Raw genomic sequence first — 72,089 nt, forward strand, 5'->3', positions numbered from 1 at the left:
TTTCCGTGTGTAGTTGCTTTTCCTTTTATTTGGTTATTATTCTTTTGGCCTGGTGTATTGTAGTTGAGTTGTCTGTAGGGTTTGTGTGCTGTGGGTAGATTATTATCTGTGTGGGGGGTTGTCCATGCGTAGTAGATTAGGGGGAGAAAATAAATTATTAAAAGCAGTTTGTTAATGTTCATGTTGGTGTTAATTAGTAAGTTAGTATTACAATTCAGAATGATTCAATACTACAAATACAGAAAAATGCTATAGGATGCACTACGAGTATTAGAGGGCTAGAGTCAGCAAAATAATCAATTCAAGCGTTAGGGGTCTAAAGACATCAAAATAATTTAGTCTTTGGTTAGTCTTTGTTTCCACTCTTCTGCATTGTCATCAAACCTCTGGGATCTATTCATTGGATGAGTTTTTTTTTTTTTTTATATCATGCAGATGTTTTACTCACGGTTAGGTGTGTAGAGGTATTATTATTCTTGTTAGTGAGACGGAGACTTTCTCCGCTGGTACCTCTAATTTCCTCACTGCAACCTCCGCGTGCTCTGCCTGTCGTGGTTCGGTTCTGCTGGGTGCCCGCGGGTTGAGATCCGTGGAGCAGCTGATTTTCCATCTCGATCAGTCCCTGCTGGGCTTCCTGTTCCTCTCTGCGATCTCTGTTGGTATCACTGGTCCAGAATGAGATTCTTAAGGCCAGCGATGGCTCCGTATTGCAGGTCCGGCTCGATGTTCCTGGGTGCAGTCTGCGAGATCCAGTATCTGTGAATGCCCAGTGCCTGGATTGCGCGTCCGCGTGGACCACAGTGAGGGATGATCCGGTCTCCTCGTTACGCTCCGGAGTGGCTGCAAGTGGGGGAAGGGTTAGGTTGGGCGAGCGCTGCTCCGGGTGGTTGGGTGGCTAGTTTAGTTCGTCGTTCAGCGTGCGGAGCTGGGTTCCGGGTAGACGTGTGATGTCTCGTTCCAACGTCGGGGGCCGTAGTCGTCTTCCAGAGGTGTTCGGCGACCCGTCTATTGGAAGTCAGCTGGTCGTCTCGGCTGCTCTTCGGTCCTTCAACACGTGGGCTCGAGCACACTTGGAGTTCCCAAAGGTAGGGAGGTGCTCGGCGTCTCGTCTGTGCGGAGTTAGTAGGGGATCTCGACCAAGTTCTGGCGCTCCACTACGACTGCGGCTTGTGCTCCTTTACTTGTGCCGTTCTCGAGCACTCGGTCAGGTGGTTTGCTCTAGGCCTCTTAGAAATCCGAGGCCTGCGAGCGAATCTGCGGTTTGGCTAAGGGTCACTCAATCTGCCCAGGGAAGCCGCGAGGTCACACGATCTGCTTGGGAGAGCCGTCGGCTCAGTTCGGGTTCAAACTACCATGAGTCAGTTCTTTGAATTGGGTCACCCGGTCAGTTTCAGCTGTTTTTTGCTGATTTTTTTCGATCAGGTTCCCGGAGCTGACTGCGCCGTGACTTTTAGGTATCAGGACCTAACCAGACCAGTATCGTTTGTTAAATTGCCTTTCAGTCAAAAGTAGCAAGGCGGTGTACAATTAAAATATGAACATCTAATTAATATTGTGATAAAGTCACATCCAGGATAGTTGGGTTAAAGCAGCTTCAGTCTAAACTACAAGTCCCAGAAGGCATTGCAGGCAAGGAGCCAGGGAGTGAGATGAAAAACCCGGACTGGACTCCTAGCTGCAAGAAGGGAGGACATGGGTGTAAGCTAACAGGAGGTGTAGGTTGGCTGCCACTAGGGGGAAAGAGAGATAGGAAACCCTGTGTGCAGGAGCTCCTCATTAAGCTCATGCTCAACTCAGCTGGTATGGGTGTGTAGAGAAGCTAATGAGTGGAGAATGATTGGTTGTGAAGGCAGAAGTCAGGGATTGATTAGGCAGGTGGGAAGGAGTCTCAGCAGTTCAGTTCAGGGAGAGCAGCAAGGAAGGTGAGAAGCAGTTGCATGCTGAAAATCCTTGGGCAGGGAGGTCCCTAAAGTACTGGAGTCTGAGAAGTATTTGCAGGCTGAAAATCCTTGGGCAGAGAGAGGTCCCTAAAGTACTGAAGTCTTGGAAGTATTGGCAGGCTAAGAATCCTTGGGTAAGAAGTCCCTAAAGTATTGACCTTACTAGTGAAGCTGTTGCAGGGGGAATCCCTTGGGTGTGAGAAGTCCCTAAAATATTGAACTCTCCTGAAGGTAAAGAGGATAGAAGGTAGAAAATGCTGCTTGGGGACTGAACTGTGATGATGAACTGAAAGAACTGTTTGTCTTGGGAATTGAATTACTGTTTATTGTGCACTGGATAAAGAGCCCAGACTGGAGCCTGTAAGCCTGTATTGAATCCTGGTATGTGCTATGCTGCTGTTAGAACTGTGTACTAGAAACCTGCATGGAATAAAAGTCCTTAAGATTGAAGTTACTGGTGGACATCTATTTCTTCATTGTGCCGGGAGCCTGTGGCTGGAGGAGATTGTTCTATCCTTGGCTGCACAAGAGAGGCACCTGGTTACAATATATAACAGGTGCCATAAGGAATGCATGAAATAGCATAGCAGTAATAACCAATGACATTTTGTTGCATCAGTTTGTGTAAGCTCCCTATAAGCAACAGCAAGCATTTCACAAATCTGTAGAATTATAACAAAGCTCTCTGGCTCAGGTGTCCCAGGTGAACCTGATGTTCCCTGTGTTACCTAAGATGATCCTTGTGGATGATCCAGATGATTTTCTGGGTGAATTTTGAAAGATTGGCATGAGTGTTTGGAGACAACATGAACCACTTACCTCTTAACTGGTAGCAACCAAGCCACTTTCCAGGAAGCTTAGGGATCCTTTTACTAAGGTGCACTGAAAAATGGCCTGTGGTAGCATAGACACATGTTTTGGGCATGTGCAGAATTACTTTTCAGCGCACCTACAAAAAAAAAAATGCCTTTTTTCTATTTTTGCCGAAAATGGATGTGCAGCAACATGAAAATTGCCACACATCCATTTTGGGTCTGTGACCTTACCGCAAGCCATTGACCTAGCGGTAAAGTCTCACGCAGTAACCGGGTGGCGTGTCAAATGCCACTTGACATGCATAGTTGCTGCATGTCAGAAAATAACAAATATTTTTCAGATGCGCATAGCGGATGCACACTGAAATTGAAATTACCACAAGGGCCACGCAGTAAAAGCAGTTAGCTTAGTGGGGTTTAAAAAATGTTTGGATGGCGTCCTAAAGGAAAAGTCCATAGACCATTATTAAATGGACTAGGGGAAAATCCACTATTTCTGTGATATGCAGTATAAAATGTTTTGTACTTTTTTGGGATCTTGCCAGGTATTTGTGACCTGGATTGGCCACTGTTGGAAACAGGATGCTGGGCTTGATGGACCTTTGGTCTTTCCCAGTATGGCAATACTTATGTACTTATGTAAATGTAAAGTTTTGAGGGAAATTAAGTCTGCTTGTTTCTGTGTGGTTTAATGTTCACATCCTGTTTCCTTAGTGACCGGAAAAAGATTTAAAACACTCCAAGATGTAATAAATAAATAAATAAAAGTTAAATTTCATTATATTGTGATTTTTATTCTGCTTTGTGTGCTGAAATAAGGTATAGAACCTCTTACATAGGTATGACTATGCTCTGACATTGCAAATAATTGGAAATGTTGAATAGTGTCCTAATAGATGGAAAGTTGCAATAAGGGACAAATTAATTGACCAGACCAAAAATAACTGACTACTTCTGCTTCTGCATTATGCAGTAGGATGGTGCACAAAAACCAAGGGTCCCCACAACATAAAAACAGCACCTTTAAATAAAATTAAACAGTTTTAAAACATATACAATTAAGCAAAATGTTAAATCTATATAAATATTAATACCTTAAGCCTCCAGCTGCCTGAAAATCCTCCTTTATTTTTACCTGGCCCGAGCCTTCTGTCCCGCGCTGTCACGAGCCAGCCTCCACGTGAATCTCCCTCTGCCCCCGGTTCCTCTCCTTCTCTTCCTAGCGCGTGCAGCGCTAACATCGTTGCTAGCCGCTTAATTAAAAACAAAAAACGCTGGGAAAGTGCACCGGAGCACTTTCCCAGCCTCTCCGGTCCCACGCCGGTCCGTTATTTACTTCAGAACCGGCTCTATACTTTTAAAAGAGCCGGTTCCTTAAGGAAAGGAAATCATCAGGCCCTGCGTCTACAATGTGCGTCTGACGTCACTACATTGACGTCCGACGCCGAAGCAGAGCCAATCAGAGCCCAAAACACTTCCCAAGCTCCTCCCGGCTTCCCCTCTCCGTCTTCGTTCCCCCACGCGGTCGCGCTATAGCGCCGGTGCGCCAAAAAAATAAATAAATAAATTTGCCCCTGCATCTGCAGACCCGATGAGCAGCTGGGATCCAACGCTCCCGCGCACCCCAGGTAAAATCTTTAACCCCTTAGGGGTTACAATATGATAGAGGTCTATAAAATAATAGTGGAGTTGAATGGGTAGATGTGAAGCGTCTGTTTACGCTTTTCAAAAATACTAGGACTAGGGGGCATGCGATGAAACTACAATGTAGTAAATTTAAAACAAATCGGAGAAAATATTTCTTCACTCAACGTGTAATTAAACTCTGGAATTCATTGCCAGAGAATGTGGTAAAGGCGGTTAGTTTAGCAGAGTTTTAAAAAGGTTTGGACGGCTTCCTAAAGGAAAAGTCCATAGACCATTATTAAATGGACTAGGGGAAAATCCACTATTTCTGGGATATGCAGTATAAAATGTTTTGTACTTTTTGGGGATCTTGCCAGGTATTTGTGACTTGGATTGGCCACTGTTGGAAACAGGATGCTGGGCTTGATGGACCTTTGGTCTTTCCCAGTATGGCAATACTCAGGGGTGTGCTGGTAAATTTTTAACAACAGGCTCTTTCTCCGGACGTAGCCAGCTCTGCAGTTGGAAGGGCCAGGGGTGGCCGGGGGGGGGGGCAACACTTGCCTCTCTCTCCTCCCTCCCTTCGTGTGGGCACGCTAGGCATACCTTTGCTGGCAGCCAATAAATGGACTGCCACCACTCCCAACGTCTTGCTCTGAGCAGCAATCTGGAACTTCTCTCACATGCTCAAGAAGTCCCAGCCTGCTGCCCGGAGCTGGAAACAAGGAGCGGGGAGCAGCAGTAGTCTATTTACTTGGCTGGCAGGGCTCAGCATCCCCACCAGCAAAGTAAAAGAGAATTCAGCAGGGGGCCCAAGCCCACATTTTGGGAGCCAGTTGTTAAAGTAGCCATGGAGGGACCAACTTTAACAACCGGCTCCCAAAATTCTTAAAAACTTAACAACCGGCTCTTGCGAGCCTGTGAGAGCCTGCTCCAGCACACCACTGGCAATACTTATGTACTTATGTAAATGTAAAGTTTTGAGGGAAATTAAGTCTGCTTGTTTCTGTGTGGTTTAGTTTCCACATCCTGTTTCCTTAGTGACAGGAAAAAAATTTAAAACTCTCCAAGATGTAATGAGGAAAGCATAAAAGTTAAATTTCATTATATTGTGATTTTTATTCTGATTTGTGTGCTGAAATAAGGTATAGAACCTCTTACATAGGTATGACTATGCTCTGACATTGTAAATAATTGGAAATGTTGAATAGTGTCCTAACAGATGGAAAGTTGCAATAAGGGACAAATTAATTGACCAGACCAAAAATAACTGACTACTTCTGCATTATGCAGTAGGATGGTGCACAAAACCCAAGGGTCCTGAACGCTTTTCCCAGGCTTTGAGGAATTTATAAGGACCCGGTCCCTCCATTCTGGTACAGTATGTAGATGATTTACTCGTGTTTGCTGATAGTTCACTGTGCTACATCCCTGGGCTCTGTACACTACCTTATGCCTGACTATTATCCGCTTTCTTATATAATACAGGATAATTATCTACGCATTTACCATGGATCAAAGGTCGCTTATGCATCCATTCTTTTATGCACTCCCTAGCCACATGGCTGTTATCTCTGAATGCATTCTATATCCTATTAACCCCCGTTCCTTCGCCTTCAACGTAGCACTGGTAATCTATTCCTTTGACATACCTTTCCTTTTTTTTGTCCGAGCACCCTACTATGGCCTCTTATTGATCACTATCTGTTTTCAATCTTTTTGTGTTTCACTCTCCTTATACTTTATTAAAGTGGGTTCGTTTCTTTTACTATTTTTTTCTTCACACACATTTCAAGAGTGCATTTTGTTTCCCAGTATTTTACCCTTTGCTAATCATTCGCTATCATACTGTGTATTCCAGTGAACAAGGGATTACTTTAAGTATGGTGTTCATGATGTGGTAACAGCGGGTAGCATATCTGGGTTTTTATTATTATTTCTTTATTCATATATTTCCATATATCATCACAATACGTGAATATGCAATCGGCATTTATACAAAAGGCAAAAATAAAGAGAAATATCATTAACAGCCTTTCTGTCCACAAGTTTAGGAAATTTTGGAATCCAAGAATTTAGAATTTAAAGTAAAACATATAGCAATAATTAAGGACTAGTGGTTGCAACCTCTGGTTCAGACCCCAGCCTGCATTTAGGGAGGGCACACAACATTCAATTCCTCTCTAGCATCTAGAAATTGTTTTAACTGTTTTGGGTCTACAAATTGAAACTGTTTACCCTCAAGCATTACATTACAATAACAAGGAACACGTAATATAAAAGTTGCATATCTGGGTTTAAAAGGCTCAATGTGGCTTACATAGTACTGTGAAGTCCAGTAGAGGAACAAATACAAGGTGATGTTGTGGTCTCTAAGGTAGATATGCTTCAGGAACAATTAGGGTCGAAGATAGGGAAGGTTATAAAGTGTCCGGTTCGATCTTTCGTGTTGTTGTGTTGCAGAGTTTGGGCCTTTATGCTGGGTCGGTGAGGTATGCCTTATTAAACAGGTTGGTTTTTAGTGATTTCCTGAAGTTTAGATGGTTGTAGATTGTTTTCACAGCTTTTGGCAATGCGTTCCATAGTCGTGTGCTTATATAGGAGAAGCTGGATGCATAGGTTGCTTTGAATTTGAGTCCTTTGCAGTTTGGGTAGTGGAGGTTTAGGTATGTTCGTGATGATCCGGTTCTGTTTCTGGTTGGTAGATCAATGAGGTCCGTCATGTATCCTGGGACTTCACCGTAGATAATCTTGTGGACCAGGGTTCAGATTTTGAAGGTGATACGTTCTTTGATTGGTAGCCAGTGCAGTTTTTCTCGGAGGGGTTTGGCACTTTCAAATCGTGATTTACCGAATATCAACCTGGCTGCTGTGTTTTGGGCAGTCTGGAGTTTCTTTATGAGTTGTTCTTTACATCCCGCATAGATTCCATTGCAGTAGTCTACATGGCTTAGAACCACTGATTGTATTAGGTTATGGAAAATTTCCCTTGGGAAGAAAGGTTTTGCACGTTTAAGTTTCCACATTGAGTGGAACATTTTCTTAGTAGTGGAGTTTACTTGGCTCTCAAGTGTAAGATTGTGGTCAATTGTGACACCGAGTATTTTTAGGCTATCTGAAATAGGAAGGGTGTGGTCTGGGATGTTTATGGTTGTGGGCTAGTAGTTATTGTGTTGGCTTGAGAGGATGAGGCAGTGAGATTTTTCAGTGTTCAGTTTCAGTTGAAATGAGTTTGCCCAAGAGTTCATGGAGTTCAGGCCGAGATTGATTTTATTGGTAATATCTGTCAGATCGTGTCTGAAGGGAATGTAGATTGTGACATCGTCTGCATAGATGAACGGGTTGAGGCCTTGATTGGATAAGGACTTTCCCAGTGGGATCATCATTATGTTGAAGAGTTTTGGTGATAATGATGATCCTTGAGGTACTCCGCAGTCTGCTTTCCACGGTGATGATATGTTTGTCTTTGATTTTACTTGGTATGTTCTGGTGGTTAGGAAACCCTTGATCCAGCTAAGTATATTTCCGCCAATCCTGAAGTGGTCTAGGAGTCGTAGTAGTATATTGTGATTTACCATGTTGAATGCGCTTGACATGTTGAATTGGAGGAGAAGAATGTTTTTACTTGTGGCTATTTCATGTTTGAATTTGGCCAGGAGAGTGATTAGTACAGTTTCAGTACTATGGAGGGGGCAGAATCCTGATTGTGATTCATGTAATATTGAGAACTTGTCCATGTAGTCAGTGAGCTGTTTGATCACCAGGCTCTTCATCAGTTTGACTACTAGTGGGATAGATGCGACTCGGCGGTAGTTGGTGAGATCATTCATTTTTTTCTTTGTGTCTTTTGGCATTGGGGTGAGTAGGATGTTGCCATATTCCTCATGGAAGAGATCTTGTTGGAGCATGTAATTTAGGTAGGATGTGAGGTCTACTATGAAGCGATTGGGGGCGGATTTGAGTAGATGGCTGGGGCAGATGTCGTTTGTAGTGGGTATTAGAGGATCTATGAATCCCTTGGGTAACTGATTCAGCGATGAGGAGAGCAAATTTTGACCAGTTGCAATCTGCTGGGCATTCTCCCAAGGTTGAGTCCAATTCATTGATGAAGGTTTCGATATCGGTGTTGTGCTGAGGAAGTGTGTTGCGTAATTTTATTATTTTTTCATTGAAGTATTTAGCATGTTTACCTGCAGATGGGATATCTGTGTTGGTTGTGTGACTGGGGTGGTGTCAAGTAACTTGTTCACAAGTTGAAATAGTTTCTTCAGGTCTTTATAATTTGGTCCTATTTTGGTTTTGTAATAAGACCTTTTGGTCTGTCTTATAGCATATTTGTATTTTCTTTGTATTTGTTTCCATGCGCTGAATGTGTGTTCGTCTTTTATCTTATTCCTTGCTCGTTTTAGTTTCCTGGTTTGTGTTTTGAGTTTTTTTAGTTCGTCATTGAATCATGGGATCGAGTTATGTCTTCTTGTTATTCTTGTTCTTAAGGGTGCTATTTTGTCTAATACGCTTCTGCATCTTTCGTCCCAGTCAGAGAGGTAGTGTATGGAGTCCGGTCGTGCTTTCCATTCATTGTCGTATAACTGTTGCCAGAATACTTTTGGGTCTATTTGGCCTCTTCTGCTGTAAGTTGTTTGTTCTTGTGTACGGTATGATCTCTTTTTCCGCTATTTTAGGGATAGGTTTAGTTTGTAATGATCGGTCCAAGGAGTTTCTGACTATTTGATATCTGTTATTAGTATGTTTTGGTTTGTGGACAATTTGTGTGAGAAGAGGTCCAGTGTATGCCCTTTAATGTGGGTAGCTTGCAGGTGTGGCCATTGGAGATCCTATGAGTGGAGGAATTCCTTGCATTTTCGTGTGTTGGTAGAGTTTGGGTCTTCTAGGTGGTTTATATCACCTAGTATTAGTATGTTGGAGTTGGTTACACAAGTGCTAGAGATTAAGTCCACCGGGTGGTCTGTAGAACAGGACGCAGTTCAGGTGATCAAGCAGGGATTTGTTGTGGATTCTGATTGAGGCAATTTCGAGTTGGGTTGTTATAGACTCGGCAGTGGATTCAATGGTGAATTGGGAGCGATAAATTAGTGCTATGCCTTCACCTTCACCTGAAGTACAGAAAAACTCAAGAAGAGGAACACGGAGAGGAATACCGGATGAAACTAAAAGACGCCAAGAGAGAGATATGTCTGGCGAAAGCGCGAGCGGAAGAACAAATGGCTAGAAAGGTAAGGAGGAGTGACAAAACTTTCTTCAGGTATATTAGTGAAAGGAGGAAGACAAAAAAGGGAATTGTGAGACTGAAAGATGCTGTGAACCGCTATGTAGAAAATGATGAAGAAAAAGCAAATTTGCTAAACAGATACTTTTGCTCTGTTTTCACAAAAGAAAATCCTGGAGAAGGACTGCGATTGACTGACAAAAGTACATATGAGAATGGAGTGGATAGAACAACTTAAAAATCTAAAGGTGGACAAAGCCGTGGGAACGGACGGGATCCACCCCAGGATATTGAGGGACCTCAGAGAGGTTCTGGCGGGTCCTCTTAAAGATTTGTTTAATAAATCCTTAGAGACGGGAGAGGTTCCGTGGGAGTGGAAAATGGTGGATTTGGTTCCTCTTCACAAAAGTGGTGATAGGGAAGAAGCTGGAAACTACAGGCCGGTAAGCCTCACTTCGGTTATTGGAAAAGTAATGGAAGCGATACTGAAGGAAAGGATAGTGAATTTCCTGGAAGACAATAAGTTGCAAGATCCCAGACAACATGGTTTTACCAAAGGTAAATCGTGCCAAACGAATCTCATTGAATTCTTTGACTGGGTGACCGGAGAATTGAATTGTGGACGTGCTATGGACGTAATCTACTTAGATTTAAGCAAAGCTTTTGACACAGTTCCCCACAGGAGGCTCTTAAATAAACTTGATGGGCTGAAAATAGGACCCGATGTGGTAAACTGGATTAGGATCTGGTTGACGGACAGACGCCAGAGGGTGGTGGTAAATGGAATTCGCTCGGAGGAGGGAAAGGTGAGTAGTGGAGTGCCTCAGGGATCGGTGCTGGGGCTGATTCTGTTCAATGTATTTGTGAGTGACATTACCGAAGGGTTAGAAGGTAAAGTTAGCCTTTTTGTGGATGATACTAAAATTTGTAACGGAGTGGACACCCAGGAGGGAGTGGAAAACATGAAAAAGGAGAATGGTCTAAGGTTTGGCAATTAAAATTCAATGCGAAGAAATGCAAAGTGATGCACTTAGGGTGTAGAAATCCACGGGAGACGTATGTGTTAAGCTGGGAGAGTCTGATATATACGGACGGGGAGAGGGATTTTGGGGTGGTAGTCTCTGAGGATCTGAAGGCGACGAAACAGTGTGACAAGGTGGTGGCCATAGCTAGACAGTTGCTAGGATGTATAGAGAGAGGTGTGACCAGCAGAAGAAAAGAGGTTTTGATGCCCCTGTACAAGTCGTTGGTGAGGCCGCACCTGGAGTATTGTGTTCAGTTTTGGAGGCCATATCTTGCTAAGGATGTAAAAAGAATTGAAGCGGTGCAAAGGAAAGCTACAAGAATGGTATGGGATTTGTGTTACAAGACATATGAGGAGAGACTTGCGCACCTGAACATGTATACCCTGGAAGAGAGGAGAAACAGGGGTGATATGATACAGACGTTCAAATATTTGAAAGGTATAAATCCGCAAACGAACCTTTTCCAGAGATGGGAAGGCGGTAAAACGAGAGGACATTAAATGAAATTGAAGGGGGGGGGGGGGGGGGGGCAGACTCAAGAAAAATGTCAGGAAGTATTTTTTCACGGAGAGAGTGGTGGATGCGTGGAATGCCCTCCCGCGGGAGGTGGTGGAGATGAAAACGGTAACGGAATTCAAAAATGCATGGGATAAACATAAAGGAATCCGGTTTGGAAGGAATGGATCTTCAGAAGCTTAGCTGAGATTGGGTGGCAGAGCCGGTGGGGTGAGGCGGGGCTGGTGGTTGGGAGGTGGGCCTTGTTCTGGGCAGACTTCTACGGTCTGTGCCCTGAAAATGGCAAACAAATCAAGATCAGGTATACACATAAAGTAGCACATATGAGTTTAAATTGTTGGGCAGACTAGATGGACCGTGCAGGTCTTTTTCTGCTGTCATGTACTATGTTACCTCTCTTTTCCTTTCTGGTACAGTGAATGATTTTATAACCTGGGGGGCAAAGGTCAAGGATTATGGGATCCTTTTGATCGTGGATCCAGGTTTCATTGATGAAAAGTAAGGTTTTCTGATGTGATCCAGTCTGTTATTGTTGTTTTGTTTACTACGGATCTGGCGTTAATGTAGCCCACTTGAATGTTTTGGTGTGGGGCTTTTATAATTGGTGATGTTAAATGGATTATTGTTAGTTGTCGTTTCTTAGTTAGTGTATGTTTATTGTGCCCATTCTTTTCGTTTTGTTGATGTTGTCCACATTTAGGTATTCTTCCTTTATTTTGGTGATTGTTGGTTTGGTGAGGTGTGAGTGTCTAATCAGTCTATGGTGATTCTGTAGGATGGGTATGATATTCTTTTCTGCTAGCAGAAGGGATAGTGTTAGGTGAATCAAGGATAGGGAGTGAATTGCTAGGATAATTTGACTGTATTCATATTGGTGTCAGTTTGGAGGTAGATAGATTACTCGCAATCAGATGATCAGGGGTGACATCCAAAGGTGTAAAGGCTCCGTGAATCTGGGTACAATGCTTCTGGTTGGAGGGAAAGACTGGGAAGTTTTAGGAGAGTTCTGTTGGTGAATGGAGAGGGTAAGTTAATCACACTAGTTGCAGTGTCTCTCCAGTGCTAGTGAAGCCTGCAGAGTGGGCTGTCCTGGTCATCTGCAGATGGTTCTCTTGTGAATCTTCTGCTGTGGTGTTTATGGGGTCCCACCAGTGATCTCTCCCCTCTCAGCAGCAGTCCCAACACAGGTGGTTCGCCTGCAATAACCCTCTCTTCAGAACGTGGGCAGGCCACCTCCGACTCAGCCGCCGGCTGGTGTGTGGGGGAACAGGTATGACTGGGCCCGTTCCCTGCGCTCCCTCGTGGCGTGGTTCGCCTGCTGACACTGTGACCTGCCTTGCTCTTCTGCCCTCCACTGTCTTTGCAGCCGCGTATGAAACATTTATCACATTCTGAACATTTAAATGGTTTCTGTTCTGTATGAATTCCTTTGTGGACTTTCAAGTGGGCCTTCCTTCTGAAATTTTTATCACATTCTGTACATTAAAATGGTTTATCTCCTGTATGAATCTTTTCATGCCATTTGAGCTGAAACATGCTTTTGAAACATTTATCACATTCTGTACATTTATATGGTTTCTCTTCTGTATGGGTCAACTTGTGACGATTTAAGTGTTCTTTTCTTGTGAAACATTTATCACATTGTGAACATTTAAATGGTTTCTCTCCTGTATGGGTCAAGTTGTGAAGTTTTACGAGTGATTTCTTTGTGAAACATTTATCACATTCTGAACACTTAAATGGTTTCTCTCCTGTATGAATCTTCTCATGCCATTTGACCTCATATATGCTTTTGAAACATCTATCACATTCTGAACACTTAAATGGTTTCTCTCCTGTATGAATCTTTTCATGCCGTTTCAGCTCAGACATCCTTTTGAAACATTTATCACATTCTGAACATTTAAATGGTTTATCTCCTGTATGATTCCTTTCATGCTGTTTGAGCTGAGGCATGCTTTTGAAACATTTATCACATTCTGAACATTTAAATGGTTTCTTTCCTGTATGGGTCAAGTTGTGAAGATTTAAGAGTTCTTTTCTTGTGAAACATTTATCACATTCTGAACACTTAAATGGTTTCTCTCCTGTATGAATCTTTTCATGCCGTTTCAGCTCAGACATCCTTTTGAAACATTTATTACATTCTGTACATTTATATGGTTTCTCTCCTGTATGGGTCAACCTGTGAAGATTTAAGAGTTCTTTTCTTGTGAAACATTTATCACATTCTGAACATTTAAATGGTTTCTCTCCTGTATGGGTCAAGTTGTGAAGTTTTACAAGTGATTTCTTTGTGAAACATTTATCACATTCTGAACACTTAAATGGTTTCTCCCCTGTATGAATCTTTTCATGCTGTTTCAGCTCAGACATCCTAATGAAACATTTATCACATTCTGAACATTTAAATGGTATCTTTCCTGTATGGGTCAAATTGTGAAGTTTTACGAGTGATTTCGTTGTGAAACATTTATCACATTCTGAACACTTGAAAGGTTTCTCTCCTGTATGAATCTTCTCATGCCATTTGCGCTCAGACATGCTTTTGAAACATTTATCACATTCTAAACATTTATATGGTTTCTCTCCTGTATGAATCCTTTCATGCCGTTTCAGCTCAGATATCCTTTTGAAACATTTATCACATTCTGAACATTTAAATGGTCTCTCTTCTGTATGAATCCTTTGATGCTGTTTGAGATCAGGTATGCATTTGAAACATTTAGCACATTCTGAACACTTAAATGGTTTCTCTCCTGTATGAATCTTTTCATGGCGTTTCAGCTCAGACATCCTTTTGAAACATCTATCACATTCTGAACATTTAAATGGTTTCTCTCCTGTATGCATCCTTTGATGATCTTTGAGCTCATATATGCTTTTGAAACATTTATCACATTCTGAACATTTAAATGGTTTCTCTCCTGTATGAATCTTTACATGGCGTTTCAGCTCAGACATCCTTTTGAAACATTTATCACATTCTGAACACTTAAATAGCTTCAATCCTGTATGAGTCCTTTCATGCACTTTTAGTGTGGTTTTCCTTCCTAGATATTGATCACATTTGGAACACTTAAATTGTTTGTGTACTATGTGAGCTAGGTGCAGGCTCCTTTTTTGACTGGCACTATCACATTTACAATATTTAAATAGCTTGTTTCCTGTGTGAGTTATTTCATGCAATTGCATACAGCGTTTGCTTTTGAAACATTTATCACAATGAAAACATTTAAATAGTTTATGTCCCACACGAACCATTTTATGCAATTGTACATTCCTTTTCTCACCAACAGAATTTTCACATTCAGAACTTTCAAATGGTTTTTCACAGTATCCAGATAGGTTACTTTTGTACTTACTACCTTCACAGTCATTAATTTCAGTCTTAACCCTGCTTATGTGGCTTCTCTTTTTGTCTAATTTTTCTCCTGTCTGGGCTTCTGTTTTCACACTGCTCAGCATTATGCTACTGATACCTCCCTGACAGTCAGCTGAAGGATCGATGCCGTCTCTTGAGGGGTCTCTGTGTTTCCATTCCTTTTTCTGCTGTTCATTGCACTTTCTCACTCTTTCACTATTATTCCTAAATCCATCATCTGCTGGATAAAAAAAATAAGAGTATGATCCTTAATTTTACAGCTATGGAAAACAACATACTTAAAGGTGGCTGTGAAGGGCAGGAGCAAGGAGGCTGCATTCCTACTCTGGGATAGATGTAGACCCGGGGAAAGGGACGGAAAGGAGGGAGCTTTGTCAGGAGGGTGGGAGGGGGCTCAGGGGGTTCAAAAAATAATTCTTTTTAAAGTGATGTGGGTGCCAGCCCAATACTCAGTAGCTCATGTCCTGTGAGAGCCAGCTGGTAAATGCAAAATCCCAGGTTCCTCCGAAATGTCACCCCTGTACTGCCCCTGACCTGCCCACTTTTTTTGTGAGCAGTCAGTGCCAATATTCAGTGGTACTGCCTGCTTTAGTGCCAATTAATTTGGGGGTCAGGCAGTCCCAGGGGATTTAAATGGACAGGAGCCCCTGCTGCCCATTTCAATTGCTTTCAAGATTGGATGTTCACAATTACAAACTCACTGCAAACATAAATGTCTTGAATGACATATCTCCCAATATATGTGTAAATGCCAATATTCTGAAATATCAGCTTAACTTTCACAGGGAGACATTTGGTCTTCCCTGATCATTTTTTTTCCATTAGTTCCTCCAGAACAGTTCAGATGAGGGGGTTTTGCACTCCTACCACCAGCTGAAGAGCATTTTCTGTAATCAAAACACTGGGTTAGTTCTGAACTGCTCTGAAGGAACTAAAGAAAAGAAAAGAAACCTAAGATCACATGTCTCCTTCCTTAATGTTCCTCCAGAGCACTTCAGATGAGTGGCAAATAACATAACAGTAAAATCCATGTCTAATAAACAGCTTTTCTATTTTTATTAACTTCTGAGACTTGTGTCCGATCCTGTTAGTGTTTATGTTTTAGGACTGTGAATGGGAAGTCTTGATCTAATTCCCAGAGTACTAATTTACCATTATTTCTTTATTTTTGCTTCTCACTTGTTGCTGTTCCTCTCCTGGGGTTTGGCAAAACGTGATTTGTCCCCTAGTCAGTCAGATTTTCAGGAAATCCACAATGAATATTCATGTGAGAGATTTGCATGCACTGCCTCCACTGCATACAAATCTCTCTCATGAATATTCATTGTGCATATCCTGAAAACCTGACTGGCTGGGGTACCTCCAGGACCAGGCTTGGGAACACTGGCACAGAGTGTTTATCTGGACTCCATAAGGGGCTTATTCTCCTACAGGATATTGTGGAGTCAGATGGTAACATCAAAAAACTGGAGTCTTTGGGAATTGGAGATATAATGTGGATGGATACATTTGCATATCAGCAGATATCCCACTATATTGCCAGCCTCCCACACCAATCTCTTGCTATCGACATACCTAACATGCTAGAAAAATTGTTTGACATGCCTACTGAGGAACCCATATCTATTTCTTTAATACATAAACGGCTTATGCACAGTACTATACATAAACCATTACCGCACCTGCTGGAGAAGTGGACAGCGGACTTACAAAAAAACATTACTGTATAAAGGTTATTGAGCAGCATGCGACAAATTCCACAGAAAATAAGTAATGCAGATCTAAGAGAGTGCCAGGGCAGAGTGTTGTTTCAAGCATACACCTCCAAATTTAGATTGTATAAGATGGAAGGAGTAGACTCACCACAGTGTGGAAAGTGCGGAGGGCCGCAATGTACATACTTCCATGCCATATGGGACTGTCCAGTGATAAAACAATTTTGGGCAAGGATATGTAATTTCATGGCACACATAATGAATCAACATATATCAGTGGGTCCAGAACATGTATTGTTGGGAGTGGATACGTTGAGGGGTACTGATGCTGTCCATCATATTGCTATATAGAGCATTTTTAATAGGGGAAAAAATGCATTCTAACTAACTAACTGGGTCCACCAAGAGGCTTCTACTTATTGGCAGTGGCATAATAGACTGCATGCGTTATTATTAATGGAGCTTCGAGAAGTGCAATGGAAATTCAAAAGACAAAAAGAGTTTTATTTAATATGGAAATCTTACATACAAGCCTTGGCTCCACGTGCACGCAGTTTTGTCCTCAACCGATTAGGGGGCCTCTAATGAAATGGGGAGTGATACCCGCTACAAGTTGGTGACAGACAATCCCAGTATATAGAAGTCTTGACCTTTTTTTTGGGGGGGGGAAGGGAAGGGAGAGGAAGGAACGGGTAGGAGAGAGGTGAGGGAGGGCAACAGGGAAGGGGGAAGCGAGAAATTGTTAATAAAGAATGACATACATGAATCTACTCAATATAGAGAGGCTGCTATGTTATTATTATGGCGGTGGGAGTTATCTTGAATCTGTTAATATACAAGAAGAAATGATGCTGTTAATTTAAGGAGGGGAGAGACAATATGTAATGAGGGGAGGGGGGAGAAATGAACAATTCACTCAAATTTATGGTTGTAACGTTTTATTGAATGTTCAATAAAAATTGTTTTAAACTAAAATTGTATCATCACCTGACCCCCCCATACCGGTTCAATAAAAAATTCTTTATTATTCTGGTCAAAAAAAAAAAAAAAAAGAAAATGCCTTGGTATATTTAGTCATTACCTAAATAAAAATACATTTCTCTCTTTACACATACACTCAAATCCATCTCATCAATAGTTTGGGATATATTTTAATATTAATCTTTATTGGTTATACTATTGCTTCAGGAGAAGCTGGAACTTTAGTTACAAAAACATCTGCAAGGTTCAGATGCATTGTCGTTTCTAAAGAAATCTATACAAACTGACCTTATGATATGGGAAAAAAATCCAATTTGAAGGGGTTCTGAAGTGATTTCAGCTGTGTTTTCAGACCTGAACTGGTTCCTGAACAAGGAGGAATTCCAGAGTTTAATTACACTTTGAGTGAAGAAATATTTTCTCCAATTTGTTTAAATTTATTACTTTGTAGCTTCATTGCATGCCCCTAGTCCTAGTATTTTTGGAAAGAGTAAACAAACAATTCACGTCTACCCCGTTCCATTCCACTCATTATTTATAGACCTCTATCATATCTCCCCTCAGCCATCTTTTCTCCAACCTGAAGATCCCAAGTCACCGTAGCCTTTCTTCATAGGGAAGTCGTCCCATCCCCATTGTCATTTTTGTCGCCTTTCTCGGTACCTTTTCTAATTCCACTATATCTTTTTTGAGATGTGGTGACCAGAATTGAACACAATATTCGAGGTGCGGTCGCACTATGGAGCGATACAAAAGCATTATAACATTTTTGTTTTCCATTCCTTTCCTAATAATGCTTAACATTCTTTCTTAGCTGCCGCCGCCGCACACTGAACAAAGGGTTTCAACGTATCAATAATGACACCTAGATCCCTTTCTTGGTCGGTGACTCCCTAATGTGGAACCTTGCATTACGAAACTATAGTTCGGGTTCCTCTTTCCCACATGCATCACTTTGCACTTGCTCACATTAAATGTCATCTGCCATTTGGACGCCCAGTCTCCCAGTCTCGTAAGGTCCTCTTGTAATTTTTCACAATCCACCTGCGATTTAACGACTTTGAATGACTTTCAGGTTTATTTTCGAAAGAGAAGGACGCCCATCTTTTGACACAAATCGCAAGATTGGCATCCTTCTCCCAGGGTCGCCCAAATCGGCATAATTGAAAGCTGATTTTGGGCGTCCCCAATTGCTTTCCATCACAGGGATGACCAAAGTTCCCGGGGGCGTGTTGAAGGCATAGCGAAGGCGGGACTTGGGCATGCCTAACACATGGGCGTCCTTGACCCATAATCGAAAAGGGTGTCCCTGACGAGCATTTGCATGACTTTACTTGGTCATTTTTTTTGTTACGACCAAGCCACGAAAAGTGACCAAACTGACCAGATGACCACCGGAGGGAATCGGGGATGATCTCCCTTTACTCCCCCAGTGGTCACTAACCCTCTCTCATCCTCAAAAAAAATCTTTAAAAATATTTTTTGCCGGCCTCTATGCCAGCCTCAAATGTCATACTTGGGTCCATTGCAGCAGTATGCAGGTCCCTGGAGCAGTTTTAGTGGGTGCAGTGCACTTCAGACAGGCAGACCCAGGCCCATCCCCCCTCCCCCACCTGTTACACTTGTGGTGGTAAATGTGAGCCCTCCAAAACCCACCAGAAACCCACTGTACCCACATCTAGGTGCCCCGCTTCACCCATAAGGGCTATGGTAGTGGTGTATGGTTGTGGGTAGTGGGTTTTGGGGGGCTCAGCACACAAGGTAAGGGAGCTATGCACCTGGGAGCAATTTCTGAAGGCCACTGCAGTGCCCCCTACGGTGCCCGGTTGGTGTCCTGGCATGTCAGGGGGACCAGTGCACTACGAAGACTGGCTCCTCCCTTGACCAAATGGCTTGGATTTGGTCATTTCTGAGATGGGCGTCCTCGGTTTCCATTATCACCGAAAATCAGAAATGACCAAGTCTAAGGACAACCATCTCTGAGGGCGACCTAAATTTCAAGATATGGGCGTCCCCGACCGTATTATCGAAACGAAAGATGGACGTCCATCTTGTTTTGTTAATATGGGTTTCCCCGCCCCTTCACGGGGACATCCTATGAGGACATCCTCAGAAAAACTTGGGCGTCCCTTTCGATTATGCCCCTCTTTGTGTCATCAGCAAATTTAATTACCTCACTAGTTACTCCCATCTCTAGATCATTTATAAATATGTTAAAAAGCAGCGGTCCCAGCACAGAGCCCTTGGTATCCCCACTCTTTTCCCTTCTCCACTGAGAATACTGACTATTTAACCCTACTCTCTGTTTTCTATATTTTAACCAGTTATTAATCCAAAATAGAACACTACCTCCTATTCCATGAGTTTCCAATTTTCTCTGGAGTGTTTCATGAGGTACTTTGTCAAATACCTTTTGAAAATCCAGATACACAATATCGACCGGCTCACCTGTATCCACATGTTTGTTCACCCCGTCAAAGAAATGTAATAGATTGGCGAGGCAAGATTTCCCTTAACTAAATCCATGTTGTCTTTGTTTCATTAATCCATGCTTTTGAATATGCTCTGTAATTATGTTCTTTATAATAGTCTCTATCGTTTTGGCCTTCACTGACGTCAGGCTCACTGGTCTATAATTTTCTGGATCTCCTCTGGAACATTTTAAAAAATTTCATTACAGTGGCCTCCTTCCAATCTTCCGGTACTATGCTTGAGTTTAAAGATAAATTACATATTACTAACAATAGTTCTGCAAGTTCATTTTTCAATTCTGTTAGTACTCTAATATAAACTCTTAGTGCAACATACTTAGATCATGGGGAACTGGATTCGATTCCCACTGCAGCTCCTCCATTTAACCCTCCATTGCCCCAGACACAAATAAGTACCTGTATATACTATGTAAACCACTTTGAATGTAGTTGCGAAAACCACAGAAAGGCGATATGTCAAGTCCTATTCCCTCCCCTCCTCTTGTCCTAATTAGAATAATTGACTATAAATGTTGAGCTAGGGGTGGGTAGGAGCTGGGTAGGGGTTGGGAATAAAGACTGAACTAGGCCCTGCTGTGCCTTCTAGAGTCTGTCTGTTAATGCTGTGGCAGAAAATTCAAGTTTAAATCTCGGGCTTTCTATACCCGGGAGAAACTCTCCATTCCCTACTATAGGTAAGAGTGTGCTATGGTGTTCATCAAACTTCCAAATCCGGCCCAAGTCTCACCATACCAGTCGAAGGGATCGATATTCCTGCGTAGATGTGCTGGTAATACAGTTAACTTTGCCTGCAGTACATAATGGAGTTTCAAGGGGTGTACCCACTCTTCTTCCATTGTCCTCGGGGTATAGTGTGTGGTTCCCAAAAGCCAGCCCCCTATATGTCATAGCAGGCATGCTTTGTTATAGCGATGTAGATCTAGAATCCCAAAGCCCCCTCTATTCCACGGGTCCAACAGATTTTGCCAGCTGATCTGTGGGCGTCTTTTATTCCAAAAAAATTTGGAGAGTAGGCCCATCAACTTTTTCCAATCTCTTTTAGTCAGATAAATTGGCAAGATCTGAAAACAATAAAGCCACCTTGGGAATAGTATTATATTGAACAAACAAATTCTCTCTGATAGTGATATTGGTAGGTTAGCCCACCCCCGTAACATCTGTTTTGTATGTTCAAATAATTGGGCTATATTTAATTAATATAATTGTGCTGGGTCTCCTGGCAGTTGTATGCCCAGATACATAAAGGAGCCATATATTCTCTTAAAGGTACAACATAACCGCGTCCATTCCTCTTCAGACATCCACAAGGGCTGGACCTCAGATTTATCTAAATTCAAGCAAAATCCAGAGAAATCACCATATTCTTTAAATATTTCCAAAATAGCTGGTAGTGAGTCCCCTGGATTCTGAAGTACGACCAATAGGTCGTCCGCAAAGGCAGAGATTTTGAATTGCTCTGTTCTTAAACATACTCCTTGTACTTCCGCGGAGCCCATAATATCTCTGATTAAGGGGTCTAACACCATTACAAACAGAAGAGGCGAGAGAGGACAGCCCTGTCTAGTGCCTCTGGCAATTGGAAACTGCCGAGAGATCACTCCATTCACTGACACCTCTGCCACCTGGTTCTTATATAAAGTTTGTATGGCCTTTGTAAAAAAAATCCTCCAATTCCGTATGCCTCCAGGACTTCAAACATGAAGTCCCACCTCACTCTATCAAATGCTTTATGTGCATCAAAACTAATAAGGAGTGAGGGGGTATTCATATGTTTGACCTGTTCCAATGCTAGTAGTATTTTCCTTAAATTCTTTGCCACGGATCGTTCCCGGACAAATCCCACCTGCGGGTCTAATATCAATTGTGGAAGAAACCTGGCTAACCTGTTGGCCAAGATCTTTGCAAGCAATTTAGCTTCAAAAGATATCAGGGAGATGGGCCTATAAGATTCTGCCCGATTCGGATCTTTCCCTGGTTTTAATAGCACAATTATCTGCGCTGTTCTCAACGAGCTTGGTAGTTCTCCTCTAAGAACATGTGAGTTGAATACCTTAGCCATACAAAGCGCAATGTCTTCCACTAAAATTTTATACCAATCTGCTGTAAACCCATCCACCCCCGGTGTTTTATATAGGGGACTGGCTCGTATATTCCAACTAACTTCATCTTCTGTGACATCCACTTCCAGGACATTTTGTTGCCATCTCATGAGTTGTGGAAGTTTTTGCCCTTCTAAGTATGTTATTGCCTCTAATCCCTCGTCCTCCGGTGGAGCATACAGCTGGGTATAGAAGGTTTCAAAAACCTTACTAATCTTTGTTCGTGTGATGACTCGTGCCCTGTGTGTCTTGAATCTGTGACACCCATCTTCTGCCCCCCACTTGGTGCACCAATCTCGCTAGTAGTTTCCCTTGCTTGTTAGCATGCTTGTACATTTGGTACTTGTGGAGGGGCATAATCGAACGCGAACGCCTATCTCCATGGGCGTCTATGTCCGAAAACAGGTACGTGAAGAGGCCGGACAGACCGTATTTTCGAAAAAAATGGACATTTTTCAGCTGGGCGTTTGGTTTTTTTAGCGATAATGGAAACCAAAAATGCCCAGCTCAAAAATGTCATCCGAGCCTTGTGGTCGTGGGAGGGGCCACGATTCATAGTACACTCGCCCCCCTGACATGCCAGGACACCAACTGCACACCCTAGAGGTCAGTGCGGTGGACTTCAGACAACGCTCCCACATGCATAGCTCCCTTACCACGGGTGCTGAGCACCCAACCCCCTCCCCCAAAACCCACTACCCACAAATGTACAACACTACCATAGCTCTTAGGGGTGAAGGGGGCACCTACATGTGGGTACAGTGGGTTTTGGAGGCCTCCCATTTACCAGCACAAGTGTTACAGGTGGGGTGGGGGGTTGGGCCTGGGTCCACCTGGCTGAAGTGCACTGCGGTACCCACTAAAAGTGCTCCAGGGGCCTGCATACACACAGGCCTCTAGGACTTGTTGCTGCTATATAACATTGGCACACCAGATGACACAGGAAGACTAATCTCTCCGAAAACGTCCTTTATTGGAATAAGCACGCTTACTCACAGTTAACTGCAGATCAGAGGTTGTGCCCCACTGGCAAAGAGTCTCCCTGGTACTGAGATTAGCAGTAGTCAGAGCTGGCAGAATGCTGTACAATGCCCTCTTTCAGCCACATTCAAGGTAAGAACTAAGTTCTGTAATGTGGCTAACACATGAAAGGGAGCTAAAACTGGCTTACAAAAATGGCCACTACCTCATGGACTACCAGAAACAAAACTGGACACACTCTGACCCAGTTAGCAGGGGGAAAAGCACCATGGGAGTAGAGCCTACCAACTACCAACATCGTGAGCATTTGCCACAAGCTACTGGAATCACGGAGCCCAATACCCTACAACCAACACAATGCATGGCTGATGTGACTCTGCAGTGCGCATAACAGAAAAGGTGTCCCACTCACCCGAGAGCCACATCAGAACCAGGGAAAGGCTGTCACAGGATAGAACACATTCTGCTGTCATGGAGGTGGGTACGGCATTTGAGGCTGGCATAGAGACTGGAAAAAAGTTTGTAAAGTGGGGTTTTTTTTTGGTGGGAGGGGATTAGTGACCACTGGGGGAGTCCGGGGAGGTCATCCCCGATTCCCTCCAGTGGTCATCTGGTCAGTTGGGGCACTTTTTTGGGACTTGTTCGTGAAAAAAAAGGGTCCAAAAAAAAGTGACCCAAAATCGCGGTAAAAACTCCTTTTTTTTTATCAGCTAAAGACGCCCTTCAATCCTCGGCCGATAACCACGCCCCAGTTCCGCCTTCACCATAAACTGGACAGTATACCTGAGACTGCTGTAAACGGGTATGAATCAGATGATTTAACTCTATTTGTGCCTTTATGTATAAATTCTTATGGGTAATGGAGTGTGATTGCCCATAAATTTGTCTCAAGTTCCGTACCTTTGTTTCCAGCCTTAACATTTCAGCCTCCCTTAGTTTCTTTTTATGGGCAGAATAGGAGATAATATGTCCCCTCAACACAGCTTTGGCAGCTTCCCAAAAAAGTATTGGGTCCGAGTGAAAACTGTCTCTATTTAATTCAGCATAATCCTTCCACTTATCCTTTATGAAGGAGTGGAACGTTGTGTCATAGTACAGCGCTCTCGGAAATCTCCAATAAAATGGTGGGTCTGGAGCACTACTCCATTCTAGTGTAATCCAAATCATAGCGTGATCTGACACTTGTGTAGGGCCTATCTCTGCCTGTGTAAGAAACGTTGAACTATTCTGTGATGTTAATAAGTAATCTATCCGGGATTGCGTTCCATGGGCTCTAGATAGATGGGTATAGTCCCTTTCTCCCGGATGTAGTAATCTCCAAGAGTCCACCAAATCTAAGTTCGAGCAGATCCATGGCACGCCTCTGCTATAATTCACTGGTCTAACTCGTGAGGGGCCCGTGCTGTCCATCAATGGGTCAAAGACCATATTGAAGTCCCCTCCCATGATTATTGAGGGTTGGCCAAACCTCTTCACTTGTCTAATCAGGGTCTGGATAAATTTTGTATCATATTGATTTGGAGCATATACGTTTACCAACAAAAGCGGCTTATTGTGTAGTGTGATGTGTTGTATTATATATTGGCCTTGTGAGTCAACAATCCTATTGTTCAATACACACTGTAGTCCTTTACGGATCAGTATGACCACGCCTGCTTTTTTATTCAATGCTGGACTATCCACCATCTCACCAACCCACCACCGACGTAATTTGCTATGCTCCAGTGTACTTAGGTGTGTTTCCTGAAGTAAGGCTATTTGCGCTTTATGTCTGTTCAATGTTTGCAGAATCTTAGAGCGCTTAATTGGAGAGTTTATACCCCCCACATTCCATGAAACAATCTTTACCGTTATTCTACCTTTAGTCTTTCGGCTAACAGTAACTCAATTTGATTGTATATTCTTGCAGGAGAGAGGTAGCCCATCCCTATCCCTCCCCTTCCATCACACTCATCCCCCTGCCCTCTCCCTCCCCCTCCCTCCCTTTTCCCTTCCCACAACTGCCCTTTTGAGTTCAGATTGAACTCCTCACGTAATGGCACCCCACCTCCCCCCAGTTTAGTCATTTTCTACTTAAGAGAGAGAGAGAGGAGAGAACAAAAACAAAAACAGAACACTTTTTCCCCTCTGTCTCCCCTCCTCTCCCCCCAACTTTAAACATAGTCCTATGCTAGCAAATTGCAGCAGTACATATCCAGCCAACCGGGCAAACCATTTAACCATTAACAAAACAGCAAGACATCTCATTATATCCTTACTCATTAATTACTTGTCCATTATGTCCTTCGTGTCAGTGCTTGTCTTCACTGTGGGCACCTTTTTGTCGTTCAAAATAGGTGTCCATATCTTTGATAAATCCAGTTTATTGGCATGGAGAGGGTCGAGTTTGCAAAGATTAGAATACTCAGTAGTCTGTCTCTTAGCCAACAGGGTTTCATTAATCAGTTCCAAGCCCTTCTCAATAGAGCACCATTTCAGGCCCATCTGCTTGATATCATATTGTCTAAGTCTCCTTCATGACTTCTGCTCACCGACATTGAGTCCCAAAACATATGCATCCATTAACCTCCTCATTCCGTTGTTTTGGACGGTAAGGTATTAATAAATTCTTGAGCCTTTTCCACCGCTTCAAAGGTTCTTTCTGTTCCATCATGAGACACACGCAGTTTAGCGGGGTAAACCAATGCGAATCGAATCTTCCGGTTATGCAGTTCAGCGCACGTCGGCGCGAACGCTTTTCTCGCCGCTGCCACTCTTGCCGAATAATCTTGGAAACAGAGTATGTTGTTCCCTTCGTATTGGAGTTTTTGGCCCGATCGTAGCGCTCGCATGATCGCTTGCTTGTGCCCATAATTTAATACCTTCAAAATCACTGCTCTCGGTCGGTTATCCGGTGGGCTCTTTCAATTCTTAAGGGCCCCAATGCAGCACCGAGCTGTAAGGCCTGTGGGAGCCAGCGTTCTAACAGTTCCACCAGTTCAGAGTCTCTCAGGTGCTCCGGCAAGCCTATGAGACGAAGATTATTAAGTCTCGATCGATTTTCTAGATCGTCCAGCTTTTCTTCTAATTCAGCTACCTTTTTCTCCAGCGCCTCTTTAGGTCCCGCCGTTTCCGTAATTCTGTCTTAAACATCGCTGATTCTCTGCTGCATATGATCTAAATCTAGATGGAAACCATCTAGACATTTGTGGGCTTCTTCCACTCTGTCATACAGAGCTTGCAGCTTTTTGTCTAATGCAGCTTCTACTGCGGCGGTTACCTCCGCTGTTATCTCAGCTGTCCATACGGAGCATACCGAGGAGCATTGCTGTTGTGTTTCGTCCACCATCTTGGTCTCCGCACCTTTGTTTTTGTCCTTGTCTTTTTTCTGCATTTTGGATGCCATTATGCACAATTTTGGCCAGGTAAGCGCTGCCTATCCCTGCTACACCTTTCCCTGCTGTTCCAGTTAGATCTCCGTATGAAAACAAGCTACTGCAAGTGAGTTTAGCGAGTTTGATTATCAGGAGGTTTGGGAGCTTTGCTTTTCAGCGACTGCTCAGCCCCATGGCACCACGTGATTCCCCCCAAGGCATTTTCTTAAGGTATAACCATACTTGAAACTTCAACTAGTTATTTCCAAAACTGAGTAAGAAATCATGTCCCGCCCCCCCTTTTTTACAAAAACGAGATAGCAGGGCTGTGTCGGAATTACCACACTGGAAGTCGCTAGCTTGGCTTCGTATATGCGATGATCTGAATTTTCCACTCAGAATGAGGAAAGGATACATAATTCAAACATATTAACTCAAATGATATGGCCATTCCTTAAACACTTCTTCACAAAAGGGTAGTAAATTCATGGAACAGGCTCCTGGTGGAGATGAACACTGTATCTGAATTCCAGAAAGCTTGGGACAAGTACATAGGATCTGTAAGGGATGGAAAGGAGAGCAGATGGCATGGATGGGCAGGCAGACTGGGTTTGCAGGTGATCCTTTGATACCAGGGGCGGACTGAGAGTGCTCTGGGCCCCCCCCCCCACTCATGCCCACATACTGCCGCCCCCCCCCCCCCCCCACACACACAGATGCTACCTCTGCACCCCCCCCCCCTCCCACACACACACATAATACCGCCACTCCCGCAGCCCTTACCTTGAAGGGGTGGTCTAGTAGCTTGTTTGGGGCACCAAGGGTGGCCCATCCCAATGCTGGAGATTGAAGGCTAAATGAGTGAGATTTTTCTCACAGTCTTAAACCAGTCTTAAACCAGCTCTAGCATATGTACATTCTAATTAATAAATAGTAAATAATTGCTTTTTTTATTCAAAAATTTATTATACAGTACTTAAAGAGATTGACAAACATCACAAAATCTACATCAATGCGGAAAAGAGCAAACCAAACATTAATCTAAGGAACACAACAACATAACCTCTCTCCAGCAGCAGGCATATTATGAATTTATACAAAACCCTACAAAAGTCACTTGGGACCTGAATGACCAAATCTACCATTCCATAAAAGCACCAACGAGGACCTTCCTAGGAAAAGGCAACATTGGAAATATTGCAGTGAGGCCAAAGCATCGATACACTTATTGGGAAAATTGAACAAGCAGGATTACTACTACTACAGGTCCCCACAATCAACATGGTCACACCTACAGACACAAATACAGGATAAGTGACCACAAACTAAGGGGCATTTCACTAAAGCTTAGCGAGTGCTAATGGAATTCGCAGTGCTAAATGCTGCATGTCCTATTTTATACCTATGGGCCACAGGGCACTTAATGCACACTAATTTTTAGTAAAAGGACCCCTAAGAGTAGAAATATGTAAACAACAATTAGCGTGAAAGCTCAAGACGCCAGACTCTACATGCTGCACAACACCAGATAAATAGAAAATGTTACATTTCCTCATGTACAGTGCAAAATATAAAGATAGCAATTCCCAAAACTGACACATTGCAGTCAATAAACGGAAAATAAAATTATTTTTCTACCTTTATGGTTCCAGTATCTGCTCCTTCTTATCTCTTAAATCACTGTCCAGAGCCTCTTGTCCATTTGTCATGTTTTTCTCTCCTCCTATCTTCTTAATTTCTTCCAAGCATTGATTTTTTTCATTCTCTGCATGTCACCAAAATCTCCCTTTCCACCCTTCTCCATGCCCAGCATGACCTCCCGCCCTATTTCCCCTCCAACATTCCTCCAAGCCCAGCACATCCCACAATCTCCGCTTCCACCATGTCCCCCTGATCTCCCTTACCACCCCCTCCATACCCAGGCCAGAATGTTCCCCGGTCTCTCCTCCCCCATTCCTCTGTGCCCAGCACTCCCCTTCCACCATATCCAGCAAAAGATTATTAGAAATAATGGACTGCCTATGCGTGGTCCATCTGTAAAAACTCTAAAGCTGTTCCCTATTTCCATTCTTAATTCTGATGTTAAAATTACTACTACTACTACTACTTAACATTTCTAAAGCGCTACTAGGGTTACGCAGCACTGTACAATTTAGTTTATAGCTAAGGTCCTAGCGAATCAACTAGTCCTTCCAGATCTAATCCGTTCCCCAAAGACAAGCTAAAGATAATGTTCGCCACATGGTTAACTTCCTGCATGTGGATAACAAGTTAAAAACCCCCTTGTGTCTTTTAGGATTAGATTCCGAAAAGGCATTTGACCGGGTTCATTGGCCTTTCATGATTAATGTTATGTAGCGATTGGGATTGGGATATTATTCCTGCGCCCTCGGTTTTCTAAGTCGCCCACTTTGTATTGCAGATCTTCATAATGCTCAAAAAGCTTAAATAATCGTAATTCAGCCCCGCTCAGCTGCTCATCATGCTCCTCCGCACACGCCTCCAAGTCCTCCACACGCCCGCCCAACTCTCGCAGATCAACGCTCAGGATATCCATGCGCTCTAGAATTTTCTTTTTGGAGGATTTGATCTCCGTTCTGTAGATAAATCTCTCTTATCTGTCCCCTTCTCCTCTACTGCTAATTCCGGACTCCGTTCCTTTTATCTTGCTGCACCTCTCGCCTGGAATAGACTTCCCGAGCCTGTGCATCTAGCCCCGTCTTTGGCTGTTTTCAAGTCCAAACTTAAAGCCCACCTCTTTACCACTGCTTTTGACTCCTAACCGTCCTTTAACCTCACCTCTTTATTCCCTTACCCTTAATTGTTCTGTCTGTCTCCCCGTCTTATCTAGATTGTAAGCTCTTTGAGCAGGGACTATCTTTTTGTGTATGGTGTACAGCGCTGCATATGCTTTGTAGCGCTATAGAAATGATAAATAGTAGTAGTAGTAGTAATTTGATCTCCTCCTGAATCTCTGTTAAGCATTTGGTTATGTCTTTTGAAAGGCCCCATTTAGAAGAAGCTTTACCTGCTTCGATAAGGAGCATAGCGGAGTCAGAGTCCGAGTGCGAGCCGACGACAACACGTGGCGCCGTGGGGCCTTGCCCGCTTGCCTTACTGGTTGGCGCTCACTCTCCTTCCGAGCTGTTGACATAGCTTCCATAGGACCAGAAAAGCCCTCACTCAAGTCAAAAACGTTGCCCCGATGAAAAAAGTTTTCAAATCAGGGGTGGATGGTTGCTGATATTGCTTAAAGAAGGCAGGGACGCATCAGAGCTACAGACTCAGGCAGCCATTCAGGTCCTAAGTGTCCAAATGTTTGACGTTTTACACCATCTCCTGTGATCTAAAAATGCAAAGCCCATTAAATCCAAAACATTTACTTACTGTTGGAGTCATTTGGATTTTCTTTTCCCTTCCACTCAGATTGTTGAGTGAAATATTTCTCATCTTCATTTTCAATCTTGAATACAACATCAGGATTAACAATTGAATAACCTGCCAATAAAAAGTAGGAAAATTACTGGAGAGGTTCCGTCTCTGATGGAGCCGTGTGTGATGTGTGCATGGAGGTGTATGTATATGTGTATATACAGAGATCTTGGGGTGTGTGTATTTGTCTGACAAAGCTTGGAGAGAAGAGGCAGAAGTGGCCTGACACTTGGTTAGATTATATCATAGAGTTTTTCCTGGTACAGAGATTTCTCTTCATAGTCCTCCTAGGTGGAAGCATTGCAGGTGCCAATCTTCTGGTTATCATTTGGAGAGGTTATATGTTGTACACTATAGTTGACTCGTGTGCAGCTGATATGTCATGACCTTATGCAGAAGTTTCAGAAAAAATCTTTGAGGTAAATTTTCTCTCTGGATTTCTGTTTACATAAATTACTTTCCTAAATCTTACTGCACAGATTGTGTGTTTTTAGGTTTCATTGGACATTCAGGCAACCACTTCACTGGTTAAATGCTGTCAAGTGATGGATGTAATCATCTGTGCAATAGAGGGCTGCACTGAACTTCAGCACAAAATGCTTTAATGCAAGTGCAGAACGTTACTCTTGATACAGTAAACTAATGACAAGCAAACTACTGATGTACTACAAAATGTGGAATGATAGAAAAACAGCACAAATTACGGATTGACTTTGGAATACAAAAATGGTTCCATGTCGGGAACAGTATAGGAATTCAAAAGAACTGTTTGCTCTCACGTTGTCAAGCATTTAACACTGGATTGCAAATTGGATTGTTTTTGAGTGATTACTGTAGAAATATACTAGCCCTTGCTCTCAGTAAAATACAGGCCAATGGCTCAGGATAAGAGCTAGGCCTCTTTAAATCAAAAATCACCTCTGACACAGATACATTTCACTGTAGCAAGTGCTGAAATGAGGTAATTGAGAACTGGCAGAGGGAGGGGGACTTTGCTCTGTAAGCAACAGCTTGACTAGCACCAAGACATGGGTCAGATACAAGTAGGGGGGGGGGGGAGCGAAGAGAGCAAAATGACCTGTGAAGTCATCTCACAGATGCGCTCTGAACATATTTTGTTTATACTTAGGGCTTGAGAATATGTGAAGTCATTTTGATCAACTGATAAGGGCCAAGGGCCCTGGTGATAAGGCTAGGATCCATTGGAATCAATGGGGTCAAAATGGTATAAAAGGGGTATTAGCGCAGAAGACTTCAGAAGAGCAGAGAAGACCACAGAAGGCTGTAGACGTGTCGTGAAGAGCTGTTCCACTATGTGAATGCCTGATTTGCCTGTACTGCTATTGGTGAGATTGTAATAAACTATCTTCTTATATCCCAGTGAGTCCTTCTGATTATGGAGCTTGTCAGTGCCCAGTCTATACCATTATATATACTGAATACTGGGTTTCCTTCTAATTAAGGAGCCTGCTGCTGCTCTGTGTAAAACTGACATGAGCAGACACAAGGTTGGGGTAATTAAGTATTGGGAGGGAACATGCGATCCTTTTCTGGATAGTAGAAAGGCCCTGGCTTCCGCTGCCCAACGGAGATGGCAGACCTAATAAATTAACATTATCCAGGACCTAACAACAGTAAGACATTTGATTATTGGAGGAGAATTTAAAAGTGCAGGTCATTTATAAGAATAACAGCAGAGCCACTTAAGCAGATAAGTTCATGTTTTTAGTATCTTTGGATGAGTGACCCACATTGGACATTTGTATACACATGAGAAAAACAACCAGTAAGACAATAGCAGACAGTACAAATAATGCTTTAAAAGGATTAAGAACTATTAAAAAACTGTTGGAATAGGTTACGTGATTTTTTGAAGCCACTGAGCAACCAGTGAACTGTCATTCGGAACTTAACAGTAGTATTTTATTTTTTGGGGGGGGATTTATTTAATGAAAATACGAGGAAAAATAACGTTGATTTTTTTTAATTAGGTTTCCTAGTAATTTTGAAAAAATTCTTTTTTTGGGTGGGGGGGGGGGGGGAACTGGACTTTAATAGGTACGCCAGTGTGTATTAGATTGATTAAATTTGAACTGCCAGACCTTTTCACCATGGGTTCTCTCTTTCTCTACATTTAAGGCTGATCGGATAAGATTTAGGTGGGCCTTGCTTCTGAAACAATTATCACATTCTGAACATTTAAATAGTTTCTCTTCCATATGAGTCATTCAGTGAAGATTTAGGTGGGCCTTCCTTATGAAATTCGCTCCAGCCTCAAACCATCCCAGGTCTCATCCAGGACATCTATGAGAATTTAGTATAAGAATTTCTTTTAGCTCTGTTCTCCCAACGATGCTTTTGAATATGAAAAATGGTTTCATGTCGGGAACAGTAGAGGAATTCAGAAGAATTGTTTGCTCTCATGTTGTCAAGCATTTAACAATGGACTGCAGATTGGACTGTTTTTGAGTGATTACCCAGAACCTAACAACAGTAAGACATTTGATACTGGAGGAGAATTTAAAAGTGCAGGTCATTTATACGAATAACAGCAGGTCATCCCCGATTCCCTCTGGTGGTAATCTGGTCATTTAGGGCACTTTTTGGGGCCTTATTCGTGAAAAAACAGGGTCCAGGAAAAGTGCCCTAAATTCTAGCTACAAACGCATACTTTTTTTCCATTATCGGCGAAAGGCGCCCATCTCTCCTCGGCCGATAACCACGCCCCAGTTCCACCTTCGCCATGCCTCTGACACGCCCCCGTCAACTTTGTACGCTTCCGCGATGGAGTGCAGTTGAAAACGTCCAAAATCGGCTTTCCATTATACCGATTTATTCGTTTATGTGAGATAAACGTCTATCTCCCGATTTGGGTCGAAATCTAGGCGTTTTTCTCTTTCAATTATAAGGTGGATAGTATACTACTTACATTATCAACACAATATGTAATAGAACATTTTAATTGACAGTGAAGGGTAAAGCAAAGATGGAACATATCGATAGGTAAGAGAGTAAGAAGAGTTAGAAAGTAAGGTGACTGATTTAAAGAAAGTTGCACATGAGGTCAGAGATGGTTTAATATTGTGGATATCCTGTAAACCTGACTTGTGGCGGTGTCTCCAGGACCAGGTTTGGTAACCACTGTCCTATCCCATGACTCTCCTCTGGAGTCTTTTCATGAGGTATTTTGTCAAATGCTGTTTTATGTGTTGTTCCTGAGATTTGCTTTATGTATCTTTTTCTGTTGAAATTGTCCTTTAAGAGAAGATTCTCTGTTTTTGTATTATTTCTGAGGTCTGCTTTGTGTATCTTTGTGAATTATTGAGGCCGATGTAATTCTGTCTCCCGGCTTGTCTTTCTGTAGTTAGTTGGTATTGGTAGGTGCACCTTAGAATAGTCTATTTAGGTTTTGAAAGTTTACTCCTATGCAGTTGACCGCCCTTGGTTTTGTTGAGTGTCTACTGCCCTGCCAAAGCTGAATGTAAGGAGTGTGCTTGGTTTCTGGTTGCATTTCCCCAATTTCTGTTTTTACAATATTCATGCTAAGCCAGAACAGTTGTAAGTTGTCCCGTGATTAGTAAAGTGTCAGTGTCACATAGTTAAGGTAGAGACAGATGATGTTTCCTTGTTGACAGAGTGTGCTGAGTCCAGGAAGGGTGTGGTACATCTGTTCAAGAGGATAGTGTGGCTCCTGGTATTAACCATGCTCCCTTCTCCTCGGAATACTGGAGAGGCCCTGCTAGCCATATTCACCTCTTCTCAGAAGCCTGGAGAGGCCCCTATGCTTACTGATCCTGCGGAGGTAAAAGTTCAGACCGGGAACAGACTGCTTACCTATGCGACTGGTAGTAGTGAAGCATACGATAGCCCTGCTAGAAAGGGGTATAAGTCCTGACGATGTGTTATCTATGTGAGCTCCTCAACTCCATGAATAGGGGGATGATGGAACAAAGGAAGTTTGTCACCATGACAGCCATGAACAAAATTTGTGTTGGCCTACATGTAGCAACAGACTAGTTAGTGGATGAATTGAGAACACTACTACTATTACTTATCATTTCTATAGTGCTACTAGATGTACGCAGTGCTGTACACTTGAGCATGAAGAGACAGTCCCTGTTTGAAAAAGCTTACAATCTAATCAGGACAAATAAAGATGCTGTGGAGGACTTGCAGCCCATCTGCATATCCTCACAGCCTTCTCCGAGGTGACTCCCAGGTCCACCCCAATCCTCCCAGGGCCTTCGCTCCAGGTGCCCAGCACTCCCACCAGTTGCCTTCCACCAGTTGCCTTGCAGCCCACCTGCATATCCTCATGGCCTTCTCTGGGGTGACTCCCAGGTCCACAAGGAACCTCCCAGGACCTTTGCTCCAGGTGCCATGCATCATCATTTTCTCTATACACTTTGTATTTTCTCCCAGTTACTACTTATGGATCCTGTACACTTTCTCTTCTTGGTACTGTCCCTTTCCAATCTCCTTCTCCATTTCAAACCATTGTATACAGCAGGAACACATTGCCCACCTTCTGCTTTCATCATCTCACTATCTGTCTTCTCCCTTTCTCTCAGCTCTCAACCTTCAACATTTCCTTCCTTCCATTCAACCATCTCTATTCTATATACTACTACTACTAATCATTTCTATAGCGCTACTAGACGTACACAGCGCTGTATACTTGAACATGAAGAGACAGTCCCTTCTCAACAGAGCTTACAATCTAATTAGGACAGACAAACAGGACAAATAAGAGATAAGGGAATTACTAAGTTGGGGATGATAAAATAAGGGTACTGAACAAGTGAGTAAGGGTTAGGAGATAAAAGCAGCATCAAAAAGGTGGGCTTTTAGCCTAGATTTGAAGACATCCAGAGATAGAGCTTGATGTCTATATGAATCATGTCTCTCCTACTGTTCTCTGTACTCTCTTGCTCCTTCTCCTTTTGTCCACTGGGGATATCAATCCCAATCCTGGTCCTCCACATCAGCTCTCATCCTATTCATGCAGGTCAAATCGTGATGTCTCCAATCTAATTTCTGATCATCTCTTTCCCTCTTCTTCCCTGCTTTTCTCATGTGCTCTGTCTACAACAAACTTTCCCACATCCATGACCTCTTTATCTCTCATACTCGCCATCTGCTTGCCCAGAGACTTGGATTTGCCCTGAAGACTATGCTTTAGCCATGGCCCTGTGTCACGAAGGTTACTTTTTCTCCCATACTCCTCGCCCGGTTGGCTGCAGAGGTGGTGTTGGGCTACTTCTTTCACCCTCCTGTAGATTTCAACCTCTTCTTCCACCTCAGTCTCACTGCTTTTCTTCCTTCTATTCACTCCTCTGCCTCTCCGAGTAGCAGTCATTTATAGACCCCCTGATAAGTCCCTTTCTTACTTTCTCACTGACTTTGATGCTTGGCTTTCCTTCTTTTTTGAACCTTCATCTCCTTCCTTCATTCTTGGGGATTTTAAAATTCCTGCTAATGATCCCCCTGACTCTTATACTTCTCAGTTTCTCGCTATAACATCCTCTTTCAATCTTCAACTGTGCTCCACTACCCCCACTCATCAGAATGGCCACTGTCTTGATCTTATCTTCTTCTCCAACTGCTCACTCTCCAGTTTCTGCATCTCAGCTCTTCCCCTCTCTGACCATCATCTGATAACTTTAACACTTTAACTCCCCCTCCCCCTCCAAGTCTTGTCCAATCTACTACTACTACTATTTAACATTTCTAGAGCGCTACAAAGTGTACGCAGCGCTGTACAAACACAGAAGAAAGACAGTCCCTGCTCAAAGAGCCCACAATCTAATAGACAAAAAGTAAAGCATTTAAATTTAAAATATTTAAGCAGTCAAGCACAAGAGAACAGTCAATCTCAACCAATACATTTAGGAATCTTCAGGCTATTGACTCTTCTACTCTGTCCTCCAGTGTTTCAAATCTCTTCTCAAACACTATGCTATCCAAGTCTGTCAATGAGGCTGTCTCTTCCTATAATACTATTCTCTCCTCTGCTCTGGATACTCTCGCTCCTCCCATTCCCCACTCTGTAAGGCGTACCAAACCCCAGCCTTGGCTGATCTCTAGAATCCACTGCCTACGTTCCTGTGCCTGCTCTGCCGAACGCCTTTGGCTGAAATCCCATGCAAATGCTGAATTCATACATTTCAGATTCTTGCTGACCTCCTTCCAGTCTTTTCTTTCACTTGCCAAACAGGACTAGTACATCCACTTGACAAATTCTCTTGGCTCAAACCCTCAACGTCTCTTTGCCACACTGAACTCTCTCCTCAAAGTGCCTTCACCTCCAACTCCCTCTTCACTTTCTCCCCAGACTCTGGCTGAATATTTTCATGATAAGGTTCACAAGATTAACATTGAATTGTCAACCAAGTCACCTCCAACTCTTCTTCCTTTAGTCCATTCTCTCAACCCCCCTTCAACCTCTGCCTCCTTTTCTTCCTTTTCTGAAATCACTGAAGAGGAAACTGCACATTTTCTTTCCTCCTAGAAACTAACTATCCATTCCTTTGATCCTATTCCCACCCATCTACTTAGCACTATCTCTCCTACTGTCATCTCTTTTATCTGTCGTATCCTCAATCTTTCAGTTTCCACTGCAACTATTCCTGATGCCTTCAAACATGCCATTGGTACACCACTCCTCAAAAAACCTTCATTGGACTCAACCTGTGTTATGGAACTGGTAGTGAGCCCTTGTGCCTCGACAGAGCACGGTGAAAAAGGAGGCCGCACTCAGTCAGGCAGTCAGACAACCCCTAGCTTCACCTGGGGATGACCACTGTTCCCCAGGAGTTGAGCTCCCAGGTGCGGGTGGCCACCAGGACTTCAGGATACGAGCGGGGTTGGACGGCCGCTAGCTGAGCAAGGCAGCAAATAAACAGTATCAAGTCCAAACCGAGAATCAGGGCAGGCAGCAAAGCAGAGAATGTCCGGTCCAAACCAGAAGTCAGGGCAGGCAGCAAAGCAGAGAATGTCAGGTCCAAACCAGAAGTCAGGGCAGGCAGCAAAGCAGAGAATGTCAGGTCCAATCCAGAAGTCAAAGCCAAGTCGGGAGAAGACACCAGAATGCTCAGAACACGCACCAGACCTCTACAACGATAGAAGCCGAAGCAAACTGATGACCATGTTCAGTTCTTAAATAGGCCTCTCATCAGGAGATCCCTGCCACAGCTGACGGGCAAGGAACCTCATTGGGCACGCCCATAGGAATAAGCCTCTCAAGATGGCTGCCCCTCAGGAACCGCAGTAGATGCTCTACTCAAAATGGCCGTCCTTCAGGAACTGATCAAATGCACCTCTCAAGATGGCCACCCCTCAACTGAACCTTCCAAGATGGCCGCCGCCAGGAGCAGCGAGGTAGGAGTGTAACAGAGTGTAACAACCTGTCCTTCCAACTATCACCCTATCTCCCTCCTCCCTTTTCTATCCAAGATACTGGAACATGATGTTCACCGCCGTTGTCTTTCTTTCATCTCAAGCTATTCTTGATCCACTTCAATCTGGCTTTTGCCCTCTACATTCAACTGAAATAGCCCTTGCTAAAGTCTCCATTGACCTATTCCTGGCCAGATCCAAAGGTCTCTATTCTATCCTCATCCTTCTAGATCTATCTAATGCCTTTGACACTGTTGATCACCGCATACTCCTTGATACGCTGTCCTCACTTGGATTTCAGGGCTCTGTTCTTTCCTGGTTTTCTTCTTATCTCTCCGATCGTACTTTTAGTGTATACTCTGGTGGATCCTCCTCCATGTCTATCCCACTATCAGTTAGTGTACCTCAGGGATCTGTCCTGGAACCTCTTCTTTCTCCATCTATACTTCTTCCCTTGTTACTCTGATCTCATCCCATGGCTTTCAGTTATCCCAGATCTACCTTTCCACACAAGAAATTTCAGGCCAAAGTATCAGCCTGCCTTTCTGACATTGCTGCCTGGATGTCTCACCGCCATCTGAAACTAAACATGATGAAGACTAAGCTTCTTATCTTTCCCCCTAAATCAACCTCTTTAGCTGTTCCATCCCCTCTACCATTTTGGTTGCTCTTCTTTGAACCTTTTCTAACTGCGCTATATCTTTTTTGAGATACGGAGACTAGAATTGAACACAATACTCAAGGTGAGGTCGCACCATGAAGCAACACAGAGGCATTATAATACCTTTGGTCTTATTTTCCATCCCTCTCCTAATAATTACTAGCATCCTATTTGCTTTTTTGGCTGCCGAAGCACACTGAACAGAAGATTTCAGTGTGTATTGTCTAGAATGACACCTAGGTTTTATTCTTGCGTGCTGACTCCTAAAGTGGATCCTAGCATCATCTGTCATTTGGATGCCCAGTCTTCTAGTTTCCTAAGGTCTTCCTGCAATTTTTCACAAACCACAAGTGTTTTGACAACTTTTAATAGTTTCCTCTCATCTGCATATTTTAATCACCTCACTTACTTGCTACAGAAGGGTGAGTCTGTTCAGACATCTCTGACTCAGGATGATCTATGAAGGGGAGATCTTCCTCTTGTTTAATGCTCAGTGAGCACACAGACGTTACAACTGGAAGGCCTGTGAGAGAAAACACATTTACAAGGATTCACCAAGTATCTGATAATACTAAATTAGGAAACCGATTTTAAGTGTCCAAATGTTTGATGTTAATGACCTATCTCCTGTGGTCTAAAAATGCAAAGCCCATTAAATCCAAAACATTTACTTACCGTTGGTAGAGTCAATTGGATTTTCTTTTCCCTCCCATTCAGACTGATGATTGAAATATTTCTCATCTTCCTTTTTAATCTTGAATATAATATCAGGATTAACAATTGAATAACCTGTCAATAAGAAGGAAAATTAATTTTCAATTGTATTTGTAGAATCCCACAGGAGGTTCCATCTGCTTCATGTATATGATGTGTGCATGAAGGTGTGTGTGTATATGTGTATGTACAGATATCTTGGGGTATGTGTATTTATCTGAAAAAGCTTGAAGAGAGGCAGCATCAGAGGCCTACTATTTGATTAAGATTATATCATAGAGGGTTTATGGCCTTCCTAGGTGGAGATATTGCAGGTGCCAATCTTCTGGTTATCATTTGGAGAGGTTATATGTTGTACAATATACTTGACTAGTGTGTAGCTGATACGTCATGACCTTATGCATAAGTGTCAGATGAAATCTGAGAGGTCTTCTGTACCAAGCTATTTTGTATAGGAATGGGAGAGAGACTCCAGCTGGTGTTTTGTGAAGCCTCTAGTTTAAGGTATGATTTAATCTTACAACAGATCCTGAAGCAGTGATATATTTCACAGGCTCCTATTGAATATGGGATGGCATCAGAAGCCAGGTTCTAAATTTCAGGTGCCCATGGTATCTAGTTCCTATGATTTTTACACCACTGATTCCATAATGTGCTTGTGTGGTAGATGACAGAGAAACATATTTACCTCGTGACATGAGGATGTCATGAATCTCCTTGATGACCTTCTTGTACAAATCCTTCTGCCTTTCTCCCAGAATGTCCCAGTCCACTTCCAAGAAATAAGCAGCAACATCCTTGAATATGACCAAAGCCTAGAACAGCAAACAGAACACCTTACATCAAACTTTTATTTTTTCATTTCATTTTATTAAATATACACTCAGTTATCAACATACTTCTAGACGGTTTACAATGAACATATATAATAGTTCACTTATTTAAAAAAAAAGGATATAAAAACATAGGAGAGTGTAGGAGGGAAGTCCTGGAAGCCAAATTTAGGTTCTTAGATAAAAAACTGAAAACTAAAAGAACCAGAGTAACAGTCTCAGAAATACTCCCTGTTTCACATGCAGGAGCCAAGAGATTTTCAATGTTTGGGTGAGACAATGATACAGGGAAAAAGGATTTAGATTTGTTAGGAACTGGACAACATTCTGGGGAAGTGGAAGCATGTTTCAAAAAGATGTGTTGAACCTTAACCAGGGCAGAATCAAATGTTTAAAAGGAAATACAACAACTTTTAAACTACAACTTGGGAGAAAGTCGACAGTCACTCAGGAGCAGATGAATTGGGGTTAGGTATCTTTAAAACAGGGAAGTAAGGGCATCCGGATCGGGAAGTTGCAACAAAGGGAGGAGTAGGCCGGACATTTTAAGAGCAGATGGAGAGTAAAGACTGCTAACTATCCCTGTCAACTAGTAAGCTTGCTGTAAATAAGACAAAAAAACACTTTGAAATGTCTGTATACAAATCCTAGAGGCCTTTTACTAGGCCTGAGTAGGCTATGGGGGAAACGGCACATGGCGGTCCGACAGTAGTTCCGGCTCACACTGCACCATTTCAGGGACAGATTTTTTTTTTTTTTTTTGGGGGGGGGGGGGGGGGGCGGGATCTGTGGAAGGAAGACAACCAAATGGAACACTGTGATATCAGGTATAAATTATATCACCATGATAGGGTGGATTAAACTGGAGAGTGGTAGCACAATGTGTTAAAGAAGATATTGAGTGGAACAGAATAAAAATTCAGCAGGAAACAGATTGCAAAGTGGATAGAGAGAGGTCAGAAACAGTGAGAGATACAGGGAAAATGACAAAACTTGATAAAGGATGAGTGAGGATGTTATAATGCCGTTGTATCGCTCCATGGTGCGACCGCACCTTGAGTATTGTGTTCAATTCTGGTCGCCGCATCTCAAGAAAGATATAGTAGAATTGGAAAAGGTGCAGCGAAGGGCGACTAAAATGATAGTGGGGATGGGACGACTTCCCTATGAAGAAAGACTAAGGAGGCTAGGGCTTTTCAGCTTGGAGAAGAGACGGCTGAGGGGAGACATGATAAAGGTATATAAAATGAGTGGAGTGGAACAGGTGGATGTGAAGCGTCTGTTCACGCTTTCCAAAAATACTAGGACTAGGGGGCATGCGATGAAACTACAGTGTAGTAAATTTAAAACAAATCGGAGAAAGTTTTTCTTTACCCAACGCATAATTAAACTCTGGAATTCGTTGCCGGAGAACGTGGTGAAGGTGGTTAGCTTGGCAGAGTTTAAAAAGGAGTTAGATGGTTTCCTAAAGGACAAGTCCATAAACCGCTACTAAATGGACTTGGGGAAAAATCCACAATTCCAGGAATAACATGTACAGAATGTTTGTACGTTTGGGAAGCTTGCCAGGTGCCCTTGGCCTGGATTGGCCGCTGTCGTGGACAGGATGCTGGGCTCGATGGACCCTTGGTCTTTTCCCAGTGTGGCATTACTTATGTACTTATGACAGTAGCAACTAAAGAAGATAAAGGGAAGAGAAAGAACGACATGGGATAATGGTGGGGGAGAAAAGAAAATGAACTGACAATGAAAAGAGAAAGGTAAAAATAAATATATATAAAAAAAATAGAACAAACACATTATCTACACAACAAAGGTTAGAAGTCAGAGGCTGTGTTATAACACCTCATTCTCACTATCCCTGGTCCAGAGGAGGCATCTTCCCTGTAGAAAAAGTTTGCATCACCTCATTACTAGCTTTAATCCAAGCTTCATCACATGCTTCAGGCAGTTGCTCACATGTGCCTATGGTGGTCAGATTTTCTCTTTCCTTATATCCCTGAGGCTTAGTCCTGAATCCATCTTGCTCAAACCGGATTAAAATGTCAGGTTTGACACTGTAGGAGCCTATTATAAGAAAAAGAAAGCATTATAAGTTGGGGTTTTTTTAAGTTACCACAGAGTCATTAAGTTCCCAGAATTATGTACAGAACCAAAAAACAGAATAAGGGTACTGCTGTACTGATCATCATCAGAAACTTATTCTAGAAATACCCAGATATTTCATAATGTGATGAGCAACTCCTTTCTCAACAGCTACAAACAGCTCTGTGGTAAATATCTGTCATCAGGAGGGGTTTTGTTTTGTTTTTGACCCAGACTATTTTCCATCTAATTTCTGTAGATCAGAAATCAGATTCTGCTGACCACCCACAACTGGAAAACTGTTAAATCATTATAGGGTAGATTTTTAGCTTGAAGCAGTCAGCGGGTTTTAGTTGCTTATAACCACAAGCTGAATTAACCCCAGAGAGTCAATATCAGGTCAGCATTCAATATACAGGTAAGAATGGTCACACAGAAGTTAATAGGGCACTGGCCAATATTCATACCAGCACCCGGTAATCTAAGCAGATAAAGTTATCCATATTTGTAACTGGTTAGTGAACTGAATATCAGTGCAACCAGTGAAGTGCTGGATCTGTCTAAGCTCAACCCTAATACTATCCAATTAATACACTGGCAGTCAGAGGGATATTCAGTGACACTATCCAGTTAAGGGCCACTGAATATATGGGAATGACCAGCTCATTGGGGTTTAACTGGTCAGGAGTCTCTCCTGCTCATTTAAACCCTTTTGAATACCAGGCCTAAGATTTTATAAATCAGAGTGAAAGAGGTCTTCAGCCCCCACTAGAGGGCACTGGTGACAAACAATTCCTAGAATGGGGGTGATTGAAACGGCAACAATGACATAAAATGCCCCCATCCCCACATACTAAGAGGCAGGTATCGACAATTAACCCCCTAGATCACCTTATGCCTCTATTTCAACACTTAGAAGAAGGCTGAGGGGTTAGATTAAGGACATTGAGGTAGTCTGCACTGGTCTGCATTTTAAGTGATCACCTACCCAAAATGGTAGAGAACTGACGAAGAAGACAACTGGGCCTTGCAGAAGGCATCATATAATTTCTATTCTCCTCCTGCTCTATAATTAGCCCCTTCCCACAATAAATGTTAACTCCCTAATAGAGACTGTCTCATGTCTGTGTATAGCGTGTTGTACATCTAGTTGTGCTGTAGAAATGTTAAGCAGTAATACTAGTAGTATTAGCGCTGCTGCTCAATCACATACCCCGACAGTATCTGTTTTACAGAGAGGATAAGTTTCTTATCTCACCAGCTCTCAATTCCTAAATAATCCTGGTGGAGTTTATTAAGACGTGCAGGAGGAGTATTATTCTTACTTGTTACAGGAGGGTGAGTCTGTTCAGACACCTCTGATTTAGGAGGATCCATCAAGGGGAGATCTTCCTCTTGCTTAACACTCAACGAGAACACAGACGTTACAATCGGAAAGCCTGTTAAGAGAAAACACATTACAAGGATTAGGAAATGGATTTTAAGTCTCCAAATGTCTGCAGACTTTAATCTGGAAATTCAAAGCCCTTCAAATCCAAAACATCTACTTACTCTTATTCGGGTTTTCTTTTCCCTCCCATTCAAAATATTGAGTCAAATATTTCTCATCTTCCTTTTTTATCTTGAATATAACATCAGGATTAACAATTGAATAACCTGTAAGTAAGTAAGTAGGAAAATTGCATTTAAATTTATATGTAGAGCCCCTGGGAAACTTCCTTCTGTTTCCTGTTCTGAACAAGCAGCGTTTTGCGCCAGGATCTGCGCCCAATTATAGGTGTGAGGATTTACACCCACTGAAACCTGGTCTAAATTCTCACGAATCTTCGTTATTCTGTAACACAATCCTGCTTATAATCGAACGAGAATAACGCCCAAGTTCCGACCTAAATCGGGAGATGGGCGTTCTTCTCACAAAAACAAATAAAGCGGCATAATCGAAAGCCGAACTTTGGACGCTTTCAACTGCACTCCGTCGCGGGTGCGGACAAAGTTGACGGGGGAGTGTCGGAGGCGTGGTGAAGGCGGAACTGGGGCGTGGTTATCACCCGAACAGAGATGGGCGCCCTTCGCCGATAATGGATGCGTTTGTAGCTAGAATTTAGGGCACTTTTCCTGGACCCTGTTTTTTGACGAATAAGGCCCCAAAAAGTGCCCTAAATGACCAGATGACCCCCAGAGGGAGTCGGGGATGACCTCCCCTGACTCCCCCAGTGGTCACTAACCCCCTCCCACCACAACAAATGATGTTTCACAACTTTTTACTTTCACCCTCAAATGTCATACCCTCCTCCCAAGCAGCAGTATGCAGGTCCCTGGAACAGTTGTTAGGGGGTGCAGTGGACGTCAGGCAGGTGGACCCAGGCCCATCCCCCCCCTACCTGTTACAATTGTGCTGCTTAATGCTACTAGTCGTCCAACCCCCCCCAAACCCCCTGTACCCACATGTAGGTGCTCCCCTTCACCGCTTAGGGCTATAGTACTGGTGTAGACTTGTGGGCAGTGGGTTTTGAGGGGGATTTGGGGGGCTCAACACCCAAGGGAAGGGTGCTATGCACCTGGGAGCTCTTTTACCTTTTTTTTTGTTTTTGTAAAAGTGCCCCCTAGGGTGCCCGGTTGGTGTCCTGGCATGTGAGGGGGACCAGTGCACTATGAATCCTGGCCCCTCCCACGAACAAATGCCTTGCATTTATTCGTTTTTGAGCTGGGCGATTTCATTTTCCATTATCGGTGAAAAGCAAAAACGCCCAGCTCACACCTTGGCGAATAAAGCATGGGCGTCTATTTTTTTTAAAAAATACGGTTCACTCCGCCCCTTCACGGACCCGTTCTCGGAGATTAACGCCCATGGAGATAGGCGTTTCTGGTCGATTATGCCCCTCCATGTGCAAATTCCAGGAACGCCCCTGATCCACCCATGTCACTCCTGTGTCTGCACCCCCTTTCTAGATCCACGAGTAAGTTTAATGCCAATCAGCATAATTAGCACCCATGTATCAGTGCTAATTGGCTCATTATGCAAATAAATTGCACATACACACTTTTGAGGACCGTATATAGAATTAAATCAACACTCTAAATCTTGGGCTGTTTGTATTGGCCTGACTAGGTTTGGAGAGAAGACGGAGTTGTAATTTGCTGCCTGATTTATATTAAAAGTTGGAGGTTATCTGGTGCCTCATTTCTATTCGTGAACCTCTAAGATAAGTCACGGCAGGTGTCAAACTTCTCTGTGCTATCTGGTTACCATCTGAAGGGGTTACACACTTTATGGGGTAACTGACTAGTGAGCAACTGACAGTCAGGCCCCTTATACAGAAGTTGTAGCTCTCAGCAAGAACGATCAAAATGTTGTTGTACAGAAAAGGGAGACAGACTGCAGCTGGTCTTTTATGAAGCCTCTACTTTAAGGTAAACATTTATCTCAAAGCACAAAGCAGCATCTTTTGCGTCAGAAGCCAGATCTCAATTTCAGGTGCCCATGGGACCTGGGATCTTTCCAGCTCTGATAAAATAACAGCACCCATTCAATAATGTGCCATTTTTGCAAAAACTTCATTGGCTACCAGTATAATGCAACTGCACTCCATCGCGGAAACGAATAAAGTTGACGTGACGGGGGCGTGTCGCAGGCATGGTTAAGGCGGAACTGGGGCGTGGTTATCAGCCGAGGAGAGATGGGCGTCTTTAGCTGATAATCGAAAAAAAAGGCGTTTTTGCCACGATTTTGGGTCACTTATTTTGGACCCTTTTTTTCACGAACAAGTCCCAAAAAAGTGCCCCAACTGCCCAGATGACCACTGGAGGGAATCGGGGATGACCTCCCCGGACTCCCCCAGTGGTCACTAACCCCCTCCCACCAAAAAAAACACCAACTTTAACAACTTTTTTTCCAGCCTGTATGCCGGCCTCAAATGCCGTACCCACCTCCATGACAGCAGAATGTGTTCTATCCTGTGACAGCCTTTCCCTGGGTCAGATGTGGCTCCCGTGTTCACTACAGGGTCACATTAGCATTGCATTGTGGTGGGTGTAGGGTATTGGGCTCCGTGATTTCATTAGCTTGTGTTACAGTCTCACGATGTTGGTAGTTGGTAGGCTTTTCTCCCATGGTGCTTTTCCCCCTGCCTACTGGGTCAGAGCGTGTCCAGTTTTGTTTCCGGTAGTCCATGAGGTAGTGGCCATTTTTGTAAGCCAGTTTTAGATCCCTTCCATGTGTTAGCCACGTTAGAGAACTTAGTTCTTATCTTGAATGTGGCTGAAAGAGGGTATTGTACAGCATTCTGCTAGCTCTGACCTCATGGGCGTAGTTTGACTGTTTCATTTGGGGGGGCAAAGGATGGGGCGGAGCATATTAGCATATCATTTGCATATATATATGCAAATGAATATGCTAATTTGGAGGGAGGAAGGAAGGGAAAAAGAGCTATATATACAGATAAGCATACACATACACATATATACTTGAGTGGGCATTCAGATGTGTGCACACATACACACAGACACACCCAAACATGTACATATGTACACACACATGTAAGCCAGTTTTAGATCCCTTCCATGTGTTAGCCACGTTACAGAACTTAGTTCTTACCTTGAATGTGGCTGAAAGAGGGCATTGTACAGCATTCTGTCAGCTCTGACCTACTGCTAATCTCAGTACCAGGGAGACTCGTTGCCAGTGGGGCACAACCTCTGATCTGCAGTTAACTGTGAGTAAGCATGCTTATTCCAATAAAGGACGTTTTCGGAGAGATCAGTCTTCAGATGTCAACTGGTGTGCCAATGTTATACAGCAGCAACCAGTCCTAGAGGCCTGCTTGTATGCAGGTCCCTGGAGCACTTTTAGTGGGTACCGCAGTGCACTTCAGCCAGGTGGACCCAGGCCCATCCTCCCCCCCCCTACCTGTAACACTTGTGCTGGTAAATGGGAGGCCTCCAAAACCCACTGTACCCACATGTAGGTGCCCCCTTCACCCCTAAGAGCTATGGTAGTGTTGTACATTTGTGGGTAGTGGATTTTGGGGGAGGGGGTTGGGTGCTCAGCACCCGTGGTAAGGGAGCTATGCATGTGGGAGCTTTTTCTGAAGTCCACCGCACTGACCTAGGGTGCCCAGTTGGTGTCCTGGCATATCAGGGGGGCCAGTGTACTACGAATCCTGGCCCCTCCCACGACCAAATGGCTCGGATTAGGACGTTTTTGAGCTGGGCGTTTGTAGTTTCCATTATCGCTAAAAAAAGCAAACGCCCAGCTCAAAAATGTCCATTTTTTCGAAAATACACTTCGGCCCTCCCCTTCACAGACCCGTTCTCGGAGATAAACGCCCATGGAGATAGGCGTTTCCGTTCGATTATGCCCCTCCACGTCATACTTTGTATTGTTATTTGAATATTTTTACTGCTGTAATTGTCTACTGCTCATGTTTGATTTATTCTTACTGTACACCACCTTGAGTGAATTCCTTCAAAATGGCAGTAAATAAATCCTAATAAATAAGTAATGATAGAGAAGGCATATTTACCTTTTGATGTGAGGATGTCATGAACCTCCATGATGACCTTGTTGTAAAGCTCTTTCTCCCATTCTCCCAGAATGTCCCACTCCGCTTCCAAGAAATAAGCAGAAACATCCTTGAATGTGACCAATGCCTAGAACAGCAGACAGGACATCGTCAAACACAGTTTCATTATCATGTCTTTTAATAGACTTTGTTATATGATCTCTGTCAATAAGAAGGGCAGACAATGCAGTGGCACCGGAGACCGGTGCTGGACTTTAGCTGGCGGGGGTTGAGGACCCCCGTCAGCCAAGGTATTTGCTGCAGAAGTGGGGGGAGTGGCAGGGCGGGGGGGGGGGGGGGGGGGGTGCGGTGGCGGCGACAGAACAAAATGTGCTCCCCACCTCGGGCTCTGGCCCCTCCCACCACAAAGTCTGGCTGCACCCCTGATTAGAGCAGCGCCCTAACGTGAATTATGTAAACATTTGCATTAACTTAGACCCCCAAATACTCAACTTAGAACTAATTTGCATAAAGTTAGAGCACAAATAAACCCATGGCAGACATATGCAAGCGTCCCACACCTGAATACTTCCATTAAAACTCTTGCATACACTTTTGAACGTTAATATTTATTTATTTTATATTCTAGGTGTCAGTGCAGGTATTCAATGACCTCACTGCACCGGGGTGATTTTTTGTGCCATTTAAGGATCACCCTAGTTACCAAAAAGCCCATAATCGTCCCCCTCCTTTTCCCAGCAACCACTGGGCTTTTTAAAATTAAAACTGCGCCATATGGAGGCATGCGCAATCGCTCAAACACCCCGATTTCAGCCAAAGTAATAGTTCCATAATTAGACCCGTCTCAGGTCACAAGTCCACCCTCACTCAAATTATTGAATAAAATTGATGGTACAGTGGTTCCTGAGGCTCTGGAGCCATCGGCATCTCTTTCGACCGCAAATGCTTGGGTGATGTCACTGATGATGTCAGCGTGTTTCCCCAATGTTGTGCTCACATGCCCAGCGATTCCCAGGCCTCAGCAAGTACAGGACTCTTCCTCCCAGCCATGCCTGGCTCCCTTCACCTCAGCGGCGGCACAGAACCACACGGTTTTCCCGCAGCGGACCCGCCACCGGCAGCAGACAAATCCTCAGAGCCTTTTCCCAGAGTTCCCAAGACCAGGTAAATATATATATATATATATATATATATATATATATATATATATATATATATTATACTGCCTACTTATACAGGTATATTTTAAATTCTTTTTTTATGAAAATGAAAAATGAAGATAGTTTGAAAATATTATATATCTTGAATGGAAGACTTGGCCATTCCCTACCCCCCTCCACCGAGGACTAGGTCTTTTGCCCCCCCCCCCCCCCCCAACTCTGCAGAGAGTTGTACTGCAGTCTAGTAATTCCAATATAAGGTAAAATTATGTATAATCATACCTGATAATTTTCTTTCCATTAATCATAGCTGATCAATCCATAGACTGGTGGGTTGTGTCCATCTACCAGCAGGTGGAGATAGAGAGCAAACTTTTGCCTCCCTATATGTGGTCATGTGCTGCCGGAAACTCCTCAGTATGTCGATATCAAAGCTCCATCCGCAGGACTCAGCACTTAGAGAATTACACCCACGAAGGGACACTCTGCCCAGCTCACCACCGCCGAAACGGGGGAGGGGAATTAACCCAGCTCATCCCCACACAAGTGGGGGAGGGGAATCCGTCCAGCTCATCCCCGCGGAGCGGGGGAGGGACACCACACCCGCCGATGCGGGGGGGATCTGGCTTATCCTGCAACCGCAACCGCGGGAGGAGCTGACTGACCCTAACACCGCCGAAGCGGGAGGGGTACAAAGCTGCCCTACAGCCGCACGAAGCGGGAGGGAGTGCCGGCAGAATTTATGTCTCAATCCAGCCCCGTAAAACGGAGGGGAGAGGAATGCAGCAGCTCACTGTAACACAAACTCGTCTCAACTCTTGAAGAATCCAAGTGAAAGAAGAACTTGAACACGAAGTCCTCCTGAAGTAACTGAAGGCTAAACTTGAACCTAAAATTCAACCAGAATATAAACAGTACAGATATCTGGGAGGGGCTATGGATTGATCAGCTATGATTAATGGAAAGAAAATTATCAGGTATGATTATACATAATTTTACCTTCCATATCATCAAGCTGATCAATCCATAGACTGGTGGGATGTACCGAAGCAGTACTCACCCAGGGCGGGACATAGAAATCCCTGACCTCAACACTGAAGCTCCAAACCGGGCCTCCGCCCGTGCAGCCACAGTCAAACGGTAATGCTTGGAGAATGTATGAGCCGAAGCCCACGTTGCCGCCTTGCATATCTCTTCCAAGGAGACGGATCCGGCCTCTGCCATTGAGGCCGCCTGAGCTCTCGTGGAGTGAGCCTTCAGCTGGATAGGCGGCACCTTCCCCGCGGCCACATAAGCCGCTGCAATGGCTTCCTTGACCCATCTTGCCACTGTAGGCTTAGCAGCCTGCAGACCCTTACGAGGACCTGCAAACAGGACAAACAGATGATCCGATTTCCGGAAATCATTGGTCACTTCCAAGTATCTGATGATGACTCGTCTCACATCCAGATATTCAAGAGCGGAGTACTCCTCTGGGTAGTCCTCCCTACGAAAGGAAGGGAGACAGAGCTGCTGATTCACATGGAAGCGAGAACCAATCTTGGGCAGGAAGGAAGGCACTGTGCGAATAGTCACTCCTGCCTCAGTGAACTGCAGAAAAGGCTCTCGACATGAGAGCGCCTGGAGCTCGGAAACTGTTCTGGCTGAAGTGATAGCCACCAAAAAGACTGCTTTCAACGTCAGGTCTTTCAGAGATGCCCTCGACAAGGGTTCCAAAGGCGGCTTCTGCAATGCTCTTAGCACCAGGTTGAGATTCCACGCAGGCACCACTGAGTGCAGAGGAGGGCGCAGGTGATTAACTCCCTTGAGAAAGCGCACCACATCTGGCTGCGAAGCCAGGGAAGCACCCTTCAGGCGGCCCCTGAAGCAAGCCAGAGCCGCTACCTGGACTTTAAGGGAACTGAGCGACAGGCCTTTCTCCAGACCTTCTTGCAGGAACGCCAACACTGAAGAAATTGGAGCAGTGAAGGGAGAAAGTGAGCCTGCTTCACACCATGCTGCAAAGATACGCCAAACCCTGGCGTAAGCAGTAGAAGTAGAGCGCTTCCTCGCTCTCAGCATAGTGGCGATGACCTTGTCTGAGAAGCCCTTCTTCCTCAGACGCTGCCGCTCAATAGCCAGGCCGTAAGACCAAAGGGAGAGGGATCCTCCATCACCACGGGACCCTGATGTAACAGGCCCTGCTCCACTGACAGCCGCAGAGGATCGTCGACTGAGAGCCTGAACAAGTCCGCATACCAGGGACGTCTGGGCCAATCCGGACCCACCAGGATTACCCTGCCGGGATGCTTTGCCACCCGGTCTAGCACCCTGCCCAACATGGGCCAGGGCGGGAACACATAGAGGAGCTCTTGTGTCGGCCACTGTTGGAGAAGAGCATCTACTCCCAGGGATCGAGGGTCCCGTCCTCTGCTGAAAAAGCGCGGCACTTGGCCATTGGCCGATGACGCCATCAGATCTAGGCTCGGCTGGCCCCAGCGCTTCGTGATGTCCAAGAACGCCTGAGCAGATAGTTGCCACTCTCCGGGCTCCAAGGTATGGCGACTGAGAAAGTCCGCCTTGACATTCATGACTCCGGCAATGTGGGCCGCTGAAAGCTGCTCCAGGTTCGCTTCCGCCCACTGGCAAAGACTCATAGCCTCCTTGGCTAGAGGGGCGCTCTTGGTACCTCCCTGGCGGTTGATATAGGCCACAGCCGTGGCATTGTCCGACAGGACCCGTACAGGCTTCAACACCAGTACTACTACTACTACTATTTAGCATTTCTATAGCGCTACAAGGCATACGCAGCGCTGTACAAACATAGAAGAAAGACAGTACCGGGATGAACTCCAATAACACCAACCGAATGGCTCTGAGTTCCAGGAGGTTGATAGACCACTTGCCTCTGCAGGAGACTAGAGCCCCTGCGCTGTCCTTCCCAAGCAGTGGGCTCCCCAGCCCATCAAAGAGGCGTCTGTCGTGACGACAATCCACTCCGGGGTCACCAGAGGCAATCCTGCAGACAACTTGTCTGTCTGCGTCCACCAGCTCAGCGCCTTGCGCACTGCTGGGTCCACGGGAAGGCGCACAGCATAATCCTCCGACATCGGAGTCCAGCGCAGCAGCAGAGATAGCTGTAGTGGTCTCATATGAGCCCTGGCCCAGGGCACTACTTCCATCGTGGCCGTCATAGAGCCCAACAGCTGCACGTAGTCCCAAGCCCGAATAGGAGAGGCTACTAGGAACTAGTCCACCTGAGCCTGAAGCTTGACAATCCGATTGTCTGGCAGGAACACTCTGCCCACTTGAGTGTCGAATCGAACTCCCAGATACACCAGGGACTGAGTCGGGCGCAGCTGGCTCTTCTTCCAGTTGATGATCCATCCCAGGGAGCTCAAAAGAGCAACTACCCGGTCCATAGCTTTGCCGCACTCTGCATAAGAGGGGGCTCGGATCAACCAGTCGTCCAGATAAGGATGGACTTGTACTCCTTCCTTTAGCAGGAAGGCCGCTATGACCCCCATTACTTTGGAAAAGGTCCGCGGAGCAGTAGCCAACCCGAAAGGGAGGGCTCTGAACTGGAAGTGTCGTCTCAGGACTGTAAAACGCAGAAAGCGTTGGAGAGGAGGCCAGATGGGAATATGCAGGTATGCTTCCTTGATGTCCAAGGAAGCCAAGAACTCTCCTGCCTTCACTGCCGCTATAACAGAGCGGAGAGTCTCCATGCGAAAGTGCCTCACTTTCCAGGCCCGATTGACCCCTTTGAGGTCGAGGATAGGCCGGACAGAACCTCCTTTCTTTGGAACCACAAAGTAAATGGAGTAACGTCCCTTGCCAATCTGATTTTTTGGCACCGGAACGACCGCACCCAGGCGGATCAGGTTGTCCAAGGTCTGCTGCACTACCACAGCTTGACCGGAGACTTGCAGGGAGAGAGTACAAACCCGTCTCTTAAGGGTTGGCAGAACTCTAGCTTGTAGCCGTCTCTGATGACTTCCAGCACCCACGCGTCTGAAGTTATAGTGGTCCACTCGCCCAGAAACGAGGACAGCCGTCCTCCAATCTGCACTGGGGCGTGGACCAAGGCCTCGTCATTGGGTACGAGACCCTGGGGGAGGACCGGAGGGAGCACCTCCGGGACGGCGGTCTCTGCGAAAGGAATGCTGCTTGGGGGAGAAATTCCTCTTGAAGGAAGAGGGGGCAGAGGAACCCGACTTGCCCGGGCGGTACCGATGGGCTTCCTGCAACCGTCCTCTGGAGGTATCGGGACGAGTACTAACCCGAGCCCTGACCTCTGGTAATTTCTTGCCCTTAGACGTGCCGAGATCGGTCACGATTTTGTCCAGCTCGACCCCAAAGAGCAGCTTGCCTTTAAAAGGCAATCTAGCCAGGCGGGATTTAGAGGCGTGGTCAGCAGACCAATGTTTCAGCCAAAGCCACCGCCGCGCAGAGACTGTCTGAGCCATGCCTTTAGCTGAGGCTCTCCAGACATCATACAGCAAGTCTGCCAAATAGGCTAAGCCCGATTCCAGGGCCGGCCAATCAGCCCTCAAGGAATGATCCGAGGGGGAAGCCCGCTGCACCATAGTCCGGCACGCCCTGGCCACATAGGAGCCGCAAACTGAGGCCTGCAAACTTAAAGCAGCTGCCTCAAAGGACGACCTTAAGGCCGCCTCCAATCTTCTGTCTTGGGCGTCCTTTAGGGCCGTGCCACCTTCCACCGGCAACGCCGTTTTCTTAGTCACCGCAGTGATTAAAGAATCCACGGTAGGCCACAGATAGGCCTCACGTTCACTCACAGCCAAAGGATAGAGGCGGGACATAGCCCTAGCCACTTTAAGGCTCGTTTCCGGGACATCCCATTGAGCCGCAATTAAGGTGTGCATGGCATCATGCACGTGGAAGGTTCTAGGCGGGCGCTTCGTCCCCAGCATAATGGCAGAGCCAACAGGGGCTGAGGGAGAGACGTCCTCCGGAGAGGAAATCTTCAAAGTGTCCATGGCCTGTAACAACAGGTTGGGCAAATCCTCTGGGCTAAAAAGCCGCGCTGCAGAGGGGTCATCCGCTCCATCCGAGCGGGGATCTATCTCCTCCAAGGAATCCGCAAAGGATCGTTGGGAGACCTCAGACACGCTGCCCTCATCTACATCGGAGGAGACAAAAGTCTTCCAAGGCCTGGAAATCAACCCGAGGGCGTTTACCTCTGGGAACCTCAACCTCTTTATCAGAAGAGGGAGCAGGGGCAGCGTTTTGCATGAGGAAAGCCTGATGCAGCAGCAAAACAAACTCGGGGGAGAAACCCCCCAGACTGTGCACTTCCGCAGCCTGGGCAACAGCCCTAGACGCACTCTCAACCGGCGCTCGCAATAGCGGGGGAGAGACATGCTGCGCATCCAAAATGGCGTCCGGCGCGAAACTCCGTGAAGGAGCCGCGCGGGAAGAACGGCGCTTAACTTTAGCCGCTTTTGTGCCGTCGCCCAAATTAAGGGCGTTCATGGCATTAATGTCTCCAACCTCAAGAGCGGCCCCGAAGAAGCCGTCCGAGCCGCGTGGCCGGCCAAGATGGCGGAGGCGAGGAGCGGGGGATGGGCGTTTATGGCGGGAAAAAACCGCCACGCCGGAGGAACGACCGGGACATTCATCGGTCACTAAACTATCACCCATCAAGGGCGAATCAGGTTGTAAAACCCCCGCATCCCCTCTAGAAGCGCTCCAGCGATCCGGGGAGCGACCCTTTGCGCCCTCGCCCTCCGACGCCATTGCCACGAGGAGAAGAATCGGGGAACCCCCTGCCCGCTATAAAAAGGTAAAATTACCTGCTTGCCGCTCCGAGCTGTAACGAACTGGTGTCCCAGTGAGTAGCTGCAATGAACGTTTAAAGAAACGTCGAATTAAACGCCTTTAAAGACGTTTAAAAATATATATTTTTTTTTTTTTTTTTTTTTAAACGGAGCCAGCGGGAGGGGGGAGAAAAGGAGGGACCTGGCACCACCAGGTTTGCACTTGCTCAAAAGAGCCCTCAACCCCAGGCCTCAACAAAACCTAAGGATTAGGCTTGGAGGCCTAGCCAGAGCTGCTGCTGTGTGTGACCACCACCTGCTGAGATAGAGAACATACTGGGGAGTTTCCGGCAGCACATGACCACATATAGGGAGGCAAAAGTTTGCTCTCTATCTCCACCTGCTGGTAGATGGACACAACCCACCAGTCTATGGATTGATCAGCTTGATGATATGGAATGGAGGATTACGTTCAGTGGTGTGCTGGAGCCGGCTCACACCGGCTTGCAAGAGCCGGTTGTTAACTTTTCTTGCGACTTGCGAGCCGGTTGTTAAAACCCGCAAGCCGGCTCTCCTCCCTCCCTCCGGATCCGTCCCTCACCAACCTGTCCTTCGAATTCTTCGGGGCAGGCAGTCTTGCCTGCCCGCTGCCAGCGCTAACTGTCCCCCGCTGCCAGTTCGCGCTTTAAAAATGGCCGCCGAGACTTCCAGAGGCGGCCTTGCGAGACTTCTGCTGAAGTCTTGGAGGCTGCCCTTGTAAGTCTCGGCGGCCATTTTGAAGCGCGAACCAGCAGGGGAGAGTCAGCGCTGGCAGCGGGCAGGCAACACTGTCTACCCGAAGAATTCGAAGGACAGGTCGGTGAGGGACGGATCCGGAGGGGAGGAGAAGTCGCCGCTGAACAACTCGGGAGGGGTGGCAGGGGAGAGAAGGGAGTCGCTGGCCATGGGTGGATGGAGGGGAGAGAAGGGTCGCTGGACATGGGTGCATGCAGGGCAGGGGAGAGGAGGGTCACTGCTGGACATGGATGGAGGGCAGGGGAAAGGAGGGCACTGGGTATGGGTGCATGCAGGGCAGGGGAGAGGAGGGTCGCTGGGTAAGGGTTCATGCAGGGCAGGGGAGAGGAGGGTCACTGCTGGACATGGGTGGATGGAGGGCAGGGGAATGGAGGGTCACTGGTATGGGTGCATGCAGGGCAGGGGAAGAGAAGGGTCGCTGGACATGGGTGGATGGAGGGCAGGGAGAGAGAAGGGTCGCTGGACATGGGTGGATGGAGGGCAGGGGAGAGGACGAGAGAGAGAAGAAATAATGGACATGGGTGGAGGGGAGGGAAGAGTGAGGAAGGAGATGAGATGAGATGAGGGGAAAAGAAGAGAGGAGAAAAACTGCACATGGATGAAGAAAATAGGCAGAAGCTGAGGACCAGAAACGAAGAAGAAAGGAGGAAAGAAATAAATAAATGGAAAGGAAGCCCTGGAAACAGAGTTAAGAGGATAGATAGCAGCAGAATCGGATACTGGGCCAGCATGATCAGAAAAACAGTCACCAGACAACAAAGGTAGAAAAAAATCATTTTATTTTCATTATAGTGTTTGGAATATGTTCACTTTGAGAATCAGGTGCTCAACATTAAAAGTTTATATTTATTTACTTATTTATGGCATTTTATCGCACATTAAACATGAATTAGCTTGGGATCATTTCATTTTTTTTCCCTGGAGTAATGCCACCCCCACCCCCAGGCTCTCTCCCCGGCTATAGCCAGCTCTGCAATTCGGGGGGGGGCACAGAGGGGGACCAGGGAGAGAGCCTGTTGTTAAACATTTACCAGCACACCACTGATTACGTTAGTGATAGTGTATAATATAAATTTTTAATAAAATAAAATCTTATATTGGAGTTGGGAGTATAAAATGTTTCGTACTTTTTGGGATCTTGCCAGTTGTGACCTGGATTGGCAACTGTTGGAAACAGGATGCTGGGTTTGATGGACCTTTGCTCCTCCCAGTACGGCAATACTTATGTACTTATTTTCTAATTTTCTGTGTGTTTTAAGTTTACTGTAAACCTCTTTGATCTTAAGTGGAACAGACAAATAAATAAAGAGAAGAGAAAGCTGGAAGAGCTGCACTTTGATCTTTTGTTTAGCTAAGCAGTATATTAACCCCCCTATTTACTAAAACTTAGCTCAAGTTATCTGCAGCAGGGCTCATTTTATTCCTGTGGGCTCCACTGCAGATAATTCCAGCTAAGTTTTAGTAAACAACCCCCTAAATGTTTTAATAAACACATAAACTACACCTACTGCTTCTTTCCAACACCGACAATCAAGGAAAGAGAAGAGAAAGCTGGAAAAGCTGTGCACAGAAATGTTTTCATTATAGTGCTGGAACCCTGTGTACAAGAGGGGAGAGAATAATTTCTTACCTGATCAGAAACTAGGGCAGACATTTCCCTGTTGTTTTCCCTTTGAATTTTGCTGCTGCTGGGATGGATTCAAGCTGGAGATTTCCCTTTTTCTGGACAGATGAATAAAACAGGAAGAAGTTGAGCTGGTTCCAGGTCAGGGATAAATTCCCTCCTCTCTCCCTCTGCAGATTTGAGATGGGTCTTGCAGGGATTTCCAGACCCAAAAGACAGAAAGTTTCTGCTTTTGTTCTAAGTATTTTCCCTCTTTGCAGCTCTGCAGACACTAAACAAAGAAAATGGAGAGAGCACCTTCAGCTGCTCCTCCCCTCCTCCCTTATGAGCTCCAGCCCCCTTCCTCTGAGCTCCTCCCCTCTGCTGAGGTCATTTTAGGATTTCCCACCTACTTAAGGTGGATCTGTGTAGAAAACAGCTAACAGACCAGGAAAATGAGTTAATCCTGTTGCATCTATGTCCTTGAGGCTCTTGAGACCTGAATCTTTCTGAAAATTCTGGACCTCTCTCTCTATGTAGTATTACATTTCCCTGAGGAACAGGGCAACATCCTACTCGCTCCAATACCAAAAGACGCCAAGAAAAGCACAAACGATATCACCAATTACCGCCCAGTTGCATCTATCCCATTAGTAGTAAAAATGATGGAGAGCTACGTGACTAAATAGCTTACGGAATACCTGGACAAGTTCTCATTACTACATAATTCACAATCAGCATTCCAATCCCACCATAGCACCAAAACTGTCCTAGTCACCCTCCTGGCCAAATTCAAGCAGGAGATTGCCACAGGCAAAAGCATACTCCTCCAGTTAGACATGTCGAGCGCATTCGACATGGTAAACCACAACATACTACTAAGAATACTAGGCCACTTCGGAATTGAAGGAAATGTACTTAACTGGATCAAAGGCTTTCTAACCACCAGAACTTATTAAGTAAAATCAAAGTCAAACATATCACCACCGTGGAAAGCAGTCTGCGGAGTACCTCAAGGATCACCATTATCACCAATACTCTTCAACATGATGATGATTCCACTGGCACAGTCCTTATCCAACCGAGGCCATAACCCATTCATTTACGCTGATGATGTTACAATATACATCCCCTTCAGACGTGATCTGACAGAAATAACCAACAAAATCAACGATAGTCTGAACATCATGGACTCCTGGGCAAACTCATTCCAACTGAAACTGAACACCGAAAAAACATATTGCCTCATCCTCTCCTCTCCATATAACAAATACAAGCCCACAACCATAAATACTCCAGGACATACCCTCCCTACCTCGGACAGTTTGAAAATACTCGGTGTCACACTCAATCGCAACCTTACCCTCGAGAGCCAAGTAAACTCTGTAACAAAGAAAATGTTCTATTCAATGTGGAAGCTCAAACGATTAAAACCTTTCTACTACTACTACTATTACTACTACTACTAAACACCTTTCTTCCCAAGAGCAACTTTTCGATACCTAATACAATCAATGGTCCTAAGCCACGCAGATTATTGCAACGGAATCTACACGGGCTGCAAAGAACAACTCATTAAAAAAACTCCAGACCACCCAAAATACAGCAGCCAGGCTGATATTCAGCAAAACACGCTTCAAAAGTGCCAACCCCCTCCGAGAAAGGTTGCATTGGCTCCCAATCAAAGAACGGATCATCTTCAAAATCTGCACCTTAGTCCACAAAATCATATACGGCGTTGTCCCAGGATACATGACAGACCTCATAGACTTACCAATAAGAAACAAAGTCAGATCATCAAGATCCTACCTAAACCTACACTACCCAAATTACAAAGGACTGAAATACAAAACAACTTATGCCGCCAGCAGGGCCGTGCCAACACAGTAAGCGGGCTAAGCACCGCAGGGGGGCGCCGACCTCTGGAGGGCGCTGCCACGCCATGCTTACCCGCCGCTTACCTCAGCTCCCGGACCAGCTTACCCTCGCTGCTTAGTACCTCTGAAGTCGCAGCAGCTAAGCAATGTCAGTGAAAGCGCTGCCAACGCCTCCAGCCTTCCCTTTGTTCGTTCCCTTTCTGGCGCACTTCAGAGAGTTCCCGGCGGTTGTCTTTGCCTCTGGCTTCCGTTTATCCCAAAGCCTTCCTCTGCTCCAGCCTGAGGCGCCAGCTCTCCTCCCCCACTTTTAGCTGTTGTTTCACCTTCAGTACAGCTGCTTAGACCTTAGGACGAGGGGTACTAACGGTTTCCTTGGCATGATGAGTAACAAATAAACGGACAAGCGAAAAAAAATCTTAAGGTGCTATCTTGTTTATTGGAGTAATTAATACGTTTTGGTTAAACTTTAGGGAGCTGATGTTCCTTTTCTCACGTCTCAAACTATGACTATGTCTGGTCGCTTTCATGTCATCACAATAACAAAACAAAATAGAATCATTTGGCAGAATTCTAATCAGAAGTAAAATAAACATTCATTCACTATAGCAAGCTAAAGAGGGAAAACATTTATCAGAAGTCTAATAGTCCAGCCCGTTTGCAACAACTGTAGGGCCAATGTAATAAGCTGCTGTTAAAACAGCACTGAGCTTCAGCCACATATGCATTAAAAAATAAATTTTACTTTGATGCAGTAAATAAACCAAAAGTAAAGAATAAACGAACAAGTACACATTTTATTGCATTAGGGATTACCTGTAGAAAAATCGATAAAGTGCGACTTGGAGGAGCACTATCTGCACATAAACCACGCGATAGGAGTGTGACTCGCTCATTTGAAGACTCAATATCAGCGCCGGCACTTCAATAAGACAAAAGTTTGGAGGACTGGGGGGGGGGAAGGAAGGTAGAGAGAGATGCCAGACTGTAGGGGAGAAGGGAGAGAATGCATGTGAGGTGGGAGAGAGGAGAATTGCTGGATATGGATGGAGGAGGGAAGGACAGAGAGGGACATGGATGGGAGGGCAGGGCCCAGGGAGAGAGGAGAAATTGCTGGACATGGAGGAGAGGGGAGAGAGGAGAATGGTTGGACATGGATGGAGGGGAGGGAAGGGAAGACAGAGGAAGGAGATGCACATGGATAGAGGGGAAGGGAGAGAGAAGAAATGCTGGGCACGGATGGAGGGGAGGGAAGAGAGAGGAAGGAGATGAGGGAAAAGGAAGAGAGGAGAAAAACTGCACATGGATGGAGAAAATAGGCAGAAGCTGGATCCACTGGACAGTCAAGTCTGCAGAGGACCCAGCTTTCACTTATGGATATAGAGCAAGAAATGAAGAAGAAAGGAGGAAAGTAAAGAAATAAATGGAAAGGAAGCCATGGAAACGGAGTTAAGAGGACAGATAGCAGCAGAATCAGATACTGGGCCAGCATGATCAGAAAAAGAAAGTCACCAGACAACAAAGGTAGAAAAAAAATCATTTTATTTTCATTTTAGTGTTTGGAATATGCCCACTTTGAGAATTTACATCTGCTATCTTATTTTGCAATGTACAGCAATTTGTTTCTAAGAATATTGCTGACAATTCCTGTCAGTGTGGCAAGTGGTGAGCGATCATTTTCACGGTTAAAAATCATAAAAAATGATTTGCGATCAAGTATTTTGCAAGAAAGGCTTGTAAGCCTTGCCATGATTGCTATTGAGAATGACATATGTGTCCAGTTAGATATCAAAGATTTAATTGCTAATTTCGTGAACATGAAAGCACGAAAAGCTAAGTGATTGTAAACCCTCTATTTGTTCAGCAATCCCACAAAGATGTACTCCATCTTTCAGCTCCTATTTCCTTTGCATCTTTTGCCACACGGGGGGGGGGGGGGGGGGGGTGCCAACTGATAGTCTGCAGGGGGGCACCAGAGACCCTAGGCACAGCCCTGGCTGCCAGCTTCTCCTACATAAGCGCACAACTATGGAATGGGCTCCCAAAAGCTGTGAAAACAATCCACGACCACTTGAACTTCAGGAAATCACTAAAAACCAACCTCTTCAAAAAGGCTTATCCCAACGACCCCACGTAACCCTCCTCACCTACCAACATAGCATGACTATGATCGAACAGGACAACACGCAATCTTCATCCATTCTGACCCTCCACTTATACCTCATACGATCATTATACAAATTTGTATTTGTTATCCACCAACTGGGCAAACGCCTTTGATGGTACTATGTAAGCCACATTGAGCCTGCAAATAGGTGGGAAAATGTGGGGTATAAATGCAACAAATAAATAAATAAATGTGTATCTTGTTCGTGTTTATTTGGGCACTTCAATGAATTTTATTTTTGTGCAAAGTGCTTCATGAAATTGCATTATGACAGCAAATGCACTGCAGTGATTGGATGGTAAAAGATCTCAGCTTCTGGATCTGTGTTTAACTCCTGGTTGTAAGGAGGGTTGAATAACCAGGAGATGATTTACCATTCAATTACTGCACTGCATTTGCTGACTTTATGCAATTTCAAGAAGCAGTTTGCAATCAATAAATACATTGAAATGCCTAAATAAACACTAACAAGATATAAATGTAATGTTATGTAGTGAGAGATCCAGAATTTTCAGATATATTCAGGTCTCAAGAACAGCAAGGAGGTAGATGCTAGCGGACTGCTTTCTACACACAGATCCACATTAAGTAGGTGGGAAAACCCAGAATGACCTCAGCAGAGGGGAGGGGAGGGGAGGGGAGGAGCTGGAGCTCTCTGAGCAAGCATGCTCTCTCTGTGTTCTCTGTTGCTTCTTTGTGTGGTTTCTGCACAACAATTGCAAAGAAAAGACTCACAAGAAAAGCAGAAACTTTCTCTCTTTGGGGTCCTGAAATCCCTGCAAGACTCAGTCCCAGGTCTGCAGAGGGGGAAAGGAGGGAATTTATCTGAGACCTGGAATAAGTTTGACCTTCTGTTTTATTTATCTTTCCTGGAAAAGGGAAATCTCCAGCCTGAATCCATTCCAGCAGCAGCAGACTTCAGAGGGAAAACAGCAGGGAAATGTCTGCCCTGGTTTCTGATCCGGTAAGAAATTATTCTCTCTCCTCTTGTACACAGGGTGGTTTCCAGCACTAAAAGGAAAACATTTTTGTCAACAGCTTTTCCAGCTTTCTCTTCTGTCTCCTTATTTGTCTGTGTTGGAGTGAAGCAGTAGGTCTAGATTACAAACATTTAATATACAGTTTAGCTAACAAAAGATCAAAGCTGTTTACAGTAAACTTAAACCATACAGAAAATTAGAAAAGAAGTCCAATATAAGATAGTAAAGTATATCAGTCAGAAGACTGAACTAAAGCCAGCGTTTTTCCGTGGGGATCCCTCGGCATAGGTGTCACTACGGGATTGCAAGTGCCACCCCAAGAAAATGCTTTGCCATTCCTTTGCCAGTGCCACCCCAAAATCCCCCTGGCAGTCCAGCATCGCTTCCTTATCTCCCTTTCCCCTGTTCCCTCCTACTAGTTTTCCTACCTCCCTCTACTGCCCTGGGCGTCCATGCTTCAGGGTTAGCTGGAACTGCTGGCAGTGATTACAGCAGTCTGTCTCTCCTGCCAGCCCTGGGGTCCTTCCCTCTGTCACAAATTTCTGTGGCCGAATTTGAAGGATGCAGCAGAGGGAAAGCTTCAGGCCAGTTAGATGTAATTGCTTTAGGGATTGCCGACCAATCTTGCAAATCCATAGGCCCATGGGGAGGGATGGACAGTGGGAGGTAGGAAGACATGCCAGACCCATGGGGGGGGGGGGGCAGAAGCTGCACACATATGGAAGGGAGAGGGGGAAATGCACATGGACCCAAGGAAGAGGAGAGGAGAAAATGCTGCAAATGGATAGAAGGAAAGTGGTGGGGGTGGGGGTGAAACGCATATGTATAGAAGGGAAGAGAATGGGGGAAATGCGCATGGATGGAAGGGGAAAGAATGAGGGGAAATGCTGCATATGAATGGAAGAGAAGGGAAGAGATGAAAAACTAGATTTGTGAAGGAGGTAGATAATGGAAGAAAGCTGAATGTGAAAGATCAGTGCTAAAGATGGATGTGGGACAGGAAATGAAGAAGAAAGGAGAGAAAAAATAGCAAATGGGCAGGAGGTCCTGAAAACAGAGCTAAGCTCGCAGACAAAGGGAAGCAGAACCAGAGACTGGAAAGAAGATGGTTTGAAAAGTAAATCTGCAGACAACAAAGTTATGAAAAATGATTTCATTTTCAGTGTGCAGGCGTATTTTCAAAGAACATAGGCTTACAAATTTAAGTAGTAACCTGTTAGTGCTTTGAAAATGAGCCCCTTAGTGATTGAATTATATCAGTGTTGAGAATTTATATCTGTCAGCTTTATTTTGCACTGTACAGAAGGACATGCAGTTTCTTCTATTTCCCTGGTGTTGCATGACATTGCAACGTCCGGTATCTCTGCTTTTAGCTTTTGCTTGTTTTTTGTGGTTCCATATTTTCTATGAGATGAGAGTCATATTCTGCATCTGTAACTGAGGTGAAAAATTCTGTTGGCATGAATGTGGACAATGGGGAGACGGTTGATATTGTATATCTGGATTTTCAGAAGGCGTTTGACAAAGTGCCGCACGAAAGACTCCTGAAGAAATTGCAGAGTCATGGAATCGGAGGTAGGGTATTATTATGGATTAAGAACTGGTTGAAAGATAGGAAGCAGAGAGTAGGATTGCGTGGCCAGTATTCTCAGTGGAGGAGGGTAGTTAGTGGGGTCCCGCAGGGGTCTGTGCTGGGTCCGTTGCTTTTTAATGTATTTATAAATGACCTAGAGATGGGAATAACTAGTGAGGTAATTAAATTCGCCGATGACACAAAATTATTCAGGGTCGTCAAGTCGCAGGAGGAATGTGAACGATTACAGGAGGACCTTGCGAGACTGGGAGAATGGGCGTGCAAGTGGCAGATGAAGTTCAATGTTGACAAGTGCAAAGTGATGCATGTGGGTAAGAGGAACCCGAATTATAGCTACGTCTTGCAAGGTTCCGCGTTAGGAGTTACGGATCAAGAAAGGGATCTGGGTGTCGTCGTCGATGATACGCTGAAACCTTCTGCTCAGTGTGCTGCTGCGGCTAGGAAAGCGAATAGAATGTTGGGTGTTATTAGGAAGGGTATGGAGTCCAGGTGTGCGGATGTTATAATGCCGTTGTATCGCTCCATGGTGCGACCGCACCTGGAGTATTGTGTTCAGTACTGGTCTCCGTATCTCAAAAAAGATATAGTAGAATTGGAAAAGGTACAGCGAAGGGCGACGAAAATGATAGTGGGGATGGGACGACTTTCCTATGAAGAGAGGCTGAGAAGGCTAGGGCTTTTCAGCTTGGAGAAGAGACGGCTGAGGGGAGATATGATAGAAGTGTATAAAATAATGAGTGGAATGGATCGGGTGGATGTGAAGCGACTGTTCACGCTATCCAAAAATACTAGGACTAGAGGGCATGAGTTGAAGCTACAGTGTGGTAAATTTAAAACGAATCGGAGAAAATTTTTCTTCACCCAACGTGTAATTAGACTCTGGAATTCGTTGCCGGAGAACGTGGTACGGGCGGTTAGCTTGACGGAGTTTAAAAAGGGGTTAGATAGATTCCTAAAGGACAAGTCCATAGACCGCTATTAAATGGACTTGGAAAAATTCCGCATTTTTAGGTATAACTTGTCTGGAATGTTTTTACGTTTGGGGAGCGTGCCAGGTGCCCTTGACCTGGATTGGCCACTGTCGGTGACAGGATGCTGGGCTAGATGGACCTTTGGTCTTTCCCAGTATGGCACTACTTATGTACTTATGTACTTATGTGGTTTCTGTTACAGATTCCTACACAGTCCATCTTTTTCCAGTTTCTCGGTAGCAGGTATATTGGTACTCTAATATGTTTCAGTAGCATAATTAAATGAAATAACTGAAGGTTACAGGTGTGGGTGGGGATGGAGCAGATTACCTGTGGGGATGGAATGGATCTTAACAGGGTCGAGCAGGTACAGGTTCGATTCCAGTGTGCCGCGAAATGAAAAAGATTAAAAATCATGGCTGTAGCCAGACATATCCTACAAAGATCAACTCTCATTAATCTATTAGATGAAATGCTAAGTTAAAAAAGTTTTACTTAACAATACTCCTCTCAGTTCCTCAGGACCAAAGTCCACCACCCTAACCACTAGGCCACTCCAGGCAGCTCCTTGTGACTCTGGGCAAGTCACTTAACCCTCCATTGCCCCATGTAAGCCGCATTGAGCCTGCCATGAGTGGGAAAGCGCGGGGTACAAATGTAACAACAACAACTCCTGGTACTTGCCGCTGTTAAATAAAATCTAAAGTCCACCTAAGGCAAGTGCAACTCTCCATGCAATACTATCGTAAGTATAGAGGAAAAGACTTCAGAGACTCGGTTCCGGTTGATATCTATATCATTAGTGCAGCCGACCGCTTTGCTCTGCGTATGCTTGATTAAATGCACACGCTAGAGAGTATTGTGATGACGATACTCGCTAGCGTGTGCATTTAATCAAGCATACGCAGAGCAAAGCAGTTGGCTGCACTAATGATATAGATATCAGCTGGAACCGAGTTTCTGAAGTCTCTTCCTCTATACTTACGATAGTATTGCATGGAGAGTTGCACTTGCCTTAGGTGGACTTTAGATTTTAAGTTAAAAAAGTACATTTTAATTTGACTCTCAAAATTCTTCGAAGATTCCTCTTTCCGTAGAGCTATCCGTAGTCTATTCCAAAGAACTGGAGCCAGCCAACAAAATGCACTATTCTTAGTTGTTGCTAAATGTGCTTGAGATGTCGCGATGCATGAGGTATAAACATCCTATTATCATTCTTTGATCTAAGTGACCTATTTGGCACATGTGGAACTGCCAAAGAAGATAAGCAAGGAGGTAGCAATTAAAAAAAATAAACAAGCCCTAATGGCTAATAAAAGTATCTTGTAGAAAATCATTAGCATCATATCTATGTTAGTTGAATGTTCGAATGCTTATTAGGTGTATCATTAGTATTATGCTAACATTGTATTATATCTCTGGTATTTGAATTTCAGTTCTGTTAAATGTGGATATTTTTGATACTGTTTCATGATGGTTCTATTATTAGGATTCAATTTACTGTTTTCAAGTTTACCTCATTTATTGTATTTATGTTTATTCTTGGTTATTTTACTATCGTTATGCTGTTAACAAAATTGTAGGTTTTATGTTAAACTGTACCTGCTCTACAGGTAACTTAGAAATTAACACTGCCTTGGGTGAATCTCTTCATAAAGGTGGTTTTTGCTGTTTGCCTTGTATCTGGATCCCTTGATTCGCGATCTAAGTTCGTGCCCGGCTATCAAGGGGGTGAAATGTGGGACATCTCTTCATAAAGGTGGTTTTTGCTGTTTGCCTTGTATCTGGATCCCTTGATTCGCGATCTAAGTTCGTGCCCGGCTATCAAGGGGGTGAAATGTGGGACATAGGAATTCAAAGTCACAGCTTTTGCTGATGACCTATTGGTGCTGCTTACAGAGCCCCGAGAATCTTTAGACGCTCTTTTAGAAACAATTAAGGAGTTTGGAGCATTCTCGGGATTTAAGTTAAATTTTGACAAATCTGAGGCGCTGGCCATACAGGCAGCTATGAGACGCCTGTGGGGCGGGCAATTTCCTTTGAAGTGGGTGGACAATTCTTTCCGATATCTAGGGGTCCTTCTTACGGCTCAACCACGGGCAATATATAGGGCAAATGTACTGAGGTTAGTGGATGCGACGGTGCAGCAATTAGATGCCTGGAGAACTTTAGTATTATCTTTATCGGGTCGATTGTGCCTGGTTCGAATGGTAATCTTGCCTAGATGGCTTTATGTGATGCAAACTTTACCAATACGTCTGCTAACGAAAGACAATAGGTGTTTTTATTGCCTGGTAATGAAATTTTGTTGGGCATATAAGAAAGCGAAGATCAGATTGCCACTCCTCCTTGGTAGCTGGAGTCAGGGAGGGATGGGTTTACCTAATACTAAATATTATAATTTGGCATGCCTCTTAAGACACATACGAGATTGGGTTTTCTCTTCAAATTATCACACCCCTTCAACTAGAAGAGGAGCTCTTTAGGCCTTATAAATTGATATCGTTGCTACAGAGGCGTGGATATTTTTGGGCCGGTGTTTGGGAGGCGATTCTCGGGTAACAGAGCTTGTAACCCTTAGAGGGAACCCGATGTTTTTACCAGGGCTGGAAAACTCAGCTTTTGAAAGGTGGGAACATTTGGGAATATATCAACTGGGGACAATAGTGAACCAGGAAGGAGAGATTAAACCTTTACATCACTTAATCCCCCCTGACTCTGTTGGTTGGGGAGACACTTTTGCTTACTACCAGATAAAACATTATGTCCAGTCCCTAGACAAAGAGGTGCTTAAAGCTAAATTGGGAGTCAGACATCCTTTGGAGAGTTGTCGGAAGAAGGAGTGGCCTAGTGGTTAGGGTGGTGGACTTTGGTCCTGAGGAACTGAGTTCGATTCCCACTTCAGGCACAGGCAGCTCCTTGTGACTCTGGGCAAGTCACTTAACTCTCCATTGCCCCATGTAAGCCGCATTGAGCCTGCCAAGAGTGGGAAAGCACGGGGTACAAATGTAACAAAAACAAAACAAAAAAGCTCCCTCAATTTCTAGTATTCAGAGAAAATTGTGGTCTTTGGCACCTGGCGAGGGGCTGGCCCAGCTTTGACAGCGGTGGGAAGCAGTTGTGGGGGGTGATCTTTCTCCTAGGGACATTGCGGCTCATCTTAGGGGTATACCCAAATTAGTGAGTGGAGCGGGGTATAGAGAATGTGCCTTCAGAGTAGTACACAGAGCCTATTTCACACAGGTTCAGATCAGGTGGAATTGCTGTAGCTACTTGTTTGAAATGCAAAGTAACTGACAATACTTTCTATAATGTGTTCTGGGGCTGTATAGTAATAAAACACTTTTGGAGGCGAGTGGCGGCCTTTTTGTCTCTTTTGGTGACTGGCCGAGTAATGGGGATGCCTACTCAGCTGGTTTTGGACTGCCCTGGCTCATTTCAAGGACTGAAAGCAGACGAAGTATTGCTGTGTTGTAAAATGTGTCTGCTGGCAAGGAAATGCATTTTGCAGTCTTGGACCTCTCCGGACTCTCCTGAATTTTGGCACTGGCGAAACCAAGTACATCAGCTATTGAATTGGAAAGCACAAGAGGCCAGAGGATCTTGTAAACGCAAAGCACGTTTTCTTAAGGTGTGGGGTCCTTTTCTGAGTAGTCTTACACAGAGAGGTAGAAGTCTTATTCTTAATAAGCTATAAGTGACTATGGATGATATGTTCTTTTGTACTCAAGTTCACGTGGAGGGGCATAATCGAACGCAAACGCCTATCTCCATGGGCGTTTATCTCCGAGAACGGGTCCGTGAAGGGGCGGACTGAACCGTATTTTCGAAAAAGATGGACGTCTATCTTTAGTTTCAGAAATACGGTTTGTGCCAGGCAAATGCATTGGATGTGGGCGTTTTTGAGCTGAGCGTTTTCGTTTTTCAGCGATAATCGAAACCGAAGCGGCCCAGCTCAAAAACAAACATATCCAAGGCTTTGGGTCGTGGGAGGGGCCAGGATTAGTAGTGCACTGGTCCCCCTCACATGCCAGGACACCAACTGGGCACCCTAGGGGGCAATTGTAAAAAATAGAAATAAACATTATATTACCTCCCAGGTGCATTCCCTTGGGTGCTGAGTGATGGGGAGAAATGAAAAAATAGACTTTTACTTCAGCAGATTTAGCCCATACGCAGAAGAGCTTTAGAAGTGTTAACTCCCATTGTTTTTTGTTCTCTCTCTCTCTCTCTCTCACAGACTCTTGAATAAAAGATTCAATTACTCTCTCTTCTTTAACTTCCAAACAAAAATGATGTTTACTTACAGTTTCTTCAGATAACTATTTACATCATACTTGCAGTAGACATGGTAAAACTACTGAATACAAAATTCTGTCAGTTGGTTATCATACAGCTTGAAGAGAGATTGCTAACACCATCTTATGCTGACACAGACTGACTCACTCTCAGAGCAACTAGAGTGACTCAGACACACCCACAAGACATTACACTATATCCTATGACATCATAGCTCATAGAATTGTTGACAGTTAATGCATGCAGCACTTGTCTTTCACATATTCCTACATACCCCTTCACATGCATTATTGTCCAACAATTTAATTCTTATATATTTATTTATATACATACAGTCCTAGCTTTTCTCGTAGATTTTCAAAATTTCTTACAGCTAGCGGTTTCGTCAAGATATCAGCAATCATTTGGTCAGTTTGTTTATATTGCAAACTTATTACTCCTTGCCTTGACAATTCTCTGACATTATGGAATTTTGTTGCAATATGTTTTGTTCTAGACTGTACCCTGTCATTTATTGACAACCTTATACAGCTTTGATTGTCTTCAAAAATCTGTATCGGTCTCTGCTGTTCTATACCAAAATCTGTACACAGTTTTTCTATCCACATTAGTTCACGACATGCTTCAGACACAGCAACATATTCTGCTTCTGTGGATGATAAACTTACAATGGTTTGTTTATGACTTGCCCATGAAATAGATGTTTTTCCATACATAAACACATACCCACTTGTGGATTTGTAATCTGAATGATCTCCAGCCCAATCAGAATCACAGTAACAAATCAATTTCTGATTACTATTTACCGGAATCACCAATTTACAGTCAATTGTACCTTTCAAATATCTTACCACTCTTTTTACAGCAGTCCAGTCAGTCTTAGTAGGCTTGTTCACTCTTCTACTTAAAATTCCTACAGCATTAGCTATATCAACTCTGTAAGTGGTAGTTAGATACAAAAGTTTTCCTATTGCAGATCTGTATAGAATGTTATCTGGTAATGGTTCCCTTTCAGTTTCATCCCTCTGAAAATCTGTGGTCATAGGTGAACCTACTGAGTGTGCTTCCTGCATACCCATACTTTTAATAAGATCATTAATCTTTTGTTTCTGACTTATTAAATAAGAACCATCTTTCTGTTTTTCAATATTCATACCTAAATAGTATGACACATTTCCAAGTTCAGTTATTTCAACATTCTGATTTAAACACTTTACAATGTCTTTATACTCTTTTTCACTTTCACTTGCTATAAGCAAATCATCTACAAATGCTAAAATGTACACACAATGACCTTCCTTTTGTCTAGTATACAAGCATTTATCTGCTTCTCCTTGCTTAAAATCTAAATCAGTTAACATTTCATGCATTTTCTCATTCCAGCATTTTGCACTTTGCTTTAAACCATATAAACCTTTGTTCAGTTTACACACTAAATGACTGTTATTTGTATCTATGAAACCTTCTGGTTGTTTCATATACAAGTCTTCAGATATATCTCCATGAAGAAATGCTGTTTTAACATCTATGTGTTTCACTTGCATTTTCTTTGATGCAGCTATGCTTAGGAGAGTTCTGATTGTTGTGTGTTTCACTACTGGTGCAAATACTTCATCATAATCTTCACCATATTTTTGAAGATAACCTTTTGCTACCAGTCTGGCTTTATATCTTTCTACTTGTCCTTGTGCATTTCTTTTCAACTTAAATACCCACTTGCATCCTATGGCCTTTTTGCCATGGGGTAATTCAGTTAAGTTCCATGTTTTGTTTTTATGCAACGCGTCGATTTCATCTTGTGCAGCTTTTTTCCATTCTTCTGCTTCTTTTTCAGACATTTGATCAATTTCATCCCAAGTTAAAGGTTCTTGTGCATCATCAGAAGTTGTTAAATAAGATAGTCTTTGGGGTGGATTACCTCGATTTTCTCTGGATGAGCGTCTGACATTTTGTTGGTCTGACCGAAACCGAAGCGGCCCAGCTCAAAAACGAACATATCCAAGGCTTTGGGTCGTGGGAGGGGCCAGGATTAGTAGTGCACATGCCAGGACACCAACTGGGCACCCTAGGGGGCAATTGTAAAAAATAGAAATAAACATTATATTACCTCCCAGGTGCATAGCTCCCTTCCCTTGGGTGCTGAGCCCCCCAAATCCCCCCCAAAACCCGCTGCCCACAACTCTACACCAGTACCATAGCACTTAAAGGTGAAGGGGGGCACCTACATGTGGGTACAGTGGGTTTTGGAGGCCTCCCATTTACCAGCAGAAGTGTTACAGGTAGGGGGGGATGGGCCTGGGTCCACCTGCCTGAAGTGCACTGCGGTACCCACTAAAAGTGCTCCAGGGACCTGCATACACGCAGGCCTCTAGGACTTGTTGCTGCTGCTGTATAACATTGGCACACCAGTTTACACCTGAAGACTAATCTCTCCGAAAACGTCCTTTATTGGAATAAGCACGTTTACTAACAGTTAACTGCAGATCAGAGGTTGTGCCCCACTGGCAACGAGTCTCCCTGGTACTGAGATTAGCAGTAGGTCAGAGCTGGCAGAATGCTGTACAATGCCCTCTTTCAGCCACATTCAAGGTAAAAACTAAGTTCTCTAACATGGCTTACAAAAATGGCCACTACCTCATGGACTACCGGAAACAAAACTGGACACACTGTGACCCAGTTAGCAGGGGGAAAAGCACCATGGGAGTACAGCGTACCAACATCGTGAGCATTTACCACAAGCTAGTGGAATCATGAAGCCCAATACCCTACACCCACCACAATGCATTGCTGATGTGATTCTGCAGTGCGCATAACAGAAAAGGTGTCAAACTCACCCGAGAGCCACATCAGAACCAGGGAAAGGCTGTCAGAGGATACAACACATTCTGCTGTTATGTAGGTGGGTACAGCATTTGAGGCTGGCATAGAGGCTGGAAAAAAAAGTTTATAAAGTGGGTTTTTTTTCGTGGGAGGGGGTTAGTGACCACTGGGGGAGTCCGGGGAGGTCATCCCCGATTCCCTCCAGTGGTCATCTGGGCAGTTGGGGCACTTTTTTGGGACTTGTTCATGAAAAAAAAAGGGTCCAAAAAAAGTGGCCCAAAATCACGGTAAAAACGCCTTTTTTTTTTTTTTTCGATTAACAGCTAAAGACGCCCATCTCTCCTCAGCCGACAACCACGCCCCAGTGTCACCTTCACCACGCCTCCGACACGCCCCCATCAACTTTATTCGTTCCCGCGACGGAATGCAGTTGAAGATGCCCAAAATCGGCTTTCGATTATACCGATTTTGGGCGCCTTTGCCAGAAAAACGCCCATCTCCCGATTTGGGTCAAAATATAGGCGTTTTTCACTTTCGAAAATAAGCAGGATGGTGTAGTATATGGGGAAGGGGGAAGGGGGAGGGGAAGGGTGGATAGGAGACTGAGGGATACAGGTAGGACAGTATGTAGATGTTATGGCTGCTTTACCTAATCTCTGTAAAACACCGAAGCTGTGGTAATATTCAATTGGTAAGGGGGGGGGGGGCAAAAATGATAAAATTTTGGTAAGAATATGTGATAACTGCGTTCCACGAGCTACAGTTTGTATGTTGGCTTTAAGTAGACACCATGTTGAAGGTGGACAAGTTATGTGGTTTTCAATAAAAAAGTTGAAACATAAAGGCTGTAACAAGGGAGTTCTTTTTAAAACAGGCTAGCACTCGGGCTCGGGCCAGGTGAAAGGAAGTTGCTGACTGCATCTCACAATTGTCCCACTTGGAGGATCTCCATAAGTCCTCTCATTCGATCTCTAAGGCAGATCCAAGCTCTCCGGTTAAAATTAGACAATATTTACTCAGACCAATTGCAATTTATTCGGGGTCAACAACAACAATTTCAGTATTTTCATCATAATAAGCCGGGGCGTTTATTGGCCCTTAAGTTGAGGCAGCAAAGATTTGATTGTACTATTATTCGCATTAGAGATGGTAAGAATAAAGTGCTGACTAGGTCTTCTTCGATTCATCAGAGTTTCCAATCTTTTTACCAGTTCTTATACTCGGCTGACTCTGCGATTCACCTGGACACTATTGAGGCTTTTTT

General features: G+C 44.3%; 1 protein-coding gene across 1 annotated transcript; it reads right to left on the reverse strand.

The window, feature by feature from the left end:
• Positions 1–12,309: 12,309 nt before the first annotated feature.
• On the reverse strand, positions 12,310–47,515 carry LOC115464516 (oocyte zinc finger protein XlCOF6-like). The gene is made up of 10 exons (XM_030194881.1): positions 47,504–47,515; positions 46,801–46,927; positions 42,830–42,886; positions 42,604–42,717; positions 41,100–41,260; positions 39,049–39,175; positions 29,543–29,653; positions 14,159–14,754; positions 14,014–14,074; positions 12,310–13,929 (listed from the first exon to the last, which is right to left on the reverse strand). Exons 1-10 carry the CDS (start codon positions 47,513–47,515, stop codon positions 12,632–12,634), a joined length of 2,664 nt encoding a protein of 887 aa, XP_030050741.1. The 3' UTR covers positions 12,310–12,631.
• Between the last annotated feature and the right edge of the window lie 24,574 nt (positions 47,516–72,089).

The sequence above is a fragment of the Microcaecilia unicolor genome, chromosome 3 (assembly GCF_901765095.1).
Source record: "Microcaecilia unicolor chromosome 3, aMicUni1.1, whole genome shotgun sequence".
NCBI classification, from domain to species: Eukaryota; Metazoa; Chordata; class Amphibia; order Gymnophiona; family Siphonopidae; genus Microcaecilia; species Microcaecilia unicolor.

Bases quoted from the DNA above. Each gene is read 5' to 3' on its own strand.
- LOC115464516 (XM_030194881.1), bottom strand. The intron at 42,887-46,800 runs GTAAATATGCCT...TAAAAAAGGAAG, and splicing joins TGACATCCTCACATCAAAAG to ATGAGAAATATTTGACTCAA. The intron at 29,654-39,048 runs GTAAATATGTTT...TTTTATTGGCAG, and splicing joins TGACATCCTCATGTCACGAG to GTTATTCAATTGTTAATCCT.